General features: G+C 45.7%; 2 protein-coding genes across 3 annotated transcripts in view; one reads left to right on the top strand and one right to left on the bottom strand.

Annotated features, from left to right (window-relative positions):
* The first annotated feature begins 2,596 nt into the window (after positions 1-2,596).
* Positions 2,597-56,858, top strand: LOC144767885 (uncharacterized). Its single transcript, XM_078651261.1, is given in 2 exon segments — positions 2,597-3,539; positions 54,108-56,858. Coding segments are annotated over 2 exon segments (2,100 nt in total). The 5' UTR covers positions 2,597-2,647; the 3' UTR covers positions 55,316-56,858.
* Positions 56,859-68,876: 12,018 nt separating this feature from the next.
* LOC144768051 (uncharacterized) overlaps positions 68,877-72,089 on the bottom strand; it is a 17,414-nt gene continuing 14,201 nt past the window's right edge. For both annotated transcript variants that reach the window (XM_078651450.1, XM_078651528.1), the window contains one exon: positions 68,877-72,089. This exon is cut by the window's right edge and continues 555 nt beyond it. In XM_078651450.1, coding sequence (XP_078507576.1) covers positions 70,304-71,530 — 1,227 coding nt within the window. In that variant the 5' untranslated portion in view covers positions 71,531-72,089 and the 3' untranslated portion in view covers positions 68,877-70,303.

The raw sequence follows: 72,089 nt of genomic DNA on the forward strand, positions 1-72,089 counted from the left end.
GTTAGGCACTCCCTCCAAGCTAACATCCCCCTGGGGACCCTCCCCCCAGCCTCGTCACCCCTGGAGGACAGACTACTAGATGGTCACCTTCCCGAACACGCCATTTCCCTCACATATAAAAAAATTATAAATAACTCCCCAGACTTATTACACTCCCTTAAAGGGAAATGGGAGTCCGATGGGTTGGAAATAGACGAGGAGGAGTGGAGAAGTGCGCTAGCGTCCTCAAAGAAGTTGCCATATCGGCCAGACTTCGCTTGATTCAGCTTAAGATCCGCCATCGAGTTTACATTTCAGGGACCAGATTGCAATTGATGGGCCGCAGTGCGGATGGGCTCTGCAGGAGGGGATGTGGAGAGGTGGGGACATTCTTCCACATTATATGGGAGTGCCCATTGCTCCAGGGTTATTGGCAATGGATACATCGCTGCATGCAAGAGGCGTGGGAGGTGCAGCTACGAGTTGAGGCTAAGAGGTGTCTACTGAATATTTGGGAACCCACTGACCTGTCGTCCCGAGGGAGGAATTGGGCCACACTGGGCTTCGCCATCGCAAAGCGGAATATAGCTAGATTGTGGGGGGCAGCAGGGCACCCTGCACTTAGTTCCTGGAAAGCAGACATGGACTGGTGCATGCTACAGGAGAAGGCAGTTTATGTAGCCAGGGACGGCCACAGAAATGGGCCGCTATCTGGTCCAAATGGAACAAATACAGGGGCCACATTGGCGAACCCCCCCAGACTTCCCGGGTTGACGAACCACTCGCATTGCTGAATGTATAATGAAGAACTGTAATGAGTAATATCAAAGGTACACTTGTTGTTTTGATTTTCCTAAGGTACTACTGTATGTCTTTAAGTGTCTGACTGTGACGACCACCACTGTTTACTGCAAAGTTAATAAAAAAGATTTTTTATTTTTTTTAAATGAGATTGTTACCTGAGCCTAAACCCACAGCTAAAAGCCTGTGAGTGATAATCAATAGCAATCTTAGCAAGACCCAGCTGCTGGAGCAGTAGGATCTAAATGCAGATTTATGCTGAAACTACTTTAGAAACTAACCCCACTCCTCCCACTTTAGACGAGAAAATCAATAACGGTGGCCGCAGTCCTATCTAGATCCCATTATGGCAACCGAGTATATGTAAGAATATCCATTATCACCATTCATAGACTACAAGTAATTCACAGCAACGCAGCTTGTTTACTACATCATCTTCAGAGGTGGGCACGCGCCACACCTATATTGAAATAACAAATCCACTCCAAGACCCTCTGACTCAGCCCTAAAGGGGTGAGAGGTCTAGCCCTTCACTTCATTGCAAACCAGGTGGAAATGCATACACCCGTACAAAACCAGAGATCGCCTCACTTGAATTTACTTGCTATTGCAAAATTACAGAAGATCAGATCAGGTGGACGCAGCTTTGGTACAAGCTCCTTTCATCCAGAAACCTGACAGCCCACAAGCCTATTCATACTAGATTCTTCCCTGGTCTGATTTGTTATCTCCTCTTTTATGTTTTTCTGATTCAGTGCCAAGACACCCCAGCGTGAACATGCTCTCTATACATGCAATGACATAACAAGCGTTTTGTAGATCCTGTGGTGGTTTGGTATGTTGGCGCGTCCTTCAGTCACTGAACTGAATACTGCAAAAGAGAGGTGTACAGTGCAAGTGAGGATGATAGCACAGTCTTGTCTGCCAGGGTATTATAAACCTTTGATTGCTGCAAGGCTGTTACAGTATTCCATTTTTGTGGGAGCACAGTGTTCAATTTGAGCAGACCAAGGAACAGACATAGTGTTGGAAACATTTCAAATCCGTGCCTTTCATAAAATATGAACTATGTTGCGGGTATTGTGATATTTTAATGATTCATTTTTGTCTAGTTTTAGAAATGAGCGATGTTCTCATCACACTGGGGTTGGTGAGACAGGAAGGAGTATTTTGACCTAACTGTCCTGGGATAACGTGTTGTCTTTCCTCTTTTCCTCTGTTCTGCAGACACTTGAGACTTGAACTTCAATTTACCGGAATGGGGAGAAGACGGGCTCCAGGAAAGAAAGTGACAGCACAGTGTTCACGTGAATCCGTAAGAGCCACAGTCCCATCTTTACCTCTCCATGACGTCTCAGCTTCAAGATCCCGAAATGATGCTCAGAGGGACCAGGACCTGGAACCGCTTTCGGAGAACCTGCCCCACCTTATCCTTCTATCCATACTGGAGGAGTTGGAAGCCAAACTGGAGAACTTGCTGAACACTGTGGAGGACGTACCTTCTAGAGTCGCTGGGCTGATTAAGAAAATCTGGATAGAAAAGGATCAAGGTTCCCTAGATAATGCTGGAGTGACGTTGAAGATGGTCTCTCCGGTGAGCATTAGAGATTGTGCTGTTAGCCGGTCTCCTGCGACACCTCAACTGGACAGGTCAGAGGAACCGAGCTTGTGTCTTCAGACAGTGTTCTCTGATGGGCATGCACCAAAGCAGGAGTGTACACTCTCTTCTCCGACCGATGTTCAAGGGCGTCCAGAGGAGCCGAACCTTTGTCTACAGCCAATGTTTCTACATCGATGTGACCAACAGCAGGACCAGTGCCTGCAATCTGGTTTTCCAGATGTAAATGAGTCGCAGCAGGATGAGTGCATGCAACCTGGGTTTCCAGATAGAAATGGAATACAGCAGGATTGTCCTCTATCCCGGTGCCCTCAGACGGATCCTCCAGGCAGATCACTGGAGGCAAACCTGTGTCTTCACTTAGAATTTGTTGATGGGCAGACACCACAGCAAGACCACAGCATACAATCAGCGTTCCCAGAAGAGTGGGAGCCAGATGAGCCCCTGAAGCAAGAACCATCCCCATTGTCTGCTAATAGCTGGGACCAGCAGCAGAGCCTCTGCCCACACCCACTATATCCTGAAGGGCACGAACCACAGGAAAACCACTGTATACAACCCCCGCTACCAGATGGGACGGAAGCTGGTGATCCTTTGGAGGAAGAATTGATGTGTTCTGATTTCCAAGATCCCCAGGAGAACCGCAGACTACAACCCGTGTCACCTGATGGGAAGGCACCAGATGAAAACTTAGAGTCTGGGCTGTTGTCCTTTCATGAATTGGGGTCACACCAAACCCAGTGCCTACAGCAGCACCTATGCTTGACGCAGGAACATCCTTATGCACATGATCCAAACGTGAACTACGAGCTGGAATCCATGCGCCCTGAAGCACAGGAACCAGATCAGAACGACAAGCTAGAACAGACCTGTGCAGATGCACATGGTTCAGATCAAAAGTACAAGCTAGAACCTCCCTGTACTGATGCAGAGGGTTCAGATCAGAACAGCATACTCGAACCACTGCACCCTGATTCACAGTATCAACATCAGAACTGCAAGGCAGAACTGCTCTGTCCTGATGAGCGGGGTCAGTGTGTGCCTCCATCATTCCTAGGACTGGATACAAATACTGCAGATGAAGACTCAATGGAGAGAGGAAATACAAAATCACATGTATTGCTGTTCGAAGCTACCCCAGGTATGTGTTTCAGTATAAATGGACTCTCAGAGTGCATACTAACACATGTAACCACTTCAAAATGCATATGGGCAGATTTGAGAAAGTCTCTGAGGGGAGGATTATGGTTTGTATGGAACCCACTGAGCAATACGGACACCAGAATACGAGTACACAGGTTGCAGATGTTTCCCTGCATTCTCCTCCTCTGCTTCCACACAGGACTGCATCCTTCCTGTGCAGAAACAGGCCTGGTAATGGGATGTTGCATGAGACAAATAGGCCAGTAGCTCTTGTCGTTCCTTGTTCATCCCCATTCCAGGCTGAGGAACTGGAAATTCATGGGAGGAATCACTGGCCAGAACCACACATAATAGTCGGATGCAAGTGATGTGGTGTTCATTGAGAATAGCAGGCATGTGCAGTCTAGAGAGGGAACTGTGTTTCTAGTTGCACAGTTACATTGGGTAAGACGCAGTCGTCTCCAGTTCCTGATATGAAAATCCTAGTCTGTATTCGGCCTCAACAGCCGGGACGACCAGGGATGTTGTTGTCACTGCAGGGTTCTCCAGGAGTGCACACCATCTCATGATAGACAGATACACAAAGGTTTTGGAACTCTGAGGTGACTTGCAATAATCTTATTATATGCACCAGGTGGTACTTTATCCTGTATAATACATGGTCACACCATCACCTTTCTCACAAACCTTGGTGCATAGCTCCTACATATGCAGCAGCTAACATGTTTGCAAACATGAAGAATGAACATAAAACCTCTTGTGCAAAAGTAAAAATAAAAAATGTTAGATATTTGTTGCAAAAATGCTGCAGTAGCTCGGAACGTGTAGAAAAATGTAGAGAGATTCCACCCTTCCTTTATCTAAGGAAACTAATAAACATATTCCCTCTGCTTCTCATAGTAAGCAGAAGTAATAAAAGCAAAGTTCTGTTTGTTGCTTTAAACAGCTACTCCAAATATGCTTCGTGACTTGACCTTCCTTTCACATCAGCTGGCATTCTGCCCTCAGGACTCAACTGTAATAACTTACAAAAGCCAAGGCCAAGTTCTGACGTCTCTTCTTCATAATCACTGACTTGGTGCGTCAGAAATTCCTCATTATAAAGAAATTAGGGTCAGATGTAGGTAATTTTATTTTACCACTTCTTAAATACCAAATCATACCGATTCGGTATTTAAGAAGTGGTAAAATAGAGGGGGGGAGATGTAGGTATACCGAATCGTTAAGATTCGGTATTTACCGATTCTGTAAATACCGATTCGGTATTGCCCATTGATTTCTATGGGCCTTGAAGCCCATAGGAATCAATGGGCAATACCGATTCTGTAATTACAGAATCGGTAAATACCGATTTTAGCAAGGGTGCAGGGGGTGTCACTTTGACACCCTCTGGCACCCCAGAAATAGGCATGTGCGCCATGTGGCACACAGACATGCCCTAAGGGCAAGTCTGTGTGTCACATGGCACAGGTGTGCATGCACACATGTGCATGCACACCTGGATTCGGTATTTTACCACCCAATTGGATTGGGTGGTAAAATACCGATTCTTAAAGCCCTGTGGCACTCTGACATGTGCCAGCTACATCTGCATTTACAGAATCGGTATTTTAAAGAGTCTGTATTTACCGACTCGGTAATTTTACCGAATCGGTAAATACAGAATCGGTAAAATACCGATTCTGTAAATGCATGCCCTACATCTCAAAATCCAATTACCGGTCGGTTGTGGTAAATAAATAATTAATTACCGGTACTATTTTTGAATACAATGAATAAAACAGATAGCTCAATAAATAAGAGACAGGATTCGAGGTATCTTGAGTCTTCAGGCTTTAATCAGGCATAAGGGAAAAGGACAGAACAGCCTGGAAGCACGGGACGGCAGCTGCACGGGGAATGGGAAAGGACTGGAATGGCATGGGCAGCTTTCAGTAACAGTACACAGTATATATATACTAAAACAATTACATTACATTCAATACAGTAGGCGTAGCAGTAGGCGTAACTAGTAGCAGTCGCGAAAGATAAGGGCAAAATGATGTAACAAGAAGGCGTGTACAGGGCGTATACATAGACATGTGATGTAAACGTAACAGAAGTGTCATAAATGGGGCGGAAACATGGAGGGGGCTACCTGAGCAGCCGGGACCTTTAACCTAGTGGTGCGCGCAAACGGGCAATGACGTGTTACCAGGGAACTGGGGGCTATGACTTCTGCGCTAGAAGAGGAGACTAAAGTCTGGAGTGTCAGAGCGACATGTACCTAAAGCATATCTAGTATCTGGTGTTTGGAGTACATATTGATAGGATCCAAAAAGTTATCAGGGCAAAGGCTACTAGACACTAAGACTGGTGCATGCATAATTCTACATGTATTGCGTGTGCTAGGAATATTCTATGAATATTAATACAGTATTTCTCTTACATGGAGACATAAAGGCTAGACCATGACGGAAACTATTGATGCGATTCAGTAGCTTAGGAATGCAGAGAAGGAGGGCTGAACTGATAACTAGAATCATAACATACTCTTGGCAGACTCAGAGGCAGAGCCAGGCCGGGCCGGGCACTGTGAGGCAGGAAGTAAGTGAAGGGTCAGGAATGCAGGTGGGGGCTGTATCGCTCCTCGGAGAGGGTTCAGAAGACAGGAGCTGAATCTGGTGTCCGGGCCCTTTTGAGGCCTAGAAACGGGGACAATTCAATGAATTAACGTGCACACTGTAAAATGTGGCAACATAGGTTTACATAGGCCTAATACTCGTTGTTTTCACGAGAACTGGAAACTGGCATACTAGAGTTGGACACAACTATAATTGCGTCTTTAATCGATCAAAGGGGGATACATGCATATCGATCATGCACATATAGCATAAGATGGGGAACACGTAGGCACATACAACATGGCAAAATTTACTTTTCCACACAGTAACAGCCGAATTCGGCCGTTACCGACCGGTAATTGGTCACCTACATCTGGCCCCTAGAGACTGCCATTTATACAGGGATTACAGAATCCCACGTAATATATTAATATATATATGTGTATATATATATATATATATATATATATATATATATATATATATATATATATATATTTATATATATATATTTATATATATTCATATATATATATATATATATATATATATATATATATATATATATATATATATATATATATACACACATACATATAATAACTTTGGTATTGTTCAATGAATCTGCACAAAACTATTTGGGATTGGCATGGCTAGTTTCATGCAGTGTTTTTTTTTTTGGTCCTCAAATTAAGCCACTAGTCATTTAAGATAGATCTAGCTGGACCTTTGGCCGACGAATGGTCCGTGCATCTGGACTCGCGGACCCAAATGTTAAAATATATTGGCTCCGATTGGAGGGAAGCTTTTCGACCATCTATTTCGGATACGTAAACCCAAAGTTGGGTCTGCGGACCTGAAGCTCCCTAATTGGCTGGCTACATCTTGAACCATTACATGATGAAGAGACTTGGGGCCAGATGTAGGAAAAGCGTATTTACCGATTCATAAATACTGAATTTTACCGATTCGGTATTTATGAATCGGTAAATATGAAGGAGTGAGATTTAGGAAGATTCGGTAATTGAATTACCGAATCTGTAAAAATCGGTATTTACCGAATCGGTAAATACCGATTCGGTATTGCCCATTAATTCCTATGGGCCTTGAAGCCCATAGGAATCAATGGGCAATACCGATTTGTGCAAGGATGCAGGGGGTCTCACTTTGACACCCTCTAGCACCCCGAATACAGGCATGTGTGCCATGTGGCACACAGACATGCACTAAGGGCATGTCTGTCTGTCACATGGCATAGGTGTGCATGCACACATGTGCATGCACACCTGGATTCGGTATTTTACCACCCAATTGGATTGGGTGGTAAAATACCGAATCTGTAAGGCCTGTGGGACTCAGAAGAGTCCCACCTACATCTTGCAGTTACCGAATGGGTAAAAATACCGATTCGGTATTTTACAGATTCGGTAAATTTACCGAATCGGTAAAATAGGGCCCCTACATGCCAATTCTTAAATACCGGTCGGTAACGGCCGAAATCGGCTGTTACCGACCGGTATTTTGGCTCCTACATCTGGCCCTTATTCCCCGCATCCTGTAAAAATACTAAAGAAGCCATAAAGAGCTGTGGTGCCATCCTGTCCCTCCCTGGCACAGGGGCTGCCTATGTTAAAATGTAGAAAGAAATTGCTGATTTTGAGACAGAGGTTAGATTCCACATCATGAACCTTGAGGTCCGCAAACCTTAGGCAGGAGTCTGCGCAGGCACAGCAATTGGCCTTGTACGTTGGTGGACATTTGTGATGTTTGGAGACCTGCTGCTTGGTCTGAAACCCTATCGATGTCCAATAATGATACACAAGTTTGTAGGGGTCCGAGAACCCTGAAAAATAAAAAATAAAAAAACATAAGCCAGACCCTTTAGGGAATCCCCTGCTGTGCCCAGGCACCATTGAACACCTGTGCCTGCTTGTAGTTGGCTGCAGGTAACTGTTGCGTGTGTCTCCTATCCGAAAGCTATTGGCTTTGGCAACGAGTTTTAGCCATTATGTACACCGGTGTGACTGCTGTTCAGCATGGCTAAAAGTTAGTTTCACAGGGTCGGTGAGGTAAATAGAATGGGGATAAATTGGGGTAGAGTGGATTGGGGTGGGTTGGAGTCAAGTGGGGTAGATTGAATTGGGATACATTTGGGTGGAGTGGAGTAGATTGAGATGGAGTAGTATGGATTGGGGTGGATTGGAGTGGGATAGTTTGGGAAAGAGTGGGGTAGAATGAGGTAGATTGGAGTAGAGTGGGGAAGACTGGAGTGGAGTAGATTAGAGTGCAGTATATTGGGGTAGATTGGATTGCTGTACATTGGACTGGAGTAGAATGGAGTGGAATTATATAGAGTGGTGTAGGGCAGATTGGTTTGGGGTGGGGTAGAGTGTGGTGGAATTGATTGGAGTAGATTTGAGTGGGATAGATTGGGATAGGTAGATTGGAATGGATTAGATTTGACTGGAATGAGGTAGGTGTGGGTAGAGTGGGGTGGAGTGGAATTGGATAGATTGAGGTGGAGTGTTGTGGGGTAGATTAGGGTGGAGTGGAATGGGGTAGATTGGGTGGATTGTAGTGGGGTGGTTTGGATGTAGTGGGGTAGATTGTATTAAGTGGGGTAGATTGGATGAATTGGAGAGGGATAGATTGGGTGGAGTGTAGTAGATTATAGTAGATTGGATTTGGGTAGATTGTGGTAGTTTGGAGTGAGTAGATTGTGGTAGTTTGGAGTGGGTAGATTGTGGTAGGAGTGTAGATGAGTTGGATAGATTGCAGTGGGGTAAATTGAAATGGAGATGGGTAAATTGGACTGAAGTAGAGTGAGGTAGATTGGGTTGAAGCCAGTTAGATTGGAGTAGATTACAGTTGTGGTAGATTGAAGTGGAGTGGGGTAGACTGGGGTATATTGGAGCAGAGTGGGGTAAATCTGAGTGTAGTGTGGTAGATTGGGGTGGAGTGGGGTAGATTGGAGTGTGGTGGGATTGATTGGGTTAGATTGAGTGTATTAGGGTAGATTGGAGTGGGATGGGGTAGATTTAGTTGGAGTGGGGTAGATTGCGGTGGGTAAATTGGGAATGGATAGATTGGAATGGGGTGAATTGGAGTGGGATGGATTGGGGTACTTTGGAGCGGAGTGGGATAGATTGGAGTGGGGTGAATTGGAGTGGGATGGATTGGGGTACTTTGGAGCGGAGTGGGATAGATTGGAGTGGGATGGGGTAGATTGGAGTGGGGTAAGTGGTGTGGAGTAGAGGAGCGTGGAGTAGAATGTTGTTTCATGGGGTGAGTGGCATAGATTGGAGTGGAGTGGTGTGGAGTTAAGTGGCGTAGTGTGGAGTATACTTGGTGTGGTTGCGCACTGCCATTACAGACAACACATTGTCAATTGAAATGATCATTACATTTACACCGAAATATCGTTTTACTGCACATGAATGATAATGTTTGCAAATGTCATCCCCTAGTGTATTAATGTGTTTCAATCATATTGAAATATTTTTCTCCACACTTCAGTAATACAAAACAAATGTGCTTCATTTGTACTAATTCTGATATATTCTGAAACATCAGCACAGTTCTTTTTTTTAGGTCATGCCGCAACAGCGCTTAACTTTGTGGGCTTATTGCTCACCCTTTGCTTTTTATTTGTTTCTTGGAATCTCCTTTAGTCAGCCTTGCTTCCAAACGGCTAATCTTTCCTACTTGTCCCTCCTTTTCGTAGATTGTTCCCTCCCACGGAGCACCGTCCTGTTACTTGTATCCTTGCAATGGTCCCATATTATCAACTGCTCTAGGCACTTTTTCTTTTTTCATTGTCTAAGAGCACTTCATATCAGCACTTTTTTCACTCGCTCCAAGCTTTTTTGTAAGCGGCTGTAATTCTTGTCCATATCTCGTCACATTTGCTGTTCATTTACAGACCAAAATCAAATGTCAGATGATGTTTCCCCTAAAAACCCTGTTCTTTCTCTTACTTCAAAGTAAGGGAGCCAGCTCCTCACCATCTCACTCATCGCTGCTTGCCTCTCCTTTCTTTTTTTTTTTTATTTAAAAACTTTTTATTAAAATATAAAACGTAGAATATACATCTGGCTTTCTGACATACAGTACAAAATGTGGTATGCTTCGCCTTAGTGTTTTTCCGAGAAAGAGAGGAGAGAAAAAAAGAAAAAGAAAAAGGAAGAAAGAGAGAGGGGGGGGGCTAGTTGTATGTCCTTGGCTGGGGTCTCGTCAGCTGTGCATCTAGGAGCTCCCACATCTCTTCTTTTGGGTTGTGTTCCTTTGAGAAATTCCCCGTTATGTTGTCTGCTCCTCTGAGAAAGGTGACCCAGTTCATCCATGTTTTAAAATTGGCTTTGGCTGTGTTTTTCCAGTTCGTCAGGATTATTTTTAGGGCTGCTGTGATCAGTAAGTCTAGTAGGTCTCTTTCTTCTTTGCTGTTTAGGTCTGCTGTCATGTGTTCTGTGGCCAGGCTTACAAAGCTGATTGTTAAGTCTTTGTCGAATACATCGTTCAGGAAGCTGTTCACTTTCATCCAGAACTTCCTGACTCTAGTGCAGCTGAAGATCAGGTGTTCTAGAGTTCCTTCCTCTTTCCGGCAGTTCCAGCAGTCGCCTGATTCTGTGATGCCTATTTTGTGGAGTCTTGACGGTGTCCAGTAGGCTCTGTGGAGTAGCCAGAATTTTGTCTGGGCTAGTTGTGGGGTTATCTTGTTTGTCGATGACGAGCGCCGCATTGTGCCTCGTTCGCTGTCGTTTAGCCACCTTCCCAGGAGTTGTTCCCACGTGTTTGTTGTTTTCTTATTCAGTGACGATGCGGTTGGGTTGAGGAGCTTGTATATCTTTGCCGTTTGGTGGCCTGCCGAGTTTAGAGTTTGCAAGTATTTGATGATGGTTGGTTCTTCCCTGCTTAGGTTCGCTTTCGTTATGGCTGTTTTGATCTTCAGGAAGGTGTAAAGTTCCCGGTTCGGGAGCCCGTGTAGTTGTTGCAGGTTTTGAAATGTTAGTGGTGACTGTTTAGTTTCTAGCTGGCTTGGGAGGCTTATTCCTTTCTCTATCCATGTATCATTGTGCATTGTTGCTCCTTGGTAGGGTATCTTTGTGTTGAACCAGATCGATTCCCATGTCGTGCCTTTCAGTTTCCGTGCCATACGTTTGTCTATTTTCATCAGTGCCTCCTTTGTGTGTCTCAGTATCGGGTTCAGTCTTTGGGGGTGCTTGTTCGCGGTTAGAAGCTCTACGGGGTTTAGCCCCTCCAGAATGTTCCTTTCCACCTCTAACCAAACAGGTTCGTAGCTTTGGGTGTTGTCTAGCCAGAAGCTTCCTTGCCTCGCTAGGCAGGCTGTTTGGAAATTTTTAAAATTCGCTAGGTTGAGTCCTCCCAGGTCTTTCGTTAATCTTAGCTTCTGTAGGTTGATTCTAGGTTTCTTGCTTCTCCATATGAAGTTGTTTATGAGTTTGTCCAGTTTTTTGTGGAATGTGTCTGTCATCAGGAGCGGTAGCATGCTGAGCGTATAGTTGATGGCTGGTGTTACCATCATCTTTATTGTTTCGATCCTGCCCCACCAGCTTATGTATTTGGGTGACCACAGGTCTAGTCTTTTTTTTATCTTCTTCAGGGTTGATTCCTCGTTGTGTTCTAATGTGGATGTTAGGTCTCTCCCGAAAACCAGGCCAAGGTATTTGAGTGGTTTTGTCTGCCATGTCAGTCCTGAGTCACCAAGCACCTCTCTGGTGGTGTGGATGTTCATTGGCTTACATTCTGATTTGTCTTTGTTGAGCTTGTATCCCGAGGCTTCAGCGTATTCTCCTATTGTGTCCATGAGTGCTGTTATTGACGTTGACGGGTTAGTAGTTGTGATGAGGATGTCGTCCACGTATGCAGCCAGTTTGACGTTTTTTTCTTTGATTTTGACGCCTGCTATTTCTTTATTGTGTCTTATTCTGGCTAGTAGAGGTTCTAGTGCTAGAAGGAAGAGGACCGGTGAGAGGGGGCAGCCTTGCCTGGTGCCTCTACCCAGTGTGAGTGTTTCCGATGTGCTTCCATTTACTACCACTTTTGCTTTTGGTTCGTTGTACAGGGCCATCACCATCGATCTGTATTTGGTCCCTAGCCCGAACCTGCTCATACTGTTGTTTAGGAATGGCCAGGAGACTCTGTCAAACGCTTTTTCCGCGTCTAGTGCTATCATCACCGCCTGTTTGTTGCTGTGTGTAGTGTGGTTGATGAGATGGCACAGCAGTCTTGTGTTGTCTTGCGATAGTCTGTTTTTGATGTATCCTACTTGCGAGGTGTGGATCAGGTTTGGCAGAACCTTGTTCAGTCGATTGGCCAGTATCTTCGCGTATATCTTACAGTCAACATTTATGAGCGAGATCGGTCTGTAGTTCTGTGGGTATTGTGGGTCCTTCCCCTCCTTGGGGATTATTGTGATGTTCGCTTCGCCCATGGATGCAGTCATCTTGCCTCTTTGTATGCAGTGAGTGTATGTTTCCGCCATTAGTGGTTTTAGTTGTTGGCTGAAAATCTTGTAGAACTTTGCCGTGTATCCGTCCGGACCTGGTGCCTTGTTCGGTTTGAGCTGGTTGATGGCTATTTCGATTTCTGTGTCCGCTATGTCCGCTTCTAGTGATGTTCTTTCGCCTGGAGTGAGTTCTGGCAGGGTGGTGTCGTTGAGCATGGCTGTGCCGCCGTCTGCTTTTAGGTTCTTGTCCTCGGTGTATAGTTCCTGGTAGAACTGCCTGAATACCTCGAGTATACCTTTGTTCGTCGTTTGGGACCTATTCGTTTCGTCTGTTATGGCCGCAATTGTGTGTTGCCTCTGTTTTGCTTTTAGGTATGATGCCAGTTGTTTCCCCGCCTTGTTGGCGGCACATAAGTTTATGGATTTGAACTTATTCAGCCACGTACCGGCTCTTTCACTTAGAATTTTGTTCAGCTCATATTTCTTCTTTGCTAGTGTGGCTAGGGTATTCTTGTCCGTTATGTTGGCGCAGTGCCCTCTCTCCAGTTGTGTTATTACCTCCTCCAGTTCGCTGATCTTCTTATTCCTGCCACGGTTCATTCTTGCTTTGATGTTGATCATTTTCCCTCTTAGCGTAGCTTTGAGGGCGTCCCAGACGGTGCTTTTCCCTACTTCATCGTTGTCATTGTATTCTAGGTATTCGATTATTGCGTCTTCGATTTCCTTCCCGTTGTCTTTGTTCTGCAGGATGTCCTCATTTAGCGCCATCTTCTCCTTGGCCTCTCGTTGTGTCTTCCATGTAGTGATAGTGTGATGTGTGCATGGCCAGAGATGGTTATTGGCGCGATTCCTGTGTGGTCGATTAGGTGTGTGTGGGTATTAGACATCAGTATGTAGTCTATCCTACTGTAGGAATTATGTGGATGCGAGTAAAAGGTGTATTCACGTGCACTTGTATTTTTTAGCCTCCATGGGTCAGCAAGGTGTAGTTTGGTGCACAGGTCCTTCAGGGTGTTGGTGTTTTGAGATTCGTGGCTATTCTATGTGGGTGTCTGTCCGATGCCTGGTCCATTACCCTGTTCATGTCACCTGCTACCAGCAAGAGGTCTTCTTGAGGAATGTTGGAGAGCCTCGTTTCCACTTCCTGCCAGAATTTCTTATGCTCGGAGTTTGGCCCGTAAATGTTGGCTATATGTATCTGTTCTTCTCCTCTCAGTAGGCTCGTTATTAGTACTCACCCTTCCTCATCTGCGCTTGAGTTTTTCAGGCTCAGGTTAGCTTTCTTGCTCAGTATGGTGATTACACCTCGTTTCTTCCCATTTGCCGGCGAGCAGAAGACTTCCCCGATCCACCTTGCTTTCAAAAGCTTTGCCTCTTCTTCTGTGAGCTTGGTTTCTTGCAGTGTGTAGATGTCGCCTTTCAGTTTGGCTAGGTGGTCTAGTATTTTCCTCCGTTTGATTGGATGGTTGAGGCCTTTTACGTTCATGGATACCACCTTGAGGTTTGTGGTTAGTTTGGCTTTTGGTGTGTTATTCATGGTGGTCTGGTGTTGTCGCTGTCTTCCGTGTTCTTCACTAGATGCATTGCTGAATGTTTTTTTGGTCTTCCTTGGATCTTCCTAAGAGCCTCCCCCGAGGACTGGCGTGTTGGGTGTGGGGTGATAGGTGGGAAAAGGATATATGAAGAAAAAGATAGTCTAGTTATACATTTACGTACTGTACCATTCGCTTTCCGGTCTACTTGTCCCCTCCTTCTCCCTCGTCCTCCCCCTCCCTCCCTCCCCCCACCCTCCGCCTGTGGAATTGTGGGTGTGCGACAGGAAAGGTCCTCCCGCTCCCTCCCCCCAAAGTCTCTGTCTGTTGGGAAGGTGTAGCGCTCTTGCCCTTGTGTCTTTGCATAGTGTTGGCACACTTAGTTCGGTTAGTGTCTCTTGTTTGTTATTCTGAATCGGTCTGGGTTACAGGGTTTTGAAAAGGATATAGCTGGTTGTCTTCTTCTTGGTAGGCCGCAGCTGCTCCCTTTCCCCTGTGGAGGTAGATGCGGCTGTGTCTATGTGCGTGCACCAATGTGCGTTGTCTAAGGTAGTTTAGTTCGTGTATCGCCTAGCTTGGCTCGAGAGTTTGCTCTACTTAAGTTCTCTTGATTGTCAGTGCGTGCAGGTAATCTCTGTTGCGGCTTTAGGTCGGGGGCATAGTCTCAAAAGGTTTTCGCAGGTTTCGCCCGTGTTGTATTCTTCTTTATCCTTGTTTCACTCCCCTCCTCCCTCAGCTCCTCCCTCAGCTCCGTCCGATGATGCTCTTCGCTTTGCTCCTGGGCTTAGTAGCTCCATTTCCTCTGGTTCCGGGCCTTTTAGGTATCTCCATAGGTCGCTGGGGTCCTCAAAGAGTTTGCTTCCATGTCTGTCCGTTATCCTCATTCTGGACGGGCCAGCGAAGGTGAAGGTGATGTTGTTTCTGCGCAGTTGATCTCGTAGGGCTAGGAAACCTTTCCTTACTTCAACTGTGATTTTTGAAAAGTCTTGAGTGATTGTCACTTTCTTGCCATTGATCAACATTGGCTGGCCTTTCCTAGCTACAGCGAATATGGCGTCCGTATGGTTGGCTCGTAAGGGCTTGCAGATTATTGGTCTCGGGATGTTGCTGTTTGCCGGTTTCTTAGCTGGGATGCGGTAGGCTTTTTCGATCTCGAATGCCCTGTCGAAGCTAAGGCCGGTAAGCTTCGGAATTATGGTCTCCAGCATCAGGGCGCACGCGCCGGGGGTGTCTTCTTCCTCTTCGGGGACTCCCAGCAGTCTGACGTTACCTTTGCGGCATCTGTCCTCCTGTTCCGCCATTGCTCTTTGTAGTGTTGAGGTTCTCCTTATCACTAAGCCCAGGTCTGTGTGCATTGACCCTGTGTGGTCTTCGAGATGGCTCACTCTTTTCTCCGCTTCATCTATCCTTCCGTTGGCTCTGCTTTGCTCGGCTCTTATTGCTATCAGCTCCATTTGGATACTGTCCACGGTCTATTTTGTGGCCTTTGTTAGATCGTTGCCTTCCGTGATTTTCCTCAGTAGTGTGTCAAGCGTAATCGTTTCGCTGCCTTGGCCGTTTTGTTTCTTTGCTTGTGAGTCAGGGGTGTCATTCTTGCTCTTTTTGGGGTCGTTTGTAATCTTCTTGTCATCTCTCCCCGACATGGTGTCAAAACCTCTTCTGACCTGGTGTGTCAGAAGTCTTCCTTCTTTTTGTTGTTGTTTGGTTGGTTCTGCCTTTGTGCCTTTTGCTTCTTTGGTGGTTTGGTTGCTGAGTGGGGGCAGGGTACTTTCTCTGAACCTGCACGGCCCCTTAATGACGAGGGTCCTGGTCTTCTGGTCTTCGCCCCCGCCAGCCTTTTGCGCTCGTATACCCTTGCTATGTCTCTTGTCGCTTGACCTCCTCCGCGGCACTCTCGCTCGTTTTAGCGTTTGTCTGGGCTCACTTCTGTGTCTATTTCGCGCCGTACTGGTCAGGGGGGGGGAGGCGGTCTCGTGTTGGCGGGCTTGTCTAGGCTAGCTTGTTGTCTGCGCGCCCATCCTTCCTGCAGTTCTCTGTCTTGGGCTATCGTGAGTTTCCACACCCTCGTGCAGTTACCCTTATCAGTGCCTCCTGTGTCTCCAGCCAGCTATTTCCTGCGGCCGTTTGTTGCAGTGGACCTGCAAAGTTCTTTGCCTTTCGTGATCGCCTGCAGGCTTCCGAGTTCCTCCCCCTCGGGGTGCCGCTGTGTTTGTTTGCCGTTTCCCTTGTTGTTTACGGTTGCTGCTATGTTAACATGGCCGTCTCTCTCTTTTCTCCAAGATGGCCACCGTGGTGTCGACGCTCGGCCTGTTTCCCTACTTGGGGTGGATCTTGCTTAGCACCTTATTTGAGCATCACCGCTTCGTTCACTTGCTGCATATAGAGGAAAAAGCCCCCGCGCCTCTCTACCCTTGTCAAAGTGGCCGCTACGTTCGCCTTCTGTCCCCCGTAGCTGTCGCCTTAACTTGTGTTTTGGTAAGATGGCCACCCCTTACTTCTTCGCCTTTGCCAAGATGGCCGCCGCTTACTTCTTGTGGCTCGCGCTGGACGTTGGGGCAGATCTTGCTAGGCGCCTTGGGTGAACGCCGCCGCTTCACTCACCAGCTGCGTGAAAGGAAGGCTGCCCCCCACGCTTCTCTGCTTTGTCAGATTGGCCGCTACGTTCGCCTTCTGCCCCCGTAACTGTCGCCGTTATTTGTGTTTGGTAAGATGGCCGTCCCTTACTTTCTTCGCCTTTGCCAAGATGGCCTCCGCTTAATTCTTTTGGCTCGCTGGGTGAAAGCCGCCGCTTCGTTCACCAGCTGCGTGAGGGAAAAACCGCCCTGGCGTTTTCTCCGCTTTTGTCAAATTGGCCACTGCGTTCACTTTACTGTCGCTGCTACTGTCGCCGTTATTTGTGCTTTGGTAAGCTGGCCGTCTCTTACTTCTTGCCTTTACCAATATGGCCGCTGTTTACTTCTTTGCCAAATGTCTATCTTTGTAGTAGGAGAGGTTGCGGGTTTGGCCGCCCACTTCGCGCTAAGCGGCGGGGTTGCTTTTCGCCTGGGGTGCTCTTACTTGGATGCCGCTTCCCAGCTGCGGCGTTGGTTCTACCCGTCGCCTCTCGTGTTCACCTCTCCTCCTCCGAGGTCATGCCGCCATCTTGTGCTCCTTCTTTCTCCTGCCCCGTTTGATTTCTTCTCCGCTGTTGCCTCGTTCTTCCTCCTTTCGGTCTTTTGAGCCCCGCACTGGGTGCCTCTTGTGTTCCTACACGCCCTCGTAGCTTTTGTTGTTGTATTTCCTCGCGTTAACCTTCGTTGCGCGCCGCTCGTTCGACTTGGGGGTCGGGAGCTCCGGACTTAGGTATACTGCCTCCTTGCCATCCAAGCCACGCCCCCTTGCCTCTCCTTTCGTGAAGATAAAAGTAAGTTTGTTGCAGCCTAAAGATAAAATGGCTGATCAAACGCTACATCAGTGACATTCAATGTACTCCCACAAGGTTAAGCGGTCACACCAATTGAGGCAAATCGACGCAAAATGAAGCTGATAATCATCTAAATCATTGAGAAAGAATTCCTCTGTGTGTGTTTACAATGAAAGGGACAATGACAATTGTGCAATATTGATGTTTACTGCAAAAACGCATGCACATATTGGGCTAGTCGAATGTGAGAAAAAAATCCAAAGTGAAGACATTTCAACATGAAGACAGCTGTGCGTCGATAAATATTATGCCGCTGGAGATGTATCACAAATTATCTCCGGTACCACAACTTACAAATACAAAGACTAAAGTATACTCCTGGGCTGCCTCAACGCCCTTCAAAAGTCAAATAAAAAATTTGTAGCCATGATGAAACATAAGAAAACTGTGGAGAATGTGCCTATTCATGTAATTTAAGGAACAGTTTCAAGTGTTTTCTGAGTTTCCATAGTGCTACTGATATGGGACTGATATCAGTGAACTACACTATGAATGCTCATCATGAAATTGTAAGTCAATTTCTTTCATTATTTCATGGGTCTAGAAAAGTCAAATAATTAAAGTAAGCTTACACATAAATGAGAATTTTCATCAAAGACACAAACGAGTTGCGTTTCACTTGCAAGAAGCTGTTAAAAAGGAACTTAATTTTTTACTTATACACGGCATCATTGAGCGCTCCATTGGTCCGACACCATGGGTTTCTCCCATTGTAACAGTGCCTAAAAGAGACAGTGAAGGACCTGTACGCATAAGTGTTGACATGTGTTAGGCCAACAAGGCAACTGAGCAAGAGAAACCTCACAGTCCGCACATTGCTGATATTATAACTCAATTGAATGGCGCAGAGTTCTTCTCTCGACTCAACCTAAATTTCTCACCAATTGGAACTTGAAGAAAAATCCAGATACGTTGCCACCTTTTCTACGCATATTGGTTTGCTTTGCTAAAAGCAATTGAGTTTTGGTATATCCTCTGCTGTAGAACTTTTCCAAGACGTCATTTGATTTATCATATATTCTGTAGTAAATGCATTTAACTATAGTGATATATTGGTATTGTGGGGCTGCACAGAAAGAGAATTTCAAAACTCTCATGCAAGTATGTCATTTACTGAATGATGCAGCCTTAACTCTGAATGCTGACATATGTGAATTCAACAAGAAAAGCTTGAAATTCTTCAGTCATGTCTTTTGTGATGGGGGTATGAAACCTGATCCATCTAGAGTACAAGCATTGTCTACTGCAAATCCCCCACAAGGCATTTCTATCTTACGATTAATTCTTGGAACGGTCAATTACTGTTCTAGATACATACAAGACTTTGCTATGGTCTTGCACTAGAACTAACCAAAAAGTATGTGTGTTTTCATTGGTCCCATGAGTGTGATAAGAATGAATGAATTTAAGTTTATATGGCGCGTAGCTACCCTGAGGCCTCCTATCGCTGACCGAGCGGCAGAGTAACAGCAATGTTAGGTCGATGCCTTGAAGAGATGGGTTTTCAGGAGCTTGCGGAAGGCCAACAGAGCGTCCAAAAACTTAAGCAAACCATTGAGAGCGCCATTGAAACGCCCAACTTTGATCCCAAACTCCATACAGAGGTTGTAATTGATGCTAGCCCTGTAGGGTTGGGCGCAATCCTTGCACAGCACAAGGGACTGCCAAATTCACTGAGACATATCGTGGTACATGCCAATAAGAGCCTGTAACAAACTGAACGTGCATACTCGCACCCTGAGAAAGAAAGTTTGGCACTGGTTTGAGCTTGTGAATAAATTCCATGTGTTTGTGTATGGAAAGCCTTTCACATTAGTGGCTGATCAGCAAGCATTGTTGATGGTATTCGGTAATCCCACAGCAGAAATGCCTCCTAGAATTGAGCGTTGGGGTTTGAGGTCACAAGTAAATGATTCTTCATCGTCCAGGGAAAGATCAGAAACTGGCTGATTATGCCCTGGTACCCCATGTAAGACAGTGGAAGATTGCATAAAATGTGTGGTATATAAATAAATAATACCGGATCTAGGTTTGACTGGACATAGCAATAACAGATAGCTCAATAAATAAGAGTCAAGATTCGAGGTAGTAGGAGTTTGCAGGTTTAATACAGCATAAAGGACAGGAACAGGACAACCTGCACAGGAATAGGATGACAGGGCCCGGCAGCTGCCGGGGCTGGATCTGGGATGAGCGCGCTAGGGAAAAGGAATCGGCGTAACATTTAATAACAGTACACAAGCATATATACTAAAACAGTTGCATTACAGTGAATACAGTAGGCGGAGCAGTGGGTGTGGTCAATAGCAGTCGCGAAGGATAAGGGTGAAAGTGGGTGTAACAAGAGGCGTATACATGGACATGTGATGTAAACGTAACAGAATATGTCATAAATGGGGCGGAAACATGGAGGGGGCTACCTAAGGAGCCGGGACCTCTAACCTAATGGTGCGCGCAAACTGACAATGACGTGTTACTAGGAGAAGCTGGGGGCTATGAACTCTGCGCTAGGAGTAGAGACTGAAGTCTGGAGAGTCAGGGCGACATGTACCTAAACCCTATCTAGTATCTAATGTTTAGAGGACATGTTGATATAAACTAAGAGTCAGGAGGGGAGAGGCTAACAGACTCTAAGACTGGAGCATGCATTATTCTACATGTAGTGCGTGTTGAGGAATATTAAATGACCATTAATACAGTATTTCTCCTACTTGGAGACGTAAAGGCTAGACAATGACGGAAACTATTGATGCGATTCAGTAGCTTAGGAATGCAGAGAAGGAGGGCTGGACTGATAACTAGAATCATAACATACTCTTGGCAGACTCGTAGGCAGAGCCAGGCCGAGCCGGGCACTGCGAGGCAGGAAGTAAGTGAAGGGTCGAGGATACAGGTGGGGGCTGTATCGCTCCTCAGCGAGGGTTCAGGAGACAGGAGCTGAATCTGGTGTCCGGGCCCTTTTGAGGCCTAGAACCGGGGACTTTTCAATGAAATAACGTGCACACTGAGAAACGTGGCAACGTAGCTTTACATAGGCCTAATATTCGTAGTATTCACGAGAACTGGGAACTAGCATACTAGAGATGGACACAACTGTAATTGTGTCTTTAATCAAACATGGGGGATGCATATGCATATTAATCATGCACACATAACATAAGATGGGGGACACGTAGGGACACAGAACATGGCAAAATTTACTTTTCCACATTCCCTCCTTGTCACTACGTTTCCATCAGGAAACATCAATATTCATGATACCATCTATCATTTCATACAGTATCATTTGCTTGTCTCGAATTTTCTTGGAACGGGATTTAGAACGGGACTTGGGACTAGGAATACAAGAGGTAGCACAAATGCCACAAATCGCAGGGCCACATTGTATACAGAGGCAGCAACTGAATATGATCGCTACTGCAATACCCAGAAATGACAATACTTTCCATCCCCAGGCGGAAATTATATTCCAGAACCAACCGGACCATGTCCAGGTGCCTGGATTCTGGTGTAACATATGGGCAATATTATGGAGTCTGGTAATAGCTGAATAAACAGACGGTGCGTTATTAGGAATGAAAATGCAGCAACTAGATCCGATGACTCTACATGCCCCGCCCCTATCGGCCAGTATGACGTCAAGGACGAGACGATTCTGGAGCACGACAATTCTCATAAAGGATTGCTCCTCGGTTAAGTTACTTAGAGCAGAAGTAGTCTCAATCACTACTGCTTCGAGTGTTCTCGTTAATCTACGTATCAGTTTACTATTCACGACAGTACCTAAATAGGGGAAGACACCTTTATTGATATCTATGTATTGTTCTAGAGCAGTTTCAGTATAATCGACAATCGGGAGGTCTCTCTTGTGTCTAGTATGTACTAGGTGGGAGTTCCTATGATAGTCAGGTGGGGCTAGAAAAACTGGTGGCAGTAGGAAGGCAATGTAACATGTTCCCTCCCAATCGAGGGGCAGACGAACATATGCGGTCTGACCACAAACAAAATAAGAATGACGTGAAGCTTTGAAAATAGATTTCCCACTGTCACTATACTTGACAATAGTAGTACCATCACTATGGCCTACATGTACGGAACCATTATTTCGGACACATAATTCACCTTTGACTGGTAATACTGATATAGCAGGTAAGTCTGGAGTAGTATCAGACTGGACATTCAGGACCATGAAATTCGAAGAATAATTACCCAAATTATAAACTTCATTTTCTAGATCTAACCCTGTTCTGTGGGGAAGACCTTGCTTGCCTGGGAAACATGTACTGTTTAGAAAGGACATATCATTGGAAGATGACGTTAACGTGGACCATGCTCCACACGAACCATTATGTGAAAATGGATAAGGAAAGAGTGGCAGAACTCCCTTCGGTGTCTGGAAAGGGGGGAGTCGACCACACACCCAACAATTAGTGGCATTGCTGGTCTGGTGTGAATAATGTAACATGCGGATAAAGGAATTATTACGCATAGCAAGACGATATGAGAGTTCATGAGGAGGTAGATCACTAAACGTGTGCTCTACTGTAGTATTAGAAGACTCATTTACATGAGAAACTGGAAAATATAAATACAATGCGTAACTCGTGCAGGTAAACATAAGGCTGAAAAACAATATGAAACTTAGAAAAACGATCCATCGGATTGAGTTTTGACTAACTCTCTCACTATGGGGGTCTATTTTATACATGTCAGAAACCGGTCTAACCGTTTCACCTAGGGGAGGACTTAGACAATCAAACAGGCTGACTTACTTTACTAGACCTTAATTTTAGCTTGTACTCCTGCTGCGGAGTTTTCTCTAACAGGGAGGAATCTGTATCATTGTCTTTTGCGGGACAGTCCTTGAGAATAGTACTTTGACAGTCTTTAAGATCCTCGGAAATGTTCTTGGAAACAGTCTTTAGTCCGTAAAACTTTTTCACATGAGACAGGTGGACCCAGCCCTTCCTGCCTTCCAGCTTGACGGCAGTACGGGTGGCCAGGAGGACTTGCTTGGGTTCCTTCCAGCGGGGCTCCAGCGGACTTGAACGATCAAAGTTCCTTACAAGAACCAAACTTCCGGGAACGATTTCATGCGGTGCCACCTCGGTATTGTCTGGAAATGCGGCGGCAACCTGTGAACGACAAGAGTGTAGGGCAGACATCAAGGAAGCTAGGTAATCTGTCAGCATATTACTTGAAACATCTGTAATACTTCGGGGTCTAGGTGTACCCCACATATTAGGGGGGCGGCCGAATACGACCTCGTACGGGGACAGACCTGATCTGGAATGTGCGACCATGCGCATATAAAACAAAGCGACTGGCAGAGCTACTAACCAGTCCACACCTTTCTCTTTACATACTTTTGCAATTCGAATTTTCAGGGTCTGATTATGTCTCTCTACGAGACCGGCTGCTTCAGGATGGCGTACACAATGGAACTTCCACTGGTACCCTAACAAAAGGGAAATATGTTTCATGAGCTCAGATGAGAATGGCTGGCCGACCCTAGGGAGTCCGTAGCGGGGGAAGAATTCACGAACCAACTGCTTGGCAGTGGTCGCGGCTGTGTAATCTGGGACTGGATATGCTTCTGTCCATCTGGACAAAGCGCATACAACTACAAGGACATACTTGAAACCTCGACATCGCTCCATCTGAATATAATCCATCTGGAGGACTTCAAAAGGGTGGTCAGGGGGTTGGAATCCACCTTGTTCCACCGGGACACTTTTACCTGGATTAAACTGGCAACATATCATACAGGTACGGACCTTCTGCTTGGCTGCAGCTCGTAAATGCTTGTTGAACCAAATGTTCTGGATACTATCTAACATAGCTTTTTCTCCTAAGTGTGCTGGACTATGTGCGGTATTGATAATGACTTGAACCATAGAGTCGGGGAGAAACCATGTGGCTCTACCCTTCGTTACCCATCCCTGATCTGTCTGGACCCCTCCTTGTTCGGACCATTTCTTGATTTCTTCGGGAGTAGCATGTAACTGGATATCTATGACATCTTGAGTGGGGTCCTTAACTGTCATACATGTAGTCGGATCTGGAGTATGTGTCTGTGTCGGACTAACTGGAATGTCTGGAGTCTGTGCTGTAAGCTTGGCTGTGCGATCTGCTAGATCATTACCTTGAGAAATAATGTCAGTAACTTTCGTATGTGCTTTGCATTTCATGATAGCAATAGATGTCGGTAAATGTATGGCATCTAACAGAGCTTGAATAAGGAGACCATGCTGAATCTTGGTTCCATGAGAAGTCATGAAACCTCTCTCCTGCCAGAGCACTCCGAAGTCGTGTACAGCTCCAAATGCGTAACGTGAATCTGTGTAAACATTAACTTTCAGATTCTTAGCGTGTATGCAGGCTTGTGTCAGAGCAACTAGCTCTGCTGCTTGAGCAGACAGAGTGTCAATACGGTGTGTTTCTATAACTTCAGTGTCAGTAGTCACTGCATACGCGGCTACTAGTTCTCCTGTACTTGTTCTCATACATGAACCATCCACATAAAGTGTCAGGTCGGGATCTGGTAATGGAATATCTGTCAGATCTTGTCTTGGCTTAGTCATAATATTAACTACTTCCACACAGTCGTGTGTGACAGGATTTGAAGTAACTGACGGTAATAGTGTAGCAGGATTTAGAACGTTGCAGCGTCTGATTTCTATGTGTGGCTGGAACAGTGTCAATTCATAACCTGTTAAACGTGCAATTGTCAAGTGCTGAGTCTGTGTTCGGTTTAAAAGAACTTCCACAGAATGTGGAACTTGTACTGTCAAGGAATGTCCTAATACTATGGAATCACTTTGTCTGATAGCTAGTGCTGTGGCTGCAACTGACTTGAGGCACGCAGGCAGAGCCTGGGCTACTGGATCTAGTGTGCTCGAAAAATAAGCACAAGGCTTGTATTGTCCTGCTTGATCTTGTGTGAGAACAGATAATGCTGTACCTTCACGTTCTGTGACAAAAAGTGTAAAAGGCTTACTGTAGTTCGGTGTAGCTAGAACAGGAGCTTGGCATAGAGCTTTCTTTAACTCATTGAAACTAAGTGTATGTTCAGGTGTCCAAGGGAGGACAGTCGATACGGCTGCCTCCTGTGTCGTTAACTGTATCAGTGGCTTGGCTAGAAATGCATACTGGGGAATCCATTGTCTGCAGTAAGAAGTGAGGCCAATAAAAGCACGTACCTCCTTCTGGGTCTTGGGCTGAGGAAGACTCGCTATTAGCTGGATACGGTCAGGTGTCAACTGCCTACCCCTCTTGGACAGTAAGTGGCCTAAATAGATCACTTGCTGGACACAGAATTGAAGCTTTGAAGGGGACACCTTGTGCCCCATCTCTGCTAGGAAATACAAGACTGTAAGGGATGCTCGCTCGCATGCACGTTCAGAACGGGCTGTGATCAGTAGATCATCGACATACTGGAGCAGGGCAGTGTCAGTTGGCATGTGAATATTGTCTAGTTGTCTCTTAAGTGCTTGACTGTAAATACTAGGGCTTTCTGTGAAACCTTGAGGAGCTCGTGTGAATTTATAGCTCCTTCCATTTAAACAAAATCCGAAAAGAAACTGGCTGTCTGGATGAATGGGGACACTGAAAAATGCGTTCTTGAGGTCTATGACTGTGAAAAATGAGGCTTCAGAATCAATGGCTGTCAATAGGGAAGAAATATCTGGAACTACTGGATACTGGGGAATAATACATTTATTGAGTTCTCGAAGGTCAATCACTAATCGATATACTGGGGGTGCATTTGGATCAGTACGTTTCATGACTGGAATGATCGGAGAATTACATACATTGGAGTCAGTTTCTACAACTACTCCTTGAGCGGTGAGCTCGTCAATAATTTTGGATAAGGCTGTTACAGCCTCAGGTGGCAATCTGTACTGTCTGATTCGTGGTAACACTACACCTGGCTTGAGAGTCACACGATGGGGTGTGATTTGCATGAAGCCAACGTCAGTTGGACCTTGCGCCCATAGATGCTGCGGAAAATTAGACAATCTCGGATCAAAATCTCGTAATACATAGTGACCCTTGAAGTCACGTAAGAACAGACGTATTCCTTCTGGGGAGCAGCAAATAACTGCACCTAATTCTTTCAGTGTTTTAATACCTAACAGATTTTCTGGACATGACTTCGTAAGTAACAGATCAGTAGTGCGGGACAATGGACCTACTTCTAGAGTAACTGGCTTAGATATCTCATTTACAATAGGCTTTCCTGAAAATCCAAGGGAAACATTTCTAGAGCCTGAGAGCGGAGCCCCTGGAACTTCGGCGTGACTTATAGTGGTCCTACTTGCCCCTGTATCAATCAGAAACTTTCTGTCTTTCCCTAATACTTGACTGTGAACATAGGGACCCTCTTGATCTACAGGTATCTCGATGAGAGGCAAGCCTACCTCCCTCTCTAGGCTGTTTCATGAATATGGCTGATACTCTGGATACTCTGTCTGTGCATACTGGTACATCTGCTGTGTAACATGCTGTGTTGCAGCAATAGGCTGCGGTGCTGGAACTGTCTGTTGTGCATTCTGTGGCTGAGAAGTCTGTGAAACTTGTTCTTGTCTAGGCGGATGTGGTCTTTCTTTAGTCTTACCGGTAGCTATGTTGTGTTTCAGAACTGCACACTCGTTTATATAGTGACCTGGCTGTTTACAATAATTGCAGGTCCCTTTAACAGGAACTGCAGGATGACTGGCTTGATTCGTACCCCTCTTCTGACTGTCTTGGGGAACAGATTGTGCAACTAATACTTTCATTTTTGTGTCTTTCATACGTTTCCTTTCATGATCTTGCTCTTCTCTGATTCTATTCTGGTGATACTGGAGCATCTGTAACATCTGGGACGGGGTACTAGCTTGCCATGTACTTTCGACTTTCAAAACTCGGTTCTTAACTTGTGGACTTGAATTCTCGACTAATTTAGTAACAAAGAGATGAGGGTATGACTCGCTACTTGTCTTGAGGCCACTGTTAATACTAAAGCATTTCTCAAATCTAGAATAAAAATCACTAGTGTCTTCATCTTGTTTCTGTTTACAGGCTGAGATTGCATCCCAGTCTTCCTTTTTAGTGGCTAATAATCTGGGCAAAACTTGTATTAACAGTTCTGGTAATTCTTTACATTTCTCTCCAAGACCGGTACCTGGTACTCGTATCTTATCTTCAGCTTCTAGAACTGCCCAATCGATCTTTTTCTCTCCCACCTCCCATTCTTTTTCCTTGAGTTTTTCATATACCCCTGCGGGCAACAGGACTTTTAACATTATAATTATATCTGGATACGTGTATTCTCCCATACGGAGCATGTCTTTTAATTCTCGGTGGAACCCTGCTGGATCTTTGTCATGACAGGGAATTAATTTCTTCATCTCTAAGAGTTCCATCTTTGTAATCGGAGTGTAAACAAACACTCGTTGCATTTCACCATCCGCTGTCCTAACTGGGTGTACTTCTCGTAACGGATTCTGTCTGTCTATGTAAAAGGGTTTACTTTCTGGGGGTGAGACATGAACAAAATGCGGGTTCAAAAACGTTCTATATTTGTGGCGCTGTTCTAGAATAACACTAATTAAATCGGTACCTAGACCTTTCCATCTATACTGGAGTAACTCGTTCAGGACATCGTGTAACGGACCTGGATCAGAGTGCTGACCCTCATACAGAGTAATGAGGTGCTGGATCATATACATACCCACCAGTCGTTGCTCGGCTGGGGGCAGTTTCAGAAACATTTGAGCCACTATTTCATCTGGAACAGTGGTAGAATCAGTAGTCCATCGGACTGCTGATCGGGCTAGTTCTTGTTCATGCATGGTATTTAACTTACTATAACCGATTCGTGATTTCAGAATATGATCGGTAGCTTGAAATACTTGTTCTAGAGAACCTTGTTCTGGTGCTGGATGAGGAACAGTTTTCTTGTAGTCTAGACGTGAATGTCGGTCGGAAAGTCTAGTTCTACCTACGTACGCTATTCTAGTGGGATTCTCGTCCTCTACCTCTTCAGTAGAAGAGTCATTTTCTTTCTCGTTTACTAGTGTTTCTTTGCGTTTCTCGTGTAACCTTATTATTTCTTTACGAATTTTCTTGTACATATTCTCTATACTACTGATGGTTCTGTGCTTACCCTCGGCTATATTATCACTCCACCTTGTCAGGATTCTCATTTCGGCCGGATCTTTAGTCGGAGAATCTTGTTCTCTTATTAAACAATTAATCAGAAACTTTAATAACATGAGCTGGATCTCAGCTTTCCTTTGAGACATGGCTTCGCCAATACTTTCTGGATCATCCCCTGTACGGATGAAACGATATATTCTGTCTAGATCTTCTTTCATATTCGGTAGGGTGTCCAAATACCCGGTCACCCGTCTTACACGGATGGAATATATAACTGTACTATCATCACCTGCGACTGGATCATAGCGGCATTCAGTAAGGGCTCGTCGGATATCTGCAACGGACTTATATTTGGGCGTACGCTGTAACGCACATTCATTTAACTCGACTAACGTTACACGTTGGTGTGGCGGCGGGGTACCAGGAGGACCTCCTCCTGCGGCCCCTAAACTAGAATCGTCGACTGATACTCTTCGTGCTGGCGCGGCGGGAAATTGTAATGTGGGCTGGACCGGGGGTACCGTAACAGGTACTCCGGTGACTGGAGGAGCAGGATTTACATTATTTACAGGAGCTGGCGGAACAGGATTTGCATATTCTGGGACTGTGTCGTCCAAATAGGACGAGATAAAAATATCAGCTGCGGTCGGTTTGTGACGTAGCTTGATCGGAACTAATGGTGGCGGAAAATTACTGGATGCCTCCGGGGTTGCTTTTGGCAAGCCCTCGGCAAGAAGAGGGTACATACCCTTAATAAGGGCATTCCTCTGTCTGTCTGACTGTTCGGTTTTAACTCGTTCACCTATCTCGATTAATTCCCTTTCTTGCGCTCTTTCTAAGGATTCTCTACTTAATTCTGACTTTCTGATTTCTTTTTCGGTTCTTTTATGAGATTCTTTGCGCCATAACTCGATGGCATCTTTCTGTGACTGTCTGGCTTTCTTTTTCCATAATGCCTCTTCTACTCGCATGATGCACTCGGCATCCCACGTACCTGATACGGGCCATCTATACTTTTCTTCTAACTCTTTGGTGTACTCCACCCATAAATCTAGATACAATATGGCACTTATGCCATGCTTTTGATACATAAAATGACCTGGACTGTCCCTAGGCGGGACAGGAACTGCTGCTTCTAACAGACCTTTTCTGGTTTTTAACTGGCGTAATTTAGAAAATAAGGGCATGACTGAACTTTAATCTAGACACAATACAATACACAATGAACACGATAACTACACCACTTTCATACCACGACATTAAAATACATGAATGACATTTTAAAATAACAGTTCGAACAGAATAATACCTGGAATACTGAAAACAGAATACATGAATCTTCTCGAGAACAGAACTGACTAGAACAGAAACTAGATGCACTGCTAAAACAGTACGAAACTTACCGGTCTCATAAAGAGACACGTCAGGACCCGCATCCACCGAAGTGGACACTTCGTTTTGGGTCTGTGTACCACCACACCCACGGACCAGAGTCAATTAAATTGACCCTGTCTAGATACTACCCCAGCAACGGTACTCACCGGGCAGCAAGAACGGAAGGCCTCGGACTGGACTGGACTGCTTCGACGCCGGACGGACGAACTTCGGACTTCAGTTACGGGTGGGCCTCCGGATACCTCGGACCTTGGACTCTCGGCTTGGGCTCTGGTCGGGACTCGCCGCGTTCCTCCACCGCCTCGTCTGGATGCTGGACCGCCACCTCCGTCTCCTCCGTGGGCCTGAGGGATACTTGAAGCAGAAATATCTGCACGTGCACGGTATGGTTCCGTCACGGCTGCAGAGGGTCAGGGGGCCGGCGTGGCTTCACCGGCGCGTGGGGAAAGGGCAAGTCCCTATTCGGGCGCCATTATGTGGTATATAAATAAATAAGGACAGGAACAGGACAACCTGCACAGGAATAGGATGACAGGGCCCGGCAGCTGCCGGGGCTGGATCTGGGATGAGCGCGCTAGGGAAAAGGAATCGGCGTAACATTTAATAACAGTACACAAGCATATATACTAAAACAGTTGCATTACAGTGAATACAGTAGGCGGAGCAGTGGGTGTGGTCAATAGCAGTCGCGAAGGATAAGGGTGAAAGTGGGTGTAACAAGAGGCGTATACATGGACATGTGATGTAAACGTAACAGAATATGTCATAAATGGGGCGGAAACATGGAGGGGGCTACCTAAGGAGCCGGGACCTCTAACCTAATGGTGCGCGCAAACTGACAATGACGTGTTACTAGGAGAAGCTGGGGGCTATGAACTCTGCGCTAGGAGTAGAGACTGAAGTCTGGAGAGTCAGGGCGACATGTACCTAAACCCTATCTAGTATCTAATGTTTAGAGGACATGTTGATATAAACTAAGAGTCAGGAGGGGAGAGGCTAACAGACTCTAAGACTGGAGCATGCATTATTCTACATGTAGTGCGTGTTGAGGAATATTAAATGACCATTAATACAGTATTTCTCCTACTTGGAGACGTAAAGGCTAGACAATGACGGAAACTATTGATGCGATTCAGTAGCTTAGGAATGCAGAGAAGGAGGGCTGGACTGATAACTAGAATCATAACATACTCTTGGCAGACTCGTAGGCAGAGCCAGGCCGAGCCGGGCACTGCGAGGCAGGAAGTAAGTGAAGGGTCGAGGATACAGGTGGGGGCTGTATCGCTCCTCAGCGAGGGTTCAGGAGACAGGAGCTGAATCTGGTGTCCGGGCCCTTTTGAGGCCTAGAAACGGGGACTTTTCAATGAAATAACGTGCACACTGAGAAACGTGGCAACGTAGCTTTACATAGGCCTAATATTCGTAGTATTCACGAGAACTGGAAACTAGCATACTAGAGATGGACACAACTGTAATTGTGTCTTTAATCAAACATGGGGGATGCATATGCATATTAATCATGCACACATAACATAAGATGGGGGACACGTAGGGACACAGAACATGGCAAAATTTACTTTTCCACAAATGTATGATGAAATTGAGCACACCAACTGCCATGTCTTTAAAGAAAATTGTCACTGCCACGAGCCAAGGTCGTGGCATGTCAAGATTAAAAGTTGTGGAACCAGCATTCTAAACCTCTCACTAATGACAGGGAGTATATGAAGTTCAGAAATGTAAGAGATGGATTTTCAGTAACGCAGGACGGCCTCATTCTGCAAGGTATTCAGATTGTTATTCACCAAAGTCTCTGACAACAAGTAGTCCCAAGAGGGAGATCGAGGAACAGTTGCCAGTAAGAGAGCTCTCCGTGATCGAGTCTGGTTTCCTTATCTTGACAAAAGGGTCAAAAAACAATTGAAGACTTGTCACATAAGCAACTGTCTTTCATCTCAAGTTAGTCAGCAACCTTTGATTATGTCAGAATTGCCACATTATACTTGGGAGAGAATTGCTATTGATATTTTATGGCCCTCTGGATAATGGACATGATCTTCTAGCTATTTTTGATCAATACTCCCATTTTCCATTGGTAGAAGACCTTTCATCCACTACACATGAGCAGGGTTTTTCAAAACCTAGATGCAACTTTGCGACATGACTTGTACCTGCAATCTTAAAATCTAACAACGTCCCATCTTTTAATAGTCGAGAATTCAAAAACTTTCTAAATCAGAGCTGAGCACTGCAGTTTGGGGCTGTGGAGACGAAGAGCAGTTTCTGGGGAGTCCTGGAAGGATTTCAGGACTTTTCCTCCCCCTAGCAGCAGTGAGGATGATGATGACACGGTCTTCGACGGGCAAGGAGGACTTGTCTTTGGACGAGGAGGGCAGCCCGGTCCCGGCGACCCCCAGCGCGAACAAGGTGCGGGTCTCCAGCTTACCCTTCTCTGTGGATGCGCTGATGGTGGACACAAGGTGCTCTCCACGGGGGGCGCCACCACCGTAGCTGCCGCACCCCACCTTCAGAGGGGCACGGGACAGCCCCAGTCCCCTGGGGAGCTCGGCCTCCATGGACACCGCCTGGTCAAGTCGGAGAACTCTGAGGACAGGGACGGCCTGGGCCAAGGACTGGGGCAGATACTCTCTGCTGCCAAGAGTCAACCCCCCACTCCTCTGTCCCCCGTCTGGGATACGCCAACTTGCCTGCTGGCGATGCGATCCTTGAGGGGATGATGCGGCGCTGACTTCACAAGGTGCCGCCATTGTGATCACTCACTGTGGGAAAACAGACAGAGAGCGAGGGCACTGCTAACGACCCTGACCGCCCGGATGACCAATACGAATATGGGTGGTGGCGGGCTCTGGTGACCTGTGCCCCTTTCCTCCGATATAATTTCAATAGTGCTCTAGAGGAGCCCCGGGACCGTTGCCTGACCCCAAAATGGCTCCCGCAGTCGGGCATCACCGGGAGTCTTAACGGCGCACCCTGGTGGGCCCCCATGCACTATACAGCGAAGATCTCATCTCCCGCATCAAAGAGCAGGAGCACTGCACGAATTAGTGGGGCTCTCCCAACTTGGAAGAAATTCAACAACAATCTAGTGGACCTGGAGGACCGATGCCTGACCCCAACATGGTGCATCCAACCAGACAGACCAGGCGGCTGAACACATCGGATCTCGCGGTGCCTGACCCGAAAATGGCGCCCACAAAGGTTTTTTCCTCCAGTGAGAGATAGTGTCTCAGTTGACAAGGGGTCCTGATGTGCTCCCAGGACAGTAGCATAGCTTAGTTAACTATCCAAAGAACTAGAGGCAAGCCCACCTGCTGAGTCATGAAAATAAAATATCTGGACTTGCCTGAATATAAGATGGCAGCCAAGCTTCATCCCCTTTCCTATCCTGCCACGTGGTTATAACTTCGCAGAATAAGTGCCTGCCACATAATGCACCATCTCATGATGTTAACCATGGTAGGATGAGCTCATTAACGACAAGTGGCGATTTAAAATTTGCAAAAGTAAAAAAAACGGACTTCGACCAGACCTCAAACACATCTCCCATCCGGTCTAAATGGCAGCTCCGGCTCCTTCTCTGGTTGGTTTAATCCCCCGCCTCCCTTCTTCTACCACTATCCTCTGCTGGGGACATGCTCTTCCACTACTTGATTATGCTGCTGTAGCCTCTGTATCTATTCAAAATGTTATTTTCCTGATCGCTGAGACCTGAGCAACATGGCGGATGCCTGGTGGAGCTGCTAGACATCTATGGAGGAGATTGGCCCTGGCTTCCCCCTTGACTGTCACCTACCCAGCCGGATATTGGGCACAGTTCCTCCTCGTCTCCTCGCTATGACTCCTTCCTCCCCTCCCTCCTATGAATTCTTGCAACATTGTTTTTGTGTACTGTAACCTACTATGCTCTTGTAACTGATGTAACTCTTGATGCAATGATCTTAAATGTAAAGCGCTCTGATACTCTCTTGGGTCTAGTTGCGCGCACTATATAAAACTTTAAAAATAAATAGCTCAATATAAAGCATAAAAAAAACACTCCTCTTTGACCCCAGGCAATGGTCTGATAGAACGCCTCATGAGTACTCTAAAGAAAGCTGTTCAGCATTCTGCATTGGGGAAGCTCAACCTCGAAGGTTTTGAACATTATTATTTGAGGTTACCGTTTGACCCCCTCACTCAACCTCAGAGGAATCTACTGCAACTATCATGTTTGGAAGAGTCATGACAAACTAAGCTTTCCCAATGGAAGGGGCTGGGTGTGACAGGGGATACATCTGCATTCATCGGCACGCTGATAGTCTTCTGGAGCTGGGAGAGAGGTCAATCACACTTTCATTTGAATAGGTTGTGTCCTGCCCTCACTCAAAGGACTGATTTACCCCCTACTGATCGTCTGGAGCCAGGACTGGGCTGCAAGGGACTGTTGCACACTTCTGAGGATTCATTTGAAGTCACCCGTTCATCAAAGACATTTTTTTTTATTGTTTTTATTTGCATTTTTAAAACCATATGAACATTTCAAGCATGTCACATAAGAGCACCCACTATCCCCTGCCCAGCCCACCACCCTCCTTCCCAATAGTTTCACAGGACAAAGCATATCCAACAAAAACAATAATATACCCCCCAGCAGTGTGTCCCGCAGCATCTTCCACGCCCCCCTCATGTGTCGGGACACAAGGAGGTCATCCCCCATCCCCTCAGAGCCCCCCATCCAGGCCATAGTATTGTCTCCATTTCCTCCACACTCTACTGAACTTCTTGGGGCAACCCCGGGCTTTACATGTGACCCTTTTGGCTGCCATGTAAATGTCCATACCCCTCTTCCATTCATCCAGTCTCGGAGGGATAGGCGCGCCCCAAGCCCGGGCCACGTCTCTCTTGGCAACCACCAACGCCAACTGCAGGAAAATCACTAATGGGCAAGCCAAATCCACCTTGTGTGCTATATCCAATAGCACCAATTTAGGCTCGACTGGGAGGGCCGCTTCCAGAATGGCACTGAGGTCCTTCAGTACCTCGGCCCAGTATCCCTGTATGACCCTGCATTCCCAGAGAATGTGATAAAAATTCCCCTCCTCACAACCGCAGCGCAGGCAATTCGGGTCGCCCGCCCCATCTGATGTAAGCGATACTTGTCGTAGTATACTCCATGCAGGATTTTATATTGTATGAGACGAAGTCTGGACTTTATCGCAACCTCCCTAGGGTGCATCAGGGCCGCCTCCCACTCCAGCGTGTCCATCTCTCCCAGGTTTGACTCCCATGTGTCCTTTAACTTTACTAGCCCGTCCAGCATACTGTTAAGTAGGGTTTTATACGTATGGGAAACTATTTGAACAGGGACATGCTCTTGCAGCAAGCGCCCCTCCAGTGGTGCGTATTCCGGTAAAGGCCCTACAAGCACCACCTCCGCCCTCCAGGCGTGTTGAAGCTGTGCATATTTCAGGTACTGTGTATGATGTAACCCAAACTCCAAACTCAGGGCCTGGAAGGACTTCAATGCCCCCTGTCTTATCAGGTCGCCCAAGACAGAAATCCCAATGGCATCCCACCCCTGAAACCCCTTCAGTTTATGTAGCTCCTTAAGCCACGCACAATGCCATAACGGGGTCTTGCCCACATCTCTACCATCACGGGCTTGGCCGATAGCAGCCCGTCTTTCCCCCTGCCACCATAAAGGTAGTGTAAACTCATCCGATGCGCCATAGTCGCCCTCTCCAGTCTGTATGTGGGGTGGTCTGCCGGGGCGTGAAGCCAGTCGTTTATTGGCCCTAAATGTTCAGCCCAGTAATATGCCTCGACGTTAGGTAGGGAAATCCCCCCATTGCATTGGTTTCTCTGCAGTGTCTCTAGTGCTATCCTGGGCTGTTTCCCCAGCCAAAGCAGTGCCCGCAACCCCTCGTTTATCTCTTTGAAAACCTGGCGGGGGAGGGGGAAGTACTCGTTCTTCAGCGCGTACAGAAACCGCGGCAGCGTTATCATCTTATACATTGCCGCGTGCCCCAGAATCGTGAGGGGGAGGGATCTCCATCTGGTCGCATCGTGAGTGAAGTTAGCAAGGGCCTGCTGGATATTTTTCTGATACGAGGTTAACCGGTCCCTTGTCATGTAGATCCCCGATACAGAAACCCCTCGTCCGTTACCCGGAGCGTGGCAGGCAAGGCAGGACCTCTGGCCTCCCGTAGGGGGCTGTATAATACCGACTTGTGACAATACACTGTGTATCCTGATCGCGCTCCGTAGTGACCTAACAAGGCAAACAGGCATGGGACCGAAACTTCTGGCTGGGTGACGTACAGAAGGATGTCGTCCGCATAAAGCGAGATCTTTTCCTCAGCCGCATCGTTCTGGTCAATTCTAAATCCTTTATCCCACTGTCCTGACGTATTCCACATGACGCTATCTCTATAGTGAGGGCAAACAGAAGCGGGGACAAGGGGCACCCCTGCCGGGTCCCCCTCCGTATGGGAAAGTCCCTAGACAGCACCCCATTGACCTTAACCCTCGCTCGCGGGTCTGTGTACACGCTCTTCTAGCGGCTTACCCTGTTTATAAATTGGCACCAGTGTGGCCATACAAAGATCCGGCGGGACAGAGCCCTCCTGAGGCGCATCGGTGTACAAGGCCAGCAGATGAGTGGAGAGTAGATCGGCCGTTTAAAAAAAAAATTCTGCAGGCAACCCATTCGGGCCCGGAGATTTCCCCGGACGGAGTCTAGCTATAGCCTCCCGAACTTCCGTGACTGTTATCTCCTCTTCCAGACACTTTTGGGCCTCCTCTGTCGTGTATTTCTATAGGTTCTGAATCGATCCCCCTATTCCTGACCCTATTCTGGTTAAACTACCTAGCTAGTTAACTAACAGTCAGCCCATGAGGCAAGAAATCCCCCATGATGCAGATACCGTTATCTGACGCAGTCACACTACGGCACAGGAACGTGTTATCTGATTAGGTCATAACGCTTGAGATCTAATTAGACAAGCGACATTCCTCCAGCCCCTGATAAGGCATACGACGTTCTCATAACAAATCAAACCTATGACAACCTGGATAATCCGTGCGGCCATTGTTTTGATTTCACAGAGAACTTTAGTAAAGAATGTGCTAACGAGCAAGTCGTATGACATCTTTATTGACGTACCTATGTCCATCCTTACGTCAATCCCGGCACCTTTAAGGTATAAATATTGCCGACCTTGCCCTATGCAAAACACACGCGTGGTGACAGGACGGAGCAGCCATACTTGCCGAAGCCGAGAGCAGAAGCAGACCCCGCAGGCAGCAGCCCCGCCTTCCTGACGCGCTGAGAGACGCGCTGCTATCTCAAGCCGAGAGACCCAGCACCGGCGCTTCCGGGTAGCCCTCGCAGGCAGCCTGGAATATCGAGAGCAGAGAAAGAGATACCATTCCTCATTCATCCTAAATTCCAGGTACAGAACGGAATAACCCCTCCTAGAGAATTCTTTAGTTATTCACTTGGCAAAAACAAACTTAACTTAAACTGTAACTTTCTATTCCCGCCCACGCATTAGACTTAGGTCAGGTACACGGGGTAGGCGTATTTAGAAACACCAGTTGAGTACGTTTAGTCAAATGTATATGTGTATGTAAATATATTTTAATCATTTTAAAACATCATATGGCTCAGAAACCATATCAATGTTTTTACAGTATTATTTTATACTATTGCTTCTAACGTATGCACTTTACTTAACAATAAGTATTGCAATAATATCGATCCATTTCTCTTGTACGAGAAAAGAGACTGATCAATAAATAACATCTTTTATTGAACACGCCCGTCTCTTCCTTTTCTCTACATTCTGATGAGACTAAGAATGCACGTACTGACTGAGTAAAATAATTGCCTTGTGCTCACACGACTCTCGAGATTGACTCTTGATTAGGGGAGAGCAAAGTTGTCATGTTCTATGGTTGTCAGAAACTAAATCCCTTCTTGTCTAATCAGGGGAGTTAATCCTTCCTTGAACATTCGAGAAAGTTTCTAGCGAACTCTGAGCTTAGCTGGCAAACCCAAAAATTAAGTCTAGTATCGACAGTAGTAGACCTAGTTAACGTCTGGCCTAGGCCTTTACTGCTGTAGGTACTATTCCAATGCGCAGAGCCTATTGGGAAAATAGGAGCTACACTACATGGCGCCCAACGCGTTTGGAAAGGGCGATAAAACTAACGTAAGACATTTAGAGTAACTCAGTCGTGCTTTCTCACTCAGACCCCTTTTCCCAAATACTCCAAAGACGTCTGGAGTGGGTGAAAGGTTATTATATCCTCCAAAACCTCGCAGGAGGGAACTCCTATGTATGGTTCTTGGTCTAGTCAACGTTGAAGGATAAAACAGTTCCAAAATATTGTGCATCTAATCTCTGTTTCCATAAAGAAACCTGATCTGCAAATAAACATAATACCATCCTGTCAGCAAAATGGACAGCGATGAAGAACGAGAGGTTACTAGATTAGCTACTGAAATAGCAGATGCTGATGCTACCATGCAAACAGCAGACCCGGATATAATACTCATCCAGGTCGCCAAAAGGAGATCTATAACCTTAAAACTTATAGAAAATGGACTGACACCTAGAGGTGGCACAGTCATATTCGTAATCGAGGCACACGAATATCGGCAGACAGAGGTATACTATACATGGATACATTTTCCAGCAGCTAATACTGTAACAAAGTACTTCCACTATTACAAAGTAGAGGAACCTCCTAATGAGTACACTCCTTTTGAGGAGGTGGAAGTACCACTCAAATTCCAAGAGCATTTGCTCTTATTTGATGGCGCCCTAATACATAACAATCACATTACAAGGCTCGGTCCTTTAGGAAGACCAGGAGCAACGTGGCCGGTCCTAGCCGGATACACACCACATCCAGACATCGAAAGAATGCCTGCAGCAGAGCTGTTAATACAGCTAAAACAACTACTAAAAATTCACAGACAATTAGTTCAGTATGTAATGCGGACTTCAACAATTCAGCCAGCGATTAAACTTCCACAGCTGACCCCTCACCAGGGGAACACAAATAAAATTACACCACAGAACATCCAATCCTGCCTAGGTAAAGTCCCAGCAAAACGGGAACAAATACCATTCTGGTTGGCACAAAAAATTACCCAAATAGAGGCGGTGTTTCCTGACACCACCCCATTAGAAAAACACAGGATTCTGACTATATGTCTCCCAATGGGAATCGCACCACACATTGAGGACTGTGACACTTGGGGTACAGTCTTTGCTTCCATCTACACAAAAACGCACGGTGTTCCATCCATTTCGGTAATACCAGATGTGCTAAAACAAATTCAAGATGAATACGGTCCAGAACCTGCTTTAACTCTTGGTATGAAATTACTGAAAGACTTCAAGCAGGTCTCGGCTATATTACTAGCCAACATAAAGGGTGAAGCAGCAAACGTGGCGATCCGCCAGAGGTTAAAAGAGACAGATATAGCAGACCAACCAGCTGAAATTGCCAGAATCATAGAAAAATCCTATGAAGAACTAGGCAGAGATAGTCTAGGTGGAATACCAGTAAAACCGCAACTGACTACAAGTCCAGAAAAAATGTTTTTTAATAATAATAATAATTCACCAAAAAAGAACTGGGATGGGAACAAACAATCCAATCCTAAAGAAAAGAAATTCCAGTCCAGAGGAAGGTCTCCTAGGCGAAGAGAGAAATCTCCAAACCCGAGACAAAGGTCATCCCAGAGTGAACCCTCTGGGAATAGATATAACCTTAGAAACAGGGATAATATTAAAAAACCTGATAGATATCAAGACATTGATACACGTCCCTCTCAATCTTTTCAGAATTCCTCGCAGAAATCGGAAAGAAGAGGACGATCAGAAGAGCACGCCAAGTCCAAAGACAAGGAACCTGCTCAACTGAAAAAGAAATCACAATTTCCAAAAAAGAAGGTAGCCAGTATCAAGGTAGTTAACAATGCCGAGAATACTGAGGACACAACTGAAAAACGGAGAGTGGGCTCAGACAATGCTAGACAGCGCAGCAGAGGTGAGCATAGCTCGCAAAGTCCTTATGAATCATCTGGAGACAGTGGACACGAATGAATACCTTCAAGTGGAAACTGCAGATACCAGAGTTAGCAAGCCCCACAAAATATACGAGATAACATTACGTATAGAGGGAGATAAGACTAGGAAAATTAGGGGACTATTTGGGGATAACCTCTCCAAAGGCTATGACATCCTTCTAGCTGAAAAAGACTGGCCACCAGAGTTTGTCAGGGAGTGCCCTCATGGCGAAGAAGTAATTATGCCTGCCTTCTCGAATCAAATACCGATTCATAAAAAATACACACTTGCTAGAAAGTGGGCAGTGGCCTTAACACCTGCTTTATACAAAAATCATGTAGGATGGGATGAGGATTCTCCTCCTCACAAAATCCAGTTAAAATCACAACCTACTGCACAAAGGCAGTACCCAGTTAAGCAAGAAGCTAAAAAACAAGTAAATGAAATACTAGATCAGCTAGAATACCAGGGGGTGATTGAAACTTGCACCTCACAAATGAACAATCCTTTGTTTCCGGTCTCCAAACCAGACAATTCATACCGTCTAGTTTTGGATTACCGACACCTTAACACATGTTGCAAAACTTTTGCAGTGCAAAATTCACACAGTGCTGCACTAATGAATAACATAGTGCGCAAAAAATACAAAACTACCTTGGACATCTCCAACGGATTCTTTTATCAAAACATAGCACCAGAGAGCAGATATTTAACAGCTTTCTCAGTAAATGGCACTCAAAAACAATTCTGTCGGTTAGCCCAGGGGTACAAGAATAGCCCGGGGGTATTCTCAGCGAGAGTAACAGAATTACTACAACAATATGATGATGAAGCATTATCTTATGTCGATGACATTTACTTAACAGATGATGACTTGGAGACTCACTTGAAAAGAGTGAACACCATAATACTTGGTTTCGCTGCTGAGGGTTACAAATTCAACTTCAAAAAGTCCAGAATTGCCCATCTGACGGTCCTATTCTTAGGATATGAGTTATCAAGTGAAGGCAAAAGCCTGGCAGACAATTTCCTAGAGAAATGTGCCGTAATCCAAGCTCCTAAAACACTAAAAAACCTACAGTCAATTCTAGGCTTCCTAAATTTCGGAAGAACTTACATTGCAAATTACGCAGAAAGGGTCAAACCCCTTTACGATCTAATTAAACCAGATTTTAAAAGATCCAGTTGGACTCAAACACACACAGACATTTTGAGATCCTTACAAACAGACATGCTAATTAAGACAAAATTAGAAACACGTGATAATACACGCAACCTTGTGATCCGAGTCATCCCAGGGAGATGCGGATTCACATACCTGACCTCTAATGAGGGAGAAAAGGTACCAATTGCATTCAAATCACACTTGTACACAAAAGCTGAACAGAGATTCAGCAACAAAGGAAAAATTGTTCAAGCAGTTCAAACCGCAATAGCTAGAGAAAAAGACATAGCTGACGGTAGACATATCACAGTCAGAACAGCTGAATCAGCCTTTGAGGCATTAACAACACCGTGTAATTTACCAACAACAACATTGGATCCAGAATGGTTACAATGGGTAAATTCAATCACAACGGACAAAGTATACTACTTCTTTGATCCAGAACTAGAAGAATTAAAAAATCTAAAATATGAAAAAACGTATCCTCTGCCAATCGACATTCTGCCTCTACGACATTACGCCTGTGTAATCTATACAGACGGACATGCTCAACCCTCCGTTTGGGGAGAACATGCATACAATCCCACATGTGAGATCACAAAAGAAGTGTGGCGCGGAGGTAAACTAAGACCTCTATTAACAAAATCACACTCAGTAGAAACTAATTCAGAACTGCAAACTGAAATAATAGCTTTGAAAATGGCGCTAGATAATGCGGATCGCGAATTCCCGACACTTATAGTGTCAGATTCATATTACTGCGTCAAATCATATAACAGCGATTTGCAGACATGGATTCAGAACGTTTACAAGGATGACACAGATGCACCAATAAAGCAGAGACTGCTCTGGGAACAAATAGCTCTTTTACAAAAAGAACTACCAAAGACTCACGTGACACACTCACTGAGTCATCAACGTGATGGCGTTCACGTTGTGGGGAATTCATTGGCTGAAACAGCCGCAGCGGCAGCCACTAAATCGGCTCCCGTAGATCGAAAAAAGCGTACATTAAAATACATTGACGGTGAAACATTGCTGGCGGTGAAAACGTCATCAAAAGGCGACTGCTCAGCGTTACCGATCAACTATCCACTCAATTATACATACATAATCGATGCAAACTCCGTCCCTTTTGCTCGAATCCCTGGAGTGGGGGATAGAGTGATTCCAAACATGGACAGGAGAAACTTGTTAATCGCAGACGCACACATGGGCGAGGGTCACAGACACCTTAAATTAAAAGATTCTCTGGAAGATTTACAATCACGGTACTGGTGGCCAGGCATGAGCCTCCATCTTACCATCTTTGTAAAAAACTGCCCAAACTGCAACAGAGATCGCAGTGGGGAGAGAAGCAGTTTAATACCTCGTCGTATCAAGGCAGATAATATTACCAGCAAAAAGAATGGCTTGCGATTAACATATACAGGCTAGTTCCCACTTATAATGTAGATCCACAGCACTCGGCTGACGTCCGGACTATTATACAAGATTTGCGAGTCTAAATGGCATATACGCTAAGAGCATGCTACGTTCGACCATTTTTTTTTTCTTTTTCTCAGGCAATCCAGCCTGGGGGGGGGAAAGAATGGCCAAATGAGCACAGCCCAGCGGGAATCTTCTCACTTCCTTCCTGAGGGTATGGGATGGTGTAAAGAAAAAACCAAGACAGAAAGCAATCTATAATAGAAGGGATATTAGGTTCGGGAGCTGGGTGGGTCAAACATCTAATAAGTGTCCAACGTAGTCTAAATAACTTGCCAAGAAATTCTCTGAAGGGATTCAGTCCGTACGAATTATTATTCGGAACTAGGATGTTGATCTCTGACCTTGATAGTCAGACTTCAGTGGTAATAGAAAAAAGCTTTGATGTCAAAGACCGTTTGGCTATTTTGCAGGACTTAAACAAAACAAGAAAAGACCTGAGCAACATACAGTTGAAACAACAGCCAACAACCACTGAAGAATCACCACCTGTCCCAGCAAGACCTGTCTGGATTCCAAAAGTCGGGGATCTAGTCAGGGAGAAGATCGCGGTAAAGAAGGAATTTGGGCCTTCTTACAGAAAAGCAGTTCCTGTCTTGTCTGTCAACGGGACAAGATCAGTTGTACTACCGCCACTTGCTGGAAAAAAGGAGAACCGAGTTGTATCCATCGACCTGGTAAAACCACAACATGTGGCCGATAACAAACAGTAGGCCAAGTGGACTCCCAATAAGTAGCAGAACACCAAGGTTTGCTACCAGTACAGAGGTCCTAACAAAGAGGCTCATCACATTCGAAACGCCTACAGAAGAACAACAAGGACTATGCAACAATGCAATAGAACTTAGACCTCTGAAAACCCAAATAAAGACATTTAGCAGAGACACACCAATCTATACTGAAGTACCAAGTGAAAATGCAAGAAACAAAAATCCTGAACCAATTGGAACAATTGACAGAACTGCATCCGGTTACTTCATCAACTTCGATGATTCCTCTGAAGGTTTCAGCGAACAAAAGACACAGCCTTCATCAAAATCCTTTAAAGAAAAAGCGAAGGAACTTTTGAAACAACTAAAAGAAACATATCTGATTTCTCCATGGATTGAATTTTGGGTGGGTTTTGGTGCATTTATCCTCATACTTTGGCTCATCATGGTATTTACTTTGGGACGCTTCATTGAGGGAAAATATGCTAAAATGGACACAGCAAGTCAGAACATCAACTTGGTCCTCAAACCACACACATCTTCACACGTCGAGAAAAGAGAACTTTCTTCAGAACTTTCTTCAGCCAACTTCACAGCAATTCCAATACCTGGTGGGGTAGCCTGGGACAACACTGACTATGAAATTTATGGTCCGGTCGAGATCCTGAAATATCCACACCAAATTAAGATCTCTTTGAGTGACTTTGCAAAACCAAACTCATTTGCTGATGATTGGGACTTTGAAAGTATAAACAATATGATGTCTGACTTAGTAATGTCTGCTAAATTTACAAAACATGATTATTTGCAAGGTTCTACAAATTATGATAGTATGTATTGCTATAACCACTATGGTAACCATTTCTTGCATAAATCTGCACAACCTAGAAATGTTTTAAATTATAATCAATGGGAACATTGTGCTACACCTCCAAAAGGGAGCTCTAGAACCGTTTATGACAAATATTCATACTTTCAAGGTTTTAACACTAGTAATGCTGAAACATTTTATTATAAATTGTCAAACAAGACAGGGACCAAAACCATGATAACCAACACAAAATTGATTTATTCTGATTCATTCTTTGAAAAAATGAATACTTTTGGATTCGATTATTGGGACAAAAATGTTGATTTGAAAAGTGTTTGGGGTACAAAAGAATGGCAAGTACAGGGTATAGAAGCTTTGTTTAGAGCCTGCATGATCCCAGAACAAATGATATTTTTAAATGACACTGTTCAACAAACCACCTGTCTTGGCTTAGCCAAAATCAAAGATTTAAATAACCCGTCTATTCCAAAGCCAACAATGTTTAGCAATAACTCTGATACAGATGAAGAAATAGACATAAACCATATACTTAACCAAAACAGAACACATCCTGATTGGAAACAATGGTTGATCTGGCCCACAGATACAAATAACTGTCAAGATAGATTCCTGAATAAAACACAGGGTTTCAAAATGACCAGGCCAGACCCTAGATATCCCCAAAGACATCACCCAGGGATAATAACAACCTACAGTGTGGGCAAATTATGCCTTCAATGGCTACAAACTTCCACACTGCCTGAAATTAAGCAACACCTAACTTTACTTACTGATGGTGCTGACTTGCGTGATTTCATACTGGGACCACGCAAACAGCGTCAAAAGCGTTTCATAGCAGCCTCTGTATATGCAGCATACAATGAGGCCTGGAAGGTTACTCAAATTGAAACAGCAGAGAGAATACGTGAAATTGATCGTATTAATTTGGAAAAATCACTTTCTGTAGTGGACAATGGGTTAATGACTCTGTCCTCCAGAATTTTTTCATTGGACAGCATTGTGTCTTCAGCAATCGATATATTATCGCAAGACTTACTGTTATTACAACATGGTCAGTCACAATTGCGTTCTATTGTACAGCTTGGCTGGACGTTACAAAATCTGCGTTCTGGCTATGTGCCTTGGCGTTTAATCAACACAACGTCACTATTCCAAATCTTTAACCTTACTGATAGACAAATCGGTATGGCGCAGAAGGGTGCTGATTATACAATCTTGAGCATTGAAAAACTAGAAAGATTACCGTTGACAATGTCAGAACGACCTGTCAGTGAATGGATAATCCATGGAATCATAAATATTCCAATCTCAACCTTCAGGTTTCAATACTGCCAAAAATATATACAGGCTGGCATGTACGAGAAATTGGGAAAGGGGTACCTTAAAACAACTTGGAACCTGCCCTATTCACATGCATGTGTCAGTAACAAAGGACAGAAAGTGTTTCTTAGTGGCAACAATTGTGCTATGTCACTAAGCGGCACACTTCTGTGTAACGGTATTAGTTTGCACGGAGCCTGTGAAGGGAATTCATACAACCTTTCATGTCACCAGCAAGGCGCACCTGCAACTGAAATAGAACCATTCTTTCAAAGACTCTATAATGGGAGTTACATTCTTATTGTAGACCGCAGATGTTGTAGTCTTATGCCCGGGACTCCTTATCTCGTCACTACGACGGCGAAGGTCAAGTGCTGTGGACGTTCTTTGTTCCCCAGCTCCTTTCCAGACAGGGAGGCAAGGGCATGGCCCGGTTTGAAAATTACTTCTATTCGAATAGACACTTTAAGCAGAATGAAAACAGTGCTTCTTCAGACCTCTACAAGGCTCACGTCATCTAAAGAAACGTATGATCTACAAGTCGCAAGGACGACTGCAGAGATACATACATTATTATCAACTAATTCCCCCGTACATTTCGCGGAAATCCTGAGCGAAATCTTAAATATTTCTGATACCACTGGGGTCTCAAAGGTATTTAAGACAGTATTTTCGATGGCATTAACACCATTCAAAGCCATACTGGGTATTTTTCCAGATTTCGTCCATTCGATTTTTGGCGGACTTCCCTTGATCCTGGGACTAATTGCAGGAATCCTATTCCTAGTCCTTATTTTTCGTTATGGCAACCCATGTCACAGAACAAACTCTCACGACAATGGAAGATACGATCCTAGCCATTGGATACCGGGACCGGATATCAAAAATCCTGGGACTCTCCCGGCTTAGAGACCTAAACATGACTTGGTTTCTATCATTTCGACCAATGTGGCAAAGGTGTGTTTTACCTGTACTAAGGTGTCTGCTATGCGGAGAAGAATGCGTGTTAGACACCTGTCTGACGCTACAATCGGATGCGCCGGTGGATGCAGATACACTGCTGGTTCCTACCAAGGTTCACGCTTTGTGCTGCCCTCAAAGGCTGCCAATTCTGATGACGGCATTCCACGAATCTTCACCACTGCGATTGAAGAGTAGTGAAGTTCAAGATGAAAGCAACATCGAACAGGTACGACCTTCTGTCAGCAATGCAAATCAGAATGTCAATGCAGACAATCATGCGCATGAATGCATGGTTACCCCTATTTCCGACTTAGTGGAACTTTCCCATGAAGCTGTTGACAGTTTTTTCGAAAGCCTGAATGATATGATGTTCTCTCCGGAACAGAAATAGAGACTTTTGAGTAAACTCGCACACGGCGTTCCCTGAATTCGGCCTTCAACTTTTAAAAAATAAAGTCACATGAACAATTACAATCCAGTTCACGGACAGCAACTTTTTTCAGCAAGCCCTTAAAATATTTTTCTATATATTTTTGCCCCGGGACACTGATCTTCTGCTTAAAGTAAGAAACTATTCCTAGAGAACTAAGATTTCTATTTTTTTAGATACTTTATAGACTTTATATAGACTTTAGCTGCCCGCTGGTATGTTCACAATATATTTTATGTGATGAAATGGTTTCGACTTTTTTTCTGTATAGCCATATTAAGAGCCATTTCATGTGTATTTCTCATATACCAACAAGCAATAATGCATAACGATGCGTGTTTACTTTTGCATTTAATTCATAGCTTAAGTGCATACAATATATATGACTGCAATTTTTCAGTATATTTGAAAATTTCAAAATGCATTTATGTATTTTGGGGTGGTAAGGTATACACTATACTCTATAGTATGTTGTACTATGTTATACTATGCATAGATTAGTAGATATGACCATAGTTAGCGTGGAGTGGGTGTCGTGTATTTCTATAGGTTCTGAATCGATCCCCCTATTCCTGACCCTATTCTGGTTAAACTACCTAGCTAGTTAACTAACAGTCAGCCCATGAGGCAAGAAATCCCCCATGATGCAGATACCGTTATCTGACGCAGTCACACTACGGCACAGGAACGTGTTATCTGATTAGGTCATAACGCTTGAGATCTAATTAGACAAGCGACATTCCTCCAGCCCCTGATAAGGCATACGACGTTCCCATAACAAATCAAACCTATGACAACCTGGATAATCCGTGCGGCCATTGTTTTGATTTCACAGAGAACTTTAGTAAAGAATGTGCTAACGAGCAAGTCGTATGACATCTTTATTGACGTACCTATGTCCATCCTTACGTCAATCCCGGCACCTTTAAGGTATAAATATTGCCGACCTTGCCCTATGCAAAACACACGCGTGGTGACAGGACGGAGCAGCCATACTTGCCGAAGCCGAGAGCAGAAGCAGACCCCGCAGGCAGCAGCCCCGCCTTCCTGACGCGCTGAGAGACGCGCTGCTATCTCAAGCCGAGAGACCCAGCACCGGCGCTTCCGGGTAGCCCTCGCAGGCAGCCTGGAATATCGAGAGCAGAGAAAGAGATACCATTCCTCATTCATCCTAAATTCCAGGTACAGAACTGAATAACCCCTCCTAGAGAATTCTTTAGTTATTCACTTGGCAAAAACAAACTTAACTTAAACTGTAACTTTCTATTCCCGCCCACGCATTAGACTTAGGTCAGGTACACGGGGTAGGCGTATTTAGAAACACCAGTTGAGTACGTTTAGTCAAATGTATATGTGTATGTAAATATATTTTAATCATTTTAAAACATCATATGGCTCAGAAACCATATCAATGTTTTTACAGTATTATTTTATACTATTGCTTCTAACGTATGCACTTTACTTAACAATAAGTATTGCAATAATATCGATCCATTTCTCTTGTACGAGAAAAGAGACTGATCAATAAATAACATCTTTTATTGAACACGCCCGTCTCTTCCTTTTCTCTACATTCTGATGAGACTAAGAATGCACGTACTGACTGAGTAAAATAATTGCCTTGTGCTCACACGACTCTCGAGATTGACTCTTGATTAGGGGAGAGCAAAGTTGTCATGTTCTATGGTTGTCAGAAACTAAATCCCTTCTTGTCTAATCAGGGGAGTTAATCCTTCCTTGAACATTCGAGAAAGTTTCTAGCGAACTCTGAGCTTAGCTGGCAAACCCAAAAATTAAGTCTAGTATCGACAGTAGTAGACCTAGTTAACGTCTGGCCTAGGCCTTTACTGCTGTAGGTACTATTCCAATGCGCAGAGCCTATTGGGAAAATAGGAGCTACACTACACCTCATCTAAGGTATGGGTCTCAATGCTAACCAAATACTGTTCCACCTCCTCCGCCGAGCCCAAGTCCCTGGCCTTGTAGAACTCCTCATAATACTCTGCGAACACCTGCGCTATCTGGACATCCGTCTGTCTGGTACTGCCCGGGGCATCCGTCACCTTCTCCTCCCACCTCGCCTCCTGTTCTCTACGACTCAGCCATGCCAGAAGTTTTCCCAACTTATCCCCTACATCATATAACCTATGCAGGGTCGCCTGTGCCTGTGTTTTGGCCTCGTCAGTCATCTGGGCCCTATATTGCTGCTGCGTGTCTAGTAATTGTCTAAGTGAGTGTGTCATCCCATCCGCCACATAGCGGCGCTCCAACTCCAAGATACGGGTCGCAAGGTCATTCAGATCTCCCTGCACCTTCAGTTTTTGCCCTGCGATTCTATTATGCGCCCTGTCTCTCACAACTGTTTTAAAAGGTTCCCAGAGCGTAACCCTTGACTGCACTGTGTTCAGGTTTTCGGCAAAGTACACCTTCACATCTGCCCGCAACCCCCGCAACAAATCCTTGTCCTGCAGGTCCCATGCTGCCAATCGCCAAGTCCCGCCCAGTGGTCCGCGCTTCGTCCCTATTGTCACTCGCAGTGGTGAGTGATCTGATTCTCCCCGGGTCAGGTATTCTGCTCGATTCTCAGCTCTAAGAGCATGACGTGGAAGGAGGATGTAGTCTAATCTAGAGTACACCTTCTGGGCACCTGAAAAGTAAGAGTAAGTAAGTCCATCTCCAGACATCTGTCAGTCCCATCATGTCACTGAACTGCTTCAGAGGGGAAGGTTCCAGAGTGTCCGCCCGCAACCCCGATCTATCCGGGGGGGGGGGGACATAACGTCATTAAAGTCCCCTCCTATCACTTGTAGTGTGGCTGGAGTATTTAAAAGGATATCAGCTACTCCCGCTAGGGTTCGGGCCTGTAGCTTGGGAGGTGCATAGACAGAAACTATTGTGACCTTCTGGTGTCTCCAAGTGCCCGTAACCCCAACGTAAGTACCCTGGGGGTCAGTCCACGTTCTCGTTACGGCGGAGGGAGGGGACTTCCTAATCAGAATGGCCACCCCTCTGGATCCCGAAGTGTATCCCGCAGGTGCCAACACCTTATAGGGCCCCCGGGCCAAAAACCCACATCGCGTACCACGTAGGTGAGTCTCCTGGAGCAGGACTATGTCCGGTGCAGACTTTTTTACATAGGCCAGGACCAACCCCCGTTTGATCTTATTGCCCAGTCCGTTCACATTCCATGTAAGGATTTGGGCAGTACCATTATCCTGTGCCTCATTTCCAAGACCACCCACTACGCCAGGCAACATCAGTCCCAGTCAGTTTTTGTGCCGGAGAGCATCGGGCGTACAATGTGCAGGTATGTGTGGCAATTCCGTCTGTGACATGCTTTAAAACAATAACAACACCCAAAGATCATCCCCCCAAAAAACACCTCCTCCCCACCTCCCTCCCCCCACCAGACCCATCGCCATCCTAGTGATAGAGATACAGCTGATCAGGTGAAGGAGGTCTGTCGCCCACCCAACCTCAGCCTCAGATCACGTTAACTCACTCCAACCCTCTAGAGGAGCAACCAGTAAAGGCGGAGACCAACTAAATAGAAATGAGAAAGAAAGAACAAATCAATAAAAACAAAGCAAGCAAACAAAGAAAAAGAGGGGGTGTCCAACTTGCGTGCTCCTGGCCACCAATTCCAAAGTCGACCAGCCATTACTGTCCCATCGTCACGAATTAGAGTCTGGTGGGTCCCCCTGTGAGGCCCTGGTCCCCGACACGCTGTCCTGTTCCATATCATGGATTGCCGCCACTAGGGGATGCAATGAGTATTCCTCCGATTCTTCTTCCTCGGATGAAGTGCTGCCAGGTTCCTCCTCCCCCTCCGACTGTGCCCTCTCTGCTAAACAGGAGAACAGGGAACCCGGCGATGGATTAGTGTCTACCAGGATCGCCTTGCGTCGCCTCCTCCACGCCGATCCTGTCTTGGGATATGGGGTAACCTCCACTCCATGGCTGACACACCTCTGGCACCGCCTCTGCGGCTTTGGCGGCCCATCCGCAGGTCGGTCCCCAGCCGATGACTCCCGGGTCCCAGACTGTTGTCGTGGCAGGGGGGATGCTCTTCCAGCCACTGCCACGCCTCCTCCGGCGATTGAAAAAAATTAGTTTTCTCGTTGTACAGAACCTTCAGCTTTGCCGGGAACAACAGCATATACTGGATTCTGAGGTCTCGCAGCTTGGCCTTGACTGAATCAAAGGAGCGCCTCTGTTTCTGTACCTCCTGGCTGTAATCCAGGAACATCATTATGTGGGCATTTTCGTGGCGGATCTCCCTGAGGATCATGTCCCTATCCAAAAAATTGAGGAAGCGAGCAATGATCGGCCGCTGTCTTGCTCCCTCCGGTGGTTTCGCCAGCAGTGCTCTATGCGCCCGTTCTATGACACAACACGTGGAAAATGTGTCCTTCGGGAAAGTGCGGAGCAGTCACGAATGTAGGAACTCTGACATGTTCGCCCCTTTGAGACCTTCCCTAAAGCCCACGAATCGCAGGTTGTTGCGTCGTGCCCTGTTTTCGCCGTCATCCACCTTCCAGAGAAGTTGCTTATGGGAGTCCTGTAGTTCCGCCATACCTTTCTGTAGGTCTGTTATGGTATCTTCAGTCTCCCCTATCCGAGTCTCCGAGACCGTCACTCGTTCTGCTAGGTTGTGAAGGTCCTGTCGTAGGAGTGCCACATCCGCACCAACCTCTCTGACCTGTTTCTGTAGGGCCTCTCGGGACGCCTGTATAGAATCCATCAGCATGGTCGTATCTGACCTCGCCCCGGTTTGGTCAACGTTCGGGGAGGAGGGGTTGTGGCAAATCGGTCCAGCGTACCCTGTCCAGGGGGCTTGGGGTCTAAGCTTTTCCTGCCCATGGCTGTGCGTGAGTTGGCCGTGCTCCCTCCGAACCCCCCGACTTCCAGGGGCCAGCCGCTATCTCCTGCCGTGCACTAGAAGACATTATCCACAGGATATCAAGAGCCCCAGTTCCGGTCCCTCTATAGACCCATCAGGTACTGTCTCCACATGCGCCACCGCCAGAGGCGCCCACCGCCGGTATCTTGGGTGCAGGCAGCAACCCCAGTCACTCTTCACTCTTCAGGCCGTCCGAGTATGGGCCCCAATAGTGGCCCTGAATCGGGATACAGGCCCCCCAGGCACTTTCGCACCGGGCCCCGGTCTTTCCCGCGCCTGTACCTCTGTAACGGCAGGTCCCTTCTGTCTCCCGGCAGTCACCAGGCGAGTCTCCAGAGGTGAATCCACACGTCTCTCCTTGCTCCCTGGGGCCACGCTAGCAGGCCCTGCCTCGTCCAGGACTTGCCCCTCTTCAGTCTTCCAGCCCCCTCTACCAGTCTCTACAGGGTAGGGGGGCCAGCTGTGCGTCAGAAAGTTCCAGCGCGTGGGGGGGGGGCAAAGAAGAGGAGCAGGCAGCGCTACAGCTCCCAGGCGATGCAGGCACACAAAGCCTCCTCTCGTCCGAGAGCTGCAGGGGGCTCCTCCCCACCACTCAGCTTCAGGCGTTTTTCGCCCAGCAGTATGCTGGTGCCAGGCAGATGTTCAGGCCCTCACCTCCGTGGCGACACAGCTCGGGGATCCAGCTCCACGGTCCAGGCCAGCCTCCACCACCGCTCCGCGCCATCCTCCCGGTCGTACGTCACTCACCCCTGCCAGCCGCCAAGCTCCACATCAGTGCAGGTCACGCCGAGGCCCGCGAGCAGCAGCCCACGTCTGTTCTCTCTCCGGGTCTCCTTCGGTCCCCGGGGGTTGCGCTGTCCCTCGCCCTACACCGCTGCCAAACCTCGCAACCCAGCGGCGTGGGGTCCAGCGCGCCGCGTCCGTCTCAGTCGGTCCCGGCAGTCAGTACGGAACAGCGCTCACAGCACTCCAGGAGTGGCAGGGGCCCCCACAGTCCAACACACAGCGGGGTACAGGACTCCCGGCTGGCCTCAGGTATGTCGGATCAAAACGAGTAGCCGGAGCAGCCTAGGCTCACGTCTCACCCAGCCATGCTGCTGGCTACGCCCCCCCATCAAAGACATTTTTGAGTATATGTACTGGAGCTCTGATCCCATGCTTTTAGAGGCTGCTTGGGACTTGTAGCCAGACACTGTTGGCTTTACAAACTGCTCCTTGCCATGAGGACTGCTGTGCTGCCAGGAGCAACCACCATTTCGACTAACTGCCTGGTTGTGTTGACCTGCTGCTGCTGGGCTGCAGGAGGGGCTGCCAATTTTCAACCTAAATGTATGTGCTGTCTGTTGCCTGCCACCTCCTTTTGTACCCCAAAGTGCTCTCCAAAGGCTTGTTTGCTTGCCCCCTGTTCTCTTGAGATCTCAGGGCCATCAAAGATCATGTTGCCTCTTTTCTCCAAGACTTCTGCTGGGTGAGCCCATTTTACAAGGGCTAGCATGTCGCCAGTGCTCCTTTCTGCACTAAGGTAAAGCTTTGTGCATTACAGGACAGTGCACCATGGGCCTGCAGTGCTGCGCTCTGACCAGGGGAGTGCCTTTGTGCATTCTAGGGAAGTGCTCCATGTTTTACAAACCAGCATGTGGTGAGCGTTTTTCTCAAGCGAGAACAGCGTTGTTTTGTCTGGAGGCATTACCAGAGAAACAAACACGTCCTTGAGCTGGCGTGCTCACTGCAGCTGCATTGGATTGTGAATCTCAACCCCGGAGTCTGGCAAGATATCCCCACCGTCCGATGCCACCAAGAACAAACTAGTGTGGCCCCTGTGGCCGTGAGACTTGAGAAACAGCCCCCTGAAGACTTATACTGCTCTGAGGTGGTTCAGTGCAGCGCCTTAGGCTGCAGAGCTACAGGAGCTGCACAAAGCCTTCAAGCCAGGCCTTTCGATGACACATTGTTCTGTAACATGTGACGGGCCAGCATTCTGAGGCTGATTCCAGCCAGCCTCGCCCTTTGGTTTTAACGAGTATACTGCACGAAGCTCTCAACGTCGGGTCCCACTCCCGAAACATGACAACATTGTTAGCAAGTTACAGATGCCCTGAGGACAGTGACCCTGCACCCACAAAGGTACTATAAGACGGGTTGAGTCCAGAAGAGTGGTAAAGCCGCCCTGATCTCCTTCACGGATGGCTTGGATTTCCTTGGGCAAAGAGACGCGATTCAAGCGGCCCCGGCGGGCTCCAAATTCGCAACAGCGTGAGGTGCATTTCTTGTTCAGCATTGTCTCTGCTCTGGAGATGACCTCAAAAATGGCGCAGGCCCGTCCATAGAGGTGAACTGCTGGAAGACTCGAGCTCAATTACTGTTTATCATTTAGTAGGTGCTCCTGCGCCCTACGTTTGGTTTCTAAATGCAATCACTTCAACTACGTTCATTACAGTTACCATATGTAGTGTAATAGGAGCGCATGTGTGCTGTGACCTATGTTTTCATAGTAATTTGTGTTTTTCTCTGTCAAACCTGCATTATTTGGCTAAAGGTGTGATTTTAGTCATTGTGGTCTTGTTTGATGTACAATATAGAATCTATTTTTACATAATCCTGCGTGGATTCCCTTTTGTGGTTTACTCACTGTGTTGCTGCGCGAGTGTGTTGCACAAATGCTCTGCACATTGCCTCTTTAAACTAGCCTGACTGCTCTGCGCCAAGCTACCAGAGGATGAGCGCAGGTTATCTTGGGTGTGTATCTGGCTTACCCTGACTAGAGTGGTGGATTCTGCCTGGCTTAGTTGCCTACCCTAGCCAACCAGAAACCCCATGTCCAATAGTGGTTCTTGTGAATCACTTGATTTCCCAGCATGCTCCTGCTGCAGAACTAAGTCACCCCTCTTTGTGTAGGAGGACTAGCCTCCATCTGTGCCTCAAAGGGAAGTGTGACTCTTTTCCTTAAAACATACACTTTTTTTCCCTGAATTGTAACTGTTCACTTCTCCATATTATACCAATGCAGCTTTTTCAAGAAATATTTTCTTCATGTAATTTTCAATGTTTTTTCTATTTTGCAGCACAACAATCACATCTAGAAAGTATGAATGGGAAAGAAAGCCATAAAGGTTCCGGAGGCAAGATTAATTTTACTCAAAATATCTACTTAAATAAACGGCGCAGAATGCACATGATGGAGAGACGCTTTGCTTGTAATGTGTGTGACAAAGGATTTATCAATGAGACACTTCTTGTGAGGCACAAAAAAGGACACACCAGCCTCAGGCCATATCCCTGCGAAACGTGTAAAAAGTGTTTCACTGAAAAGGCAACTTTTTTACAGCATCAAAGAACACACACTGGAGAGAGGCCTTATCACTGCACAATGTGTTCCAAGCGCTTTGCTAATAAGAAAGGTCTTGTACGGCATCAAAGTGTACACACAGGAGAGGAGCCTTATCACTGCACTCTGTGTTCAAAGCGTTTTTCTCATAAGGCAACCCTTGTTCTGCATCAAAGAACACATACCGGACAGCGACCTTATCACTGCACTGCGTGTTCAAAGCAATTTTCTCAGAAGGCAACCCTTGTGCTGCATCAAAGAACACACACAGGGGAGAAGCCGTATCACTGCACAGTGTGTTCCAAGCGCTTTGCTGATAAGGGAAACCTTGTACAGCATCAAAGAACACACACCGGAGAGAGACCTTATCACTGCACCATGTGTGAGAAGAGCTTCAGTCAAAATTCAAATCTACTAAAGCACGGACTAATACACACCGGAGAGAGACCTTATAACTGCACTGTGTGTTCAAAACGCTTTTCTCATAAGGCGACCCTTGTACGGCATCAAAGTGTACACACAGGAGAGAGACTTCATCATTGCACTGTGTGTTCAAAGCGCTTTTCTCGTAAGGGGACCCTTGTACGGCATCAAAGTGTACACACTGGAGAGAAGCCGTATCACTGCACAGTATGTTCCAAGCGTTTTGCTGATAAGGGAAACCTTGTACAGCATCAAAGAACACACAGTGGAGAGAGGCCTTATCACTGCTCAGTATGTACAAAGAGCTTCACTCGAAAGAAAATTCTTCTTCAGCATCAACGTATACACACAGTAGAAAAGCCTTATCGCTGAACCTTGTGTGAGAAGAGCTTCAATCAAAAGGCAAATCTACTACAGCACCAAAGAAAACACACCGGAGAGACCCCTTATCATTGCACTGTGTGTTCAAAGCGCTTTTCCCAGAACGGAGGCCTTGTACGGCATCAAAGCGTACACACATGAGAGAAGCCTTATTGCTGCACTGTGTGCGAGAAGAGCTTAATTGATTTAACAGTCAAGTCTCGTAACACCAAACACACAGGAGAGAAACCTCTGCAAAGTGTCTTCCAAGCGCTTTTCTCAGAAAGAAAGGCCATGTACGGCATCACAGTGCAAACACAGGAAAGATGCCTTATCACTGCACTGTGTGTGAGAAGAGCCTTACTGGTAAGGCACATCTTCTACGGCTCCGAAGTTTACACTCCAGTGAGAGGCCTCATCGCTGCACTGGGTGTGAGAAGAGCTTTACTCAAAAGGCACATATGCAACGGCACCAAATATTACACACTAACCTGAACCCTATCACTGCACAGTTTATGCCAGGAACTTCACTCAAAACAAACGTTTCTACAACACAATTAATACAAACAAGATAGATCCATTTTCACTGTAACAATCTTATGTCCTGCTTACCCCAAAGTAAGTTTTACTGGAATGTTGTAACTTAGCGAGGGCTTATAGTCATAAATTCCTAATGGCCAGTGTTCCCTGTAGGGTACGTGCATTTAGTGTAATAACCCTGAGTGCGCAAACTCCGTTGCGAAGCGCATACACTTCACACATCACTGAGGCACCATTTGCAGCTCTTGCTATTAAAAAGCGAGCAGCGTGGAAAAAAGACCTCTTGCGTGAAGGAGCACAGAGAGCAGATCTTGGGCCTAGCAACATACCACGGTGGAAGAGGGGAGAACGAACAGCGTGCCTCTTAAACGGCAGTGTATCGGGTTGCCGAGGGTCACAAGTTGTGCAGCATCTTTCTTCTTCGCATGCTATTTGCAGCACTAGTTTCGGAGAGAGGCTGCAGGGCTTTACAGGCAGCTGTGGCTCTCTGGGTGTGATCCGCACCTCGCAGATGAATTTATTTTAAAAGGCCATGCACTAATTAGCATTGTTCGGTATTTAAGAGCATGATGTACGGCATACTAATGTTTAAGTCCCAGCTAAAAGTGTTCAAAGGCAAGCACTCCGTGCGTAATGGTATGGCTGTGCTAAACTTATTTAGAGAAGTCATTTCTGACCCTACTGCAAGCATGCTAAGGCATATGTGCCCCCAGTGAGACAGCATTATTAAGATGTGTTATTTTCCCAGCCTAGACCTGGGCTCTGTAACTGAAGCTCTGGTCACCTGTGAAGCGTGATTGTGAGCAGCAGTACAAGAATATAAGGAGACTATGATCGTTAACCAATCACATCCTTGTGTTATTTCTTTATAAATGTGCTCAGTCTTTCTCACTGCTAGTTGATTCTATTGTACCAACCAAATATAGGATTTATTTACCACCTCGCTCACGCCATTACATGAGGGCACAGCCGCAACGCTCTCAGGTCATCTTACAAAACACACACTAAACTACTACTTACACGTCACAACAACTTTGAGCTCACAGCGAGGGCTCTCAGCACTGCCCCCTATTCGCAGATGCCAAAGTCCCAACAAATATAAGCCCATAGCCACTCTGCAGCCCACAGAGGTACTCGCCTCTCATAACAAACTTGCTTCCATCTTCAGCCCAGGTGCTGCTCGATCTTTGTGGTGCGTGATTACCGTTGGATCCGCAGAAAGAAACGTGGGCTCTTTTACCTTCCCATCATTACTTTTACCACATATGTTTAAGATTTAATAGTTGAACTGTGTTTATTGAAGATGTATGTAGACATCTTTTCCTAAATAAATCCTGCTGTATCTTGCATTACAATGGGTTCAAGTCAGCATTCTGTGCATTTAAGATCCCCTCCTATAGGGCGCACATTTATTTTTTGGTCACTCTGTAAGCTCTACAGCGCTCAGGCTTCGGTAGTGAAGAGTGCTGCCGCAACCAACTGGAAAGCAGCTTACCCACTGAGCAGCCCTGTATCTATATGTGCCGCCAGGTATAACTTGTTTACCTCTTGTAAGGAGTAAGTAATGTGTCCAGACTTATTTTTTTTATTTCTTTTTTTCATCCCAGCCCTTTTTTGCTTTTCTCATTCGAAAAATGCAAAATACAACAAGACTTAGGGCAGGATGTACTAGCAACAGGAATACCGATTTCCTATTTGTGATTCTCGATGAGTCGCAATTTGGAAATCAGAATTCCTAATGTATGAAACTCTTTTGAGTGTCATTAGCGATTGTTAGCGAGTGACAAATAGACCTACCTCATGCATATTAGTGTGGTAGGTCGCAATTTGAGACCCATTAGGAATCACAGCCATCACAGAGATGGCAGCCTGTTGAGGTCAGCAGACCACCATGTCTATGATTGGTTTTTAATAAAGCAGTCTGTTTTTTTTTTATTTTACTTTTTATGCAGACCATTGTCCTTAAAGGATAATGGGATGCATTTAAAAAAATAAGCTTTTTCGTTTAATTTTTGTAAGAGTAGACAGTGGGGTCCGTGGGACAGCCGCCTGCTCTTAAAAATATTTGAATTCCATTCTTCAAAGGATCCCTACCTATTTGCAAATGGGTTACCACCTCCTTCAGGGAGTCAGTAAAATTTGACTGTAATTCGGTTGCAAAACTTTCATACAGCCCATTCAGATTCAGTTATTGGAAGAAGAGATGCCGTATGTAGGAGAGTATGGTCTGCTTCCTATGGTCACCCCACTTTTTGCTGTGATTTATTGGTTTTTTGACTTTAGTGTGGCTGTGGGCCTGCTAATCAGACCCACAGCCCAGCTGTTCTCTCTCTAAATTGATACCATGTACTTTAGGTACATACCTGATTGGGTATTGGGTCACCTCTGTGAGCCCCTGTATAGTGTACCATAGGTACCCAGGGCATAGGTGCATTCAAGGCCTACCAGGGGCTGCAGCATGTATTATGCCACCCCTGGCTGGCCATCCAAACTGACACGACAGGCTGATCACTCAGCTTGAGTAAGGTGGTGTAATCACCCCTTACTTAAATATAGTATTCCTATATCTAACCTTATATATAGACACATATTCACCTATAAGTCACTCCTATGGTAGGCCGCGACAATCCTGGAGGCAGAGAGCTTAGTTTTATGTGAGAGGGTGTTCTAGCATGAGCTGAGCCCTTCTGCTGTATTCGGAACCATGTCCTTATAGCTGTTCTATGATATAGCCATACCATATACTCTTAAGTGCATTATAGTCCTCGCGGTTAAATGCTAACTTTGGTTTGGCTTTATTAAAACATGTTGTGTAAGGTGTCAAACGCTTTGGAATACTATCCCACCGCCAATTCTGGTGGCGGGGGTAGCATTCCACCCTTCTAGAGGGAAAAGAAATGTATGTTACTGCTTTACCCGGTTAAAGTTAAACAGAGCCTCAGCATCACAAAATGGATGCTGCTGCCACAGACACGAGTCTGACCTCCTGCAGCTGGACGAAACTCCAGCAAGGGAGGCCTGGACAATAGGTTTCCTGTTGAGGGAGGTGCTTGCACCTCCCCAGACAGCCTGTAGTGTATTGGGGCAGGGTGGGATGAATGGAGAGATGCTTTTCCAGACATTGCCTGGGGCACACAAGGTTCAAACCAGATGATGGGGCACTCCAGCCCCAGCTCTGGCACGAAACTGGACAAAGAGAAAGGGCTGTAACCACCCCCTTCTCAGGTCCACCCATAGGAGGGACATAGCAGGTAATCCAGCCCCTTAGTTTAGTATAAAGATAGGAGCTGTGTCTAGAGACATTAGATTATCCTGGAACGAAACTCTGAAACGAAACTCTCGGACTTCGACATTCTATACCGACTAGAAGACAGAAGATATCTCCCTTGTGGTCAAGGAGTGACCACCCTGTTCAAACGGGCACCACCAGTAACTTGCCGGTTTGCTTTGTCGACGCTCCTGCCGGAACCCGATGACTCAGCGACTCAGAAACTGGACTTCCAGACTTCTCCAACTTTGATCAACATCCACAGCACAGCTGATACCCGTGTCGGACACGAGAGACGTGGGACCGGTTACCCTGGACTACCTGCACTTTGCTGATAGTGCAACGACCGAGGGACCCTCACAGTTGTGCATTGGGGTAAGAGAAGCCCCAGACCCGAGCATCATTTGCACTAGAGCTCAGCCCTCCTCACTCCACCAGTGCCGGTGAAGCCCGCTCCTGCATTTCAGCTTGACGCTTTTTCACGGTTGCTAGCCCGTTGGCTAGTGAGCCCTCTGAAGACGATCCTTTGCATTTCCAATGCTTGCCTTGTTGCTCTGGGCTTGCTCCAGCTTCCTTCCAAAAGAGAATGTAAATGTAATGTAAATGTAAATGTAAATGTAAATGTAGTATACTTGTAAAGCGCACAGCTGCCCCAGCAACGGGGCGTCCCGGCGCTGTATAACTCTGGGGAACCCGTCCTGGCTTTCTCTGTGGGATGGGCCTTGCTGGGAGTCCCCAAGGTGGAGCCAGGCATCCCCGGAATTGGTGGGGCCGTTGTGGAGATTAGGCAAGCTAATGCCCAGAGTTGCCGAGTGTGATCCCTGATTAGAGTAAGCACCGAAGCGAGAATTATCGAGTCCGCTGACCAAGGTCCACGACCCTGCCGCGTCGGGAATCGAACCCTGGTCCCGGGCCGACTTCTGCTCTCGGGTCTGCCGCCTCTAACCAGTGAGCCACACTACCAGAAGTGCCTCAGACCTTGCTGGTCTGACCTGCAGTCAATCTTCACTTCCTGCGTGGGTTGCGATGACCAAGGCTTGTTGGGTCCAATCCGGATACAGACACCGCAGTCAACTAGATCCTTCGTGGGACAGCTAGAATCCAGCTCCTGGTCGTCGCCGACGCCTCCTGGTCCTCGTGGATGCAGAGACAAGCTTCACCTCTTCACCTGTTTGCATCGTGACATCGCCTGGTTCCTTCCTGGTTCCATCCTGGTCACTGGCTAGTGACCCAGACTCTGTCCCCTCTGCTTTCAGGTTCTTCTGTTCTTCGATCCACCCTTGGATCCACCCGGACACTCTTCCTTCGGCCGCCTGCAGCACTTCTTTTGCAGGTCTCCATTGAAAGCATCGACGAAACCCGACACGAAAAGACACCTATGCACCCGGCTTCGCTGGGTGAGGTAACTCGAGTACTCCGGTGCTCCCGTGGGTATTGACTATCCAAGTGTCCTAGGGGTTTTGTCGTAGTCCACTCGGAAGTTCCCTTAATCAGTAACTTTGTGACTTCTTCGTTCTCCATTGAAAGTCAATGAGAACCCGCGCCTGTATTTAGACACTGCAGGCCCCGCCCGTGGGTCTCCTACTTCCTAACCTTTGGTTCTGTAGTGTAGCCCCAGTGATTCCCTATGCCCTAGGACTATTCACTATTCTTGAAGTGGTTCTTATACCACTTACTTAGTATATGGTTCGTGAGGCCCCTAGGGCAGAATTGTATTTGTGCAACTTAAAATATGCTAAATGAGTAATTTGTAATGTATTTCGAGCTCTGACCTCATAAAGAGTTCAGAGGGGTTGTGTTAGTAATAAATACATATATATTTGATATATACCTTGTGTGGTGTCCTTTCATTTGGTATTCAAGGGATTATATATGGTAAAAAAAACTGGCTTCACATGCTCTCTGAAGTTTTAGCCTCAGACTGCTGGTCCATGCTACCACTAGGATAGCTTGTCTATAAGGTTGACTTTACAACCACCATCAATAATGGTCGTTTAGACTGGTGCAAGGTGCCCACTAGAATAGTGGACATCATATACCAGGCTAACTTATCACACCGTAAACACACCCCTTTTAAATACCCAATCGCAAACCCTAATTGTGAGTAGGTAGCGTGTTACCGAATCACAATTTGTATTTGGTACATTTGTAAAAGCATTTTTGCGGTTGGACGTTTCCGACTGCAAAAATGCTTTGTACAAGTGACCCCTAATGATTTACTCCCCCAGCAGGAGAACTAGCCAATAGGGCACTAAACTAATGGTGCAGCGCCAGCTTTGCACATGTGCAGCAACAGCGGTGGCATGAGCACCGGCACAGGGTTTTAAAAATACAAATTAATCACTGCAAGCATTCATTTATTTGTGCTCCTAATGATCGAAGATATCTATTTCATTATTAGGCTTGGAGATAATATTTTGTTTGAAGTCCATGTTCGTGTTTTCCCAGCGGACGGCAGATGCTCCTGCTGTTCTTGGTCCATTCATCGCACACTCTTGCTGGTGCTTGCTGACTCTTCATGCTTCTGTGCACTTTACCATTGGTGCAGCAGGTGCAGTGGCACCGGGCCCAGGACTGTGAGGGGCCCATTGACCCTGTAAATTACTGTATATTAGCCGCCCAACAACAGTCAAATAGGTAATTTTCTTTGCTTGCACCTGAGCTCATGGCATCCTGGTCTTTCCGCAAATATGCATAAACCCGAGCAGGACGTTCCTGCCAGCACTGATGGAGGGCTTTACGTTTTGGAAGGAGAGTCGATCTCTCAGGACCATGCTCAGATAAAATGATCATTATTACGAGTCTCTGCACTGCCGATGCCTGAACAGCAGGAACCCGTCGTCTACCTCTTCCTGGTTCATGCAGGACTTCATTCTACCTAAAAGAATTTTCCTGTATGTTTCATTTATCAACACAGTTTGCTTCCTAAATGCAACGGCAAAGTTAGATTTTAGTGGGATGAACAACACATAGGATTATACCTGCAAGTGTTTTTGAAATACAAAACAGACACACACACACATCAACCTTTTTAAGAATATCCACACCTTATGTCTATTATACTCCACTGCATGTGTTTTATAGGATTCCCCATCATAGGGAGGGGACGCCTTCACAAAAGAAGGGCCTAGGACGTGTTGCATCTTAAAAGGCTTCAAGCCTGTGCTCTGCATGCTGCAGATGTCTGCAGTGGATGCGTTAACCATCTACGCTACCTTACATGCTTACTACGACACAGGAACAACGGTGTATGTGTGGAAATTGTAATTGAGGATCAACAAACGTTTTGGTTTAGAGGATCGTCTAAACCTTTTTGTTTAGTAGCTACAAGCACTTTCTTTAGCACTTTTCATTTCATGTTCACTGTTCTGCGGCTCACCATTACCAGTCCACCAAAAACAAAATGCAATTGAGAATTGGTTGCAGGCACCACTCATCCTCCACCGTTCCACAAGCAGGTAGTTTGGAGCTTCCATTTATTTAAGGCAATTCCTGAAATATCAGAAATGGCTGTATAGTCCAGAAACATCTTTCACACTCTCAGGGGCTTCCTTTCTTTTCTTGCCCAACTCCCTCGCTGCTGTTTTTTTATTTTTATTCTTTTTTTATTAACATTTTAAAGATCACACATGCACATTTGACCACCTCGTAGTCCCACTGCACAACATAGTTCTTGTATGATACATAAAGTAGTACAAAGCATGCAGTGGTAAGTGGCACTCTTCAGTATACCTTTCTGCTGCTGACAGTCATTCGATAGACCTCTCAGCAAACATCTGCCCCAGAGGACCTGTTGTCCGTACATTCTTCAACTGCATACATTCGTTCGTCCTTTGCAGGGGTCTGGTGTTAACGCAGTCCCATTCCATAGCCCACCACGCTGCAGCCTGCAATCCTCTTTTAGTATCCTGTGTCCAGCATCGCCCCTCTGCGTGCCCTTCCTCCTCGGCATTTTCGCCTTTGTCCACTACCTATGCCTTATAAAGGGCTCAGTAGTCCCTAGGGCGGTTCTGCACAGACTGAAGCTCATTAGAAGTGTCCAACTACTCATTACAGTGTGCCATGTCCGAGTGCCGATCCCCCAATTTTGGGGCAGGGCCCCTTGCCCAGCGCATCGCTACTCTGCGCTTAGCTAATAGTAGTCCAATAGCGAGTAGCTTTCTTTTTTGTTTGTGTTGAAATGGTTTATTAGCATTTATTAAATATAAGACAATAAAAGCAATACAATACAGAAATGTGCAATATGATAACATAAATTACATTGGAAGTAATACATAAAGGTAAATATATATGAATTCATAAGGATGAAGACTGTATCTTATTTTAATACAAGTAATACAATAATAAGATGAAAGGAGGATAAAAGTATTGAGTTGTGAATAAAACAATAAGATATTTGATTGAAAAACTCTAATGACTTATGGTGAGATAAAAAGTAATTTTTAAGCAAATGTGGGTAGAAAGAAAATGAAGAATAATAAAGGAAAGGTATCAATGCAGAAAATTATAAAAGAATAGAATGTATAGTATAGAAAATTATACAGGGAAATTAACCAACGATAAAAAGGAAGAAATTGGAGGAAATAAGCTGAGAGCATTGGTTCCATCTGTATAGTGAGGCTGTTCTAGCCTGTCAATTCCTGGAAAACTCCCTCCCAGAATTGAAGTATCGCTGGACCGTACCAAGCAGCATGTATAACCCCTTCTTCCTGCTCACTGCATTGCGGGCAGTTTGTAGATTCCCGTAGGTCAGTGTTTCCCAAACTGGGGTCCTCGGACCCTCAGGGGTCTGTGACACATTCCCAGGGGGTCCACCGGTAGCAGTTTTAAAAGCTCTGCCAAGTTCCTTGTATAATTAGCAGTTTTTAGGCAACAATAAAAGTGTCAAGAGAACGCCAGTGATTAATGTACCTGCTGGAGAGAGATTAGCAGGGGTGTGGAATTTAATGAAATATGTACTTGTCCATGGGACAAGTAGCTTCAAAAATCTACTTGTCCTGTAACAAAATCCACTTGTCCCTTTGGTGCCATGTAGTGCACCGTCAAATAATGGCTGCAATCTCTTTATAGAAGAACTCTGACAATAGCCTCTCTAGTTATGTCAGGCTATTACTGTAGAAGGATTTGAATTTTGGAGGTTTTCACCAGCTCTTCTCTAATCTTTTCCCATACAGAGAAAGGTCAGAAATTTACCCCTGACAACGGCAGGAGTAAAGTTTCTTCCAGGGCTGGGAAAAATGGGGTTGGAGAAAAAGTGAACTTGTAAACACGCAACAGATTTCCGCTGGGGCATATTCATATTTGATCATGCTAAGATGCAATTCACAAATATTTTCTGGACTACGGTTTCCTGGCCTACTTAAGGGAATTCATGTGAATTCATGAAAAACGTAAATCTGCATTAATACAAGGACATATATAATGGGTGTACTTTTGTGACTTTAACATTTGAGCCCCTAATTAAATTTGAGTTAACCAAGACCTTTTGTTTTTATTAAAATGCTATCTCTTCCTATCTGTGAGCTGGCTTCATTGTGTGTGACAGCATTCTGCTCTTTTACAAAGTAGTTGTATTCAGTGCCAGGAATTTCAATGGCAATGTGGCCTTTATGAGACCAAATACTAGCTGTCTAGTAAGAACGCGCTGGCAAACAGCACCACGCCTACCTGATAATTCCAAGGTAGAGAAAGGAGCATAGTGTAGGCCAAATGAGTAACCAGGAAATGTAAATACCCCCACGTGATTCAAAGTTCTTATGGCACCAAGCAAGCAAAAAAAGTCATTGGAATCCTCTCCAGAATAGCTCTCTTGTCTCTTCCATCTAAGCATCTATCCATTGATCCTTTCACCCACTGATATCTAGCATTTCACCTTTACATTGGCATCCATTCATTCTTTTATCCATTAGCCTTTCACCAATCTGTTCGTCCATCTGTTCATCCGTCAGTCCATCCACTCATCCACATCCAAACCTACCCATCCATCTCCAAACCTATCCATCCCTCTCCAAACCTATCCATTTCAACCATCCATCCATCCGCTCATCCATACACCCTCCCTTTCGCTCCATCTATCCACTCTCCCTTTCACTCATCCTTCCACCCACCCTTCGACCCATCCATCAATCCATCCTTCCACTCATCCATCCATTTATCCTTTACACTCATCCATCCTTTCGCTCTCTAATCCTTACACCCTGTAACCCACTCACTCATTCACCCTTTCCTTCATTATAACATCCTTTATCAATCCACCATCCTCGTCACTCAACCGTCCCGGTCACTCATTCATCCATCCATCTAGCCAGCCACACTTCTACTCACTCATCCTTTCACCCACACATCCATTCATCCCTTCAAATTAATTACGAGTCTTTTTCTGCCTGAGCTGCAGACAGAAGAGGCCCATCAAGAGCTCCACCTCTACTTTAGCTGCTAAAGCCTATCCTGCCATCTCCAAACCTATCGATCCAACTGATCCATCCCGCCTTCCTTTCACTCATCCCTTCTTTTGCTCATCCATCCATCCACCTTTTCACTCATCTATCCAGCTACCCTTTCACTTGATCCATTTATGCTTTTGCTCATCCATCCACCCTTTCGTTCATATACCCATCCACCCTTTCACTAATCCCTCCATCCACCTTTACACTTAACTGTCCACCCACCTATCCATCCATCAACCCATCCACCCACCCTCCATCCATCCCCACCCAGTCAGCCATCTATTCATCTACTCTCTCACCCATTAATCCACCCTTTCAATAAGCCGTCCATCCTTTCACTCATCAATCCACTTTCAACCTATACATCCACTCAACCATCCCTTCATTCACCCTTGCACTTATCCTCCCATTCTTTCACACATCCATCCTTACATCCATCCACTCATTCATCCATGCATCTATCCATTCACCCTTTCACTCCACTCATTCATCCATCTATCCATCCAGCCTTTCACTCATTCATCCATGCATCCATCGATTCACCCTTTCACTCATTAATGTATGCATCTATCATCCACTCTTGCACATATTCATCCATGCATCTATACATTCACCCTTTCACTTATTCATACATGCACCTATCCATCCACTCATTCATCCAGGCACCTATCCATCCACCCTTTCACTCATTCGTTCATTTATGGATCTAAACATCCACCCTTACACTCATTCAACCATCCACCTATCCATCCACCTTTTTACTCATTCATCCATGCATCTATCCATTCACCCTTTCACTCATTAATGTATGCATCTATCATCCACTCTTGCAAGTATTCATACATGCACCTATCCATCCACTTATTCATCCAGGCACCTATCCATCCACCCTTTCACTCATTCGTTCATTTATGGATCTAAACATCCACCCCTACACTCATTCATCTATTCACCTATCCATCCAGCCTTTCACTCATTCATCCATGCATCTATCCATTCACCCTTTCACTCATTAATTTATGCAACTATCATCCACTCTTGCACGTATTCATCCATGCATCTGTACATCCACCCTTCCACTTATTCATACATACATCAATCCATCCACCCTTTTACTCATTCATCCATGCATCTATCCATTCACCCTTTCACTCATTAATTTATGCATCTATCATCCACTCTTGCACAAATTCATCCATGCATCTGTACATCCACCCTTCCACTTATTCATACATACATCAATCCATCCACCCTTTCACTCATTCATCCATGCATCTATTCATCCACCCTTTCACTCACTCATCCACCCACTCTTTCAAGTTCATTATGGGCCTTTGTCTGCGGATTTGCAGACTGAAGAGGCCGATCAAAAACTCTACAGCTGCTTTAATGTAAGCCCTCTATGTGTAAGATATGAGAGGCCAAGGGGAGCGGGTCAGGGATGTTAGACAGGGCGGTGTAGGGTGGTGGGGTTAGAAGGTTCAGGCACCGGGTGTAACATAAGGTGTACAGGAAAGGCAACGTGAAAAGGAGGGGGTGCATGAGAAGGGAAATCAAAGTGAGTTGAAGATGAGGCCCAGGAGTGGAGCAGAGAATACAAAGCAGGGGTCATACAGTTCAAGTTAGAGCATGGGCCAAAAGGCAGATAAGGCAGCCTCTTACATGCCAGTGCTGCAAGTGTACTGGAGCTGCAGAAGCTCGTTGTGTGTCTCATGCTTGAAGAAAATAAAAGGACCGGGGAGGGCCTGGAAGTCACACGAGATTATCGAGCTGGCTCCAACTTTGAGCTCTGCTTTATCATTTTGTTGTTCTGCTCTGGGGAAATTAAAGTGCAGGCCCCAGCTTTTGAATTCACCCGTTCCATGCCAATGAACTGCTCAGAGCAACTTATTAACTGGCTGTGACCTACAGGATTGAACAGCTGTGTATCGGATTACCATAAAACTGTCTACTTGTCCTTTGGACAAAATACAAATTAAAACCTCTTGCCCTCCTAAGAAATCTAGATGTCTCGGGCGTCGGGAGATAGGAATTCCCCACCCCTGATCATTGCAGACCACTAGCCTGTAGCAATCTATTGTATCTTCCCTCCCACATTCTCAAAGTCACCAGCTGTGGTGTGAGTTCCAGGGTGAATTTTAGGACCTCTGAAATCCAGCCACCCACCACCCTCCAGAAACCCTGAAGCCTGGGGCAGTTCCAGAGCATGTAGAGTAGGGTACTGTTCTGCCGAAACCCTCTATGGCTGGGGTCATTGTCAATTCGCCCGATACAGTAAAGCCGGGTCCTTGTAATGTATGCCCTGTGAGGGATTTAAAAAAAAAAAATCTTTTTATTAACAATTGACAAAACAGGTGGCAATCATCACAGTATAGCATTAAATCGGTTACCTTTGTAGCGCAAGGAGTCTCTGGACATATACAGTAATCACAGTGCATAGGGATAAAAAACAGTGTATTAAGTAGGGTTCATAGTTCAAGTGGTTCGTCAATCAGGGCGGTTCGGGGGGCTCACAGATATTCCCTCTATAATCGTTCCAGGCTGACCAAATCTATGTCCATTTCCCCGGGCAGCCCCTTGCCTCGTACACAGTCCTCTCCTGGAGCATGCACCAGTCCATATCAGATTTCCATTGTTCAATCTTAGGGGGTTGAGTCGCCCCCCACATCCTTGCCATGTTCCTTTTAGCGACCACAAAACCTATAGTGGCCCAAACTTTCCCACTAAGCGATAGGTCTGTAGGTTCCCAGATATTCAGCAGGCATTTCTTGGCTTCAGGCCTAACCTCCACCTCCCAGATCTCCAGACCTCCTCCAAGACCCACAGGGGGGTCGCCATCGTGAGGGTATCCGGCCAGCCTAGTGTGCGCTGCACGATATGCCAGATCTGTACCGAATGTTGCGTAGGCCCCATAAGTGGGTATCGTCCCGGCTTGGAGTAGAGTGCCGCCTCGAAGTTTTCACCCTCCAGTAGCCATCGGTCCATTCCGAACGCCGGGTCATTCCCATCGCTGTAGGTGTATTGGTTAATAGCCGAGAGATGCGCGGCCCAGTAGTATTTGCGGATGTCAGGGAGTGCTATGTGTGATTCAGGTAACAGTGGGATTGTTGTATGACAGGAGCGAGCGGTCTTAGTTGCTGAGACATGAATCTCTGACGGGTGCATCTTTAGCTCTTTCAACTGCTTGAGAGAGGGTGGCAGTCTCAAATTCTGGGGGCACAGATACCAACAGCTTCCCTCATAATCTTTGATTTTTGCATCTACAGTTGGTGCAGATGTCACCTAAGAGAGTAACCTTTCCAGCTAGGTAGTGTGCTTTCTAGAGTCAGCCTGCTTTGCTTTTCCCAAACTTTGGTCAGCAAAGCTAAATGTGTCTTCTACTAAAGTGTTCTTAGCTCGCTTTTGGTAACGTGGCTTGGGCAGTATGGCCTAAGGCACACTTGAAGGTAAAGCAAAACAGTGGAAGTCACACATTTCAATACAGTTTATTAAAAATAGACAAGGAACTTTAAGATTCAAACCAAGTTTAGATCAAAAAGAATATTTAATAATTATTCAGAAGCAAAATCTAAAGGTGGGCTGTGATTTAAGGATTATTAATTAGCAAAAACAACTGTCAAAGCCAAACAAAAAGGTAAATGAATAAAAAACAAGCAGTTCCACTGAATCAATCAGGAAGTCACCTACAAAATTGTAGCTGACTTTGGTAGCTATGCTCGAAAGGAGAAAGATAAGTTTAGTCTCTGGTGATGATTAACACTGAAATTTGATGCAAGGTTTTTGGATGAATCAGTCTCAGAAGGTGACGAACTGCACAGAAGTGGCTTGAAGTGCAAAATTCCCAAAAAGTAGAGTTGGGTCATCAAGTTGAACCTGAATCCACGGCCATCCAAATGTGTGAACATTCAAGCAGTTGCAACAGCTGCGAAGTCTTCGGAGCTTCCAAGTTATGGAGATGGTTAAAGGTTGATGATAAGAGCCAAAGCATGGAACGAGGCAGGCCAGAGGCATGGTTAAGGGGATAGCAGGTCCCATTTGAAACAAAAAGAAGATGGAAAGAGGCCACTCGTGTGGATCTTTGTAATACGTGGCTGTGTCCTTTTGGAACAGAAGTCATTAGGACTATTTAGGATGGGGCCAAGAGTGGTTTGCATATGGCTGGCCTCGTCTGTAGTTACACAAAGACTAGAGAATGATGTGGCGGGAAGTTGCCAAGATTAACTACCAGTTCATCCATCACCTTTAGTTTTTCTCAATGATCAGCCCTACGTGGCACAGAACAGATGTTTCTCCCATAGAGACCTACGACAAAGGGACTCCTGCTGCAGCCCCCTGGTGAGGCTCATTAAGGCTGGAAACAGTTCGAGGTTACAAGCATTCCTGAATCTAGAAGCGTCGCCTCAAAGTTCAGGATCCAATGGCCTTTGTGGGTCAGTCATTGCTTATAAACACTCAGGGAGCAAAACACACTGAATGGAATGAGGCCACAAATAGTTACAAAAGAATGAGGTTAGTTCAAGCATTTCCATTCCAGGCTGTGCGCTTTTCTCCATAGACAGTTTGTAGAACAATCAATGGATCGATGTCTTTGTGGCTGCTTCATGTAAAGGTGTTGCGATGCTGAAAGCTCCTCCGCGGGGTTGACCGTGAGCACCTTTTATTCTCCCACATTGTCTCGCTTATGTAAAAAGGTTACATTTACAACTGAAGTTTTAGTCACATTGAGAGCTTGGATCATTTTCTTTCTCATTGTGGGTTCTCTCATGTTGAATGAAACTGAATCTCCAGCAGACCCTTCCCTGGCATTTAGAACAATTACAAGGTTTTTTCCAGGTAAGGTCCCGCAGGTTGAGTGAGACCAGATTTCCGACTGAAACTTTTCCAGCATTTAGAGAGCTAAAAAAGTTTATCCCCAGTGTGAGTTCTCTCGTGTCTAGTGAGAGTTGTTTTCAATCGGAAGCTTTTGTGGCATTCAGGGCACTGATATGGTTTATGCCCAGTGTGGGTCCTTTCATGCACAGTAAGGTTGGATTTCTGACCAAAGCTGTTTTGGCATTCAGAGCACTGATACTGTTTGAGCCCAGTATGGATTCTCTCATGTAGAGTTAAACCGGATTTGTGATAGAAACCTTTTTGGCATTCAGAACACTGATACCGTTTTTGCCCAGTGTGGGTTGTTTCATGTACAGTAAGGTTGTATTTTTGACTGAAGCTTTTACAGCATTCAGAGCACTGATACGGTTTTTGTCCAGTGTGGGTCCTTTCATGTGCAGTAAGGCTGGATTTATGACTGAAGCTTTTACAGCATTCAGAGCACTGATAAGGTTTTACCCCAGTGTGAGTTCTCTCATGGTGAGTGAGAGTTATTTTCCGACTGAAGCTTTTCTGGCATTTAGAGCACTGATAGGGTTTGAGCCCAGTATGGATTCTCTCATGTTGAGTTAAACCGGATTTGTGATAGAAACCTTTTTGGCATTCAGAACACTGATACGGTTTCTGCCCAGTGTGGGTTCTTTCATGTGCAGTAAGGCTGGATTTATGACTGAAGCTTTTACAGCGTTCAGAGCACTGATACGGTTTCTGCCCAGTGTGGGTCCTTTCATGTACAGTAAGGCTGGATTTATGACTGAAGCTTTTACAGCATTCAGAGCACTGATAAGTTTTTTGTCCAGTGTGGGTTCTTTCATGTGCAGTAAGTCTGGATTTACGATTAAAGCTTTTCTGGCACTCAGAGCACTGATAAGGTTTTTGGCCAGTGTGAGTTCCCTGATGGTGAATCAGACTGCAACTAAAACTGAAGCTTTTTTGGCACGTGGAGCACTGATACGGTTTATGCCCAGTGTGGGTTCTTTCATGTGAAGTGAGATTGGATTTGGTACTGAAGCTTTTACAGCATTCAGAGCACTGATACGGTTTAAGCCCAGTGTGGGTTCTTTCATGTACCGTAAGCCTGGATTTGTGATTGAAGACTTTCTGGCATTCGGGACACTGATAGGGTTTTCGTCCAACGATAGTTTTCTCATGTTTAGTGAGGTGGGGTTGATGACTAAAGCTGTTCTCAAATTCATTGCTCTTATTAGAGTTTGTTTCTCCAAGTTGGGTTTGTTCCTGGGTACATGCCATCTTAAGACTAAATTTGATTTCTGATTGTGTACTTGTTTATGTTCCAACTCAGCATTAACTTCTAAAATACATTTCAGATGCTCTTCTTAACACATGTATTTTAACTAATGATAGTTTTTACCTGGAGATCATTTTCCTACCTTTAAAGGCACCTATCTAACTTGTCTTATTAACTTTCACTGAGGAGCCCCTTGTATTGATTAAGAGGCCCCTCATGGATTCATTTTCTCCAAGTTATGCCCGGGTGAATTTTCTCTTGTTTAATTAGTCTCATTTAGTGATTCTAGTTTATCACATTTGATTTAGGAGTTTTAAAAGCACTGATAATGTCTTTGGGCTTTAGTGTTTGCCTGTTAGGTATGTTTGTTCATACAACTAATGACAGATGCTTAGGGCATGCCAGGGTGTTTTATGAATTCTCAATAGCGTAACACTAGCCTCTTTTATACTTTCTGCACCAGTATATGCTTTTTTGCTCAGTGGCTAAGACAGGTACATGATCCACTTTGGAGTTACAGGACACTTTGAAACCACTCGGATCAACCCAAGAGACAGAGCT

Source organism: Lissotriton helveticus, chromosome 1_1 (genome assembly GCF_964261635.1).
Source record: "Lissotriton helveticus chromosome 1_1, aLisHel1.1, whole genome shotgun sequence".
In the NCBI taxonomy this organism is placed as follows: Eukaryota; Metazoa; Chordata; class Amphibia; order Caudata; family Salamandridae; genus Lissotriton; species Lissotriton helveticus.